The sequence below is a fragment of the Gymnodraco acuticeps genome, unplaced genomic scaffold (assembly GCF_902827175.1).
Source record: "Gymnodraco acuticeps unplaced genomic scaffold, fGymAcu1.1, whole genome shotgun sequence".
NCBI classification, from domain to species: domain Eukaryota; kingdom Metazoa; phylum Chordata; class Actinopteri; order Perciformes; family Bathydraconidae; genus Gymnodraco; species Gymnodraco acuticeps.
This window is the reverse complement of record NW_022990396.1, coordinates 95,588-155,973: the sequence shown is the minus strand read 5'-3', so window position 1 is coordinate 155,973 and position 60,386 is coordinate 95,588. Positions and strand designations below refer to the sequence as shown.

Below are 60,386 nucleotides of genomic sequence, written 5' to 3'. Positions count from 1 at the left end.
TCGTCTAAAGTTTCATTTTCCAACCTTAGGGCACAATTTTCCAGTCAATAGTTTTAAATGGTGCCAGTACAGTATAGGGGATAAACTAAATAAACATTTAACATGAATACAACTAAGAATCAGGGTGTCAGCGGGGTCTTAAAAAGTATTAAAAGTTGATAAATCAATTTAGCGAAAATGAAGGCTATTAAAAAGTATTAAAGGGCATTTTCCAAGGCATTACATTTTGTAGCTTGTTTTCAATAAGTATATGAATGGTCCAAAGAGGTTGTATTCTACAGTCTGCCTGAATGTAATCATGGCGTAGGTGTGTAGTGTGATTCTGTGTAGTTTATTTATGGCATCCCGTTGGATTTGACGTCATCTGAACAGGACATCGCACGCTCACTGCTTGATAGCGCGAAGGTCCGTTTACGCCGGTTGTTAAACAACATCGTTATGGGGAAATGCAAGTCTGCGTCCAAATGGTTGGAAGATAAGGAGGAAGGACAATCAATACTGTATATAGTCAATGTGAGGTAAAGTGTGTCGCCAAGGTAACCGGTTAGAACTCCAAGTGGCGATGAGGTCTTAAAATGTATGGAAAGGGTCTTAAAAAAGGTCTTAAAAGGTTTTAAATGTGACTTCAGGATTCCTGCATATACCCTGAAGAAAACAATACATTCTTTCATTATCGAACCAGTAAACGGTCTATTAAAGTGACATAAATCCAATAGTGATGAAACGCCTCCATTGGACTCCTTTGTTTACTTTGGGAACATAATGACATCACTACGTAACACTCACTTTTTAAATCCTGTTTTTATACAATATGAGAATCCACCATGAAACTCTTTGAAGCCAACATATTATTTTATTTCTGCTGGTGATGTGTTTCCCATTTTAAATGTGGCATACATAACCAACGATGGCAGGATGTCACACTGAGATGTATTCAGCAAAGCTTTCAAGGTTTTTGATCCGAAAATCCACTGTTTCAATGTCGGATACTTCACATCAATGAGCAAATCCCTAGTTTTTATTTTGTACCTCAATCTTACACGGGGAAGTGTGCAGAGGTAACAGGCTGGGCTGTAGAGTCCATATTCAAAAGGAGTTGAAGGTCATTGCAGCACGCTGAAGGACACTTGGTTTGGGAAAAGAATGTGTTATGTAAGACAACAGAACAATGTGACATTAAAGAAGAAACCCAGATATTTAGAATGAAACATGTGTCCTCTGTTCAGAGATTTTATTGATAGAAAAACCTGCCTTTCATTAAGCATATTCAGACAGTAGCCTTTACAGCAACATTGAAACACATAAGCACATACTACAGTTTAAAAAAGCAGAAATAAAATCTGAGCTCATAGAAAAATAAGTATAAAGTAGTATAAAATAAAAATACTCAGGTAAAGGTACCTATTGAGTAAATGTACTGTACATCTTGGTGCCAGGGTAACAACCTCCATCTCAACGTCAGCAAAACCAAAGAGCTGATTGTGGATTACAGGAAGCAGCAGAGAGAGGGACACGCCCCCATCGCCATCAATGGGACTACGGTGGAGAGAATCAGCAGCTTCAGGTTCCTCGGTGTCCACACCACTGAGGACCTGACGTGGACTCTTCACACCATCACCAAAAAAGCTTGACTGCGGCTCTTCTTCCTCCGCAGGCTGAGGAGGTTCAACATGGACCCCAGGATACTCTGCAACTTCTACAGGTGCACCATAGAGAGGATCCTGACTGGCTGCATCACGGCCTGGTACGGCAGCTGCACCGCCCTCAATCGTAAGGCTTTACAGAGGGTGGTGAAAACTGCAAAGAACATCACCAGGACGGAGCTGCCATCCATGGAGGACCTTTACTCTCAGCGGCTCAGGAAGAAATCCCTCAGGATTATAAAAGACCCCCATCACCCCAGCCACAAACTGTTCAGTCTGCTGCCGTCTGGCAGGCGCTACCACAGCATCCGGACTAAAAGCACCAGACTCAGGGACAGTTTCATCCCACAGGCAATAAGACTGTTAAACACCTGAACTGTTGAAACAACATCCATAACATTCATCTGCTACTTAGTAATTATTTATGTATTTATCTAATATATCATATTCCAATAACTTGCATATAGACTCTTATTGCACTATTTCTAAAAAAAATTTGTACTTACTATTTACTTGCACTATATTTCTGTTTATCTGTGTTATTGTGTTGCACTGTTGGAGGACCCTGTGACCTAAGATTTTCATCGTCATAACTACACTGCAGCTATGTTCGTATCACAAAATAAAAACCTTGAACCTTACTTTCCACCACTGCCTGTATCTATTGCGAGAGATTTCTTTGAATACTTATCCACATTTAAAGTACTTTGAAGCAGCAAATATTCTATTATGCTTGATTTAATCTTAACTAAGTTTGCGCAAATATATGTGAACCGTAATTATTTCTCTTTCTCGCCATGATGGCACCTTGAACCAAATGTGAAAAGAAAACTCTTAAACAAGAGCCATGAAAAGAGTGTTGAAGAGACGTTTTTCTTTTTTATTAATAATTAAATAGTTCTGTCACTTGAGAAAGATTTTCAGAAGTGGGTCTGTTGTATAAAAGTGTTTAATTTCCACTCAGGTGCCCTTGCGTTTTTCTTTCTCTGCATGCACCGCATTTTTCCTAAAATCCGTACCAATCCCTCCCCTTCATATTCCAGCGTCTTCATTCTTCTCCCTGTATAATAGTGGATTTTCCATGGTGGATTTGTGGTGGGGCTATTTTTGGACTCCCATACATGCACCCCTGTAATCCAATTGTGATAGTGTTCATTTTTAAAGCTTTATTATTGAAATGGCTGAGACCTAATTTTCGGATCCTATCACCACTGAAGACCCCCGTAATCAGCTAATTCAAGTTATTCCAGGCCATTAAGTCATTTGCGGGGATTGGGTCGTGGTCACTGAAGCAGCGAGGGGAATGATCATATCTGCGTTGGATATATATCAAACTTTTGAGTGCATTCATGCTTAAAGTCAATCTATTTGAAAAATGCAGAGACTATTTTCCTACTTTTTGCAGTGTTGGAAGAAGTAGGCTACTCATGTATTTGATTTACGGTGGCCGACAGGTGCAAACATTGCAAAAGAAACAACAAATGAAGAACCATCTTCACCAACTTGACAACACATGAAGCTCAGCACAAGTTCAAACAGGAAGACCTTCTTTACTCATTAATTTACTATTTCCATGTTACTACTCTCTCTCCTCTCAATAAGTGATCGGGGGCGTCACTCCCAATCACTTCAACCTTTTAAATCTGCTCTCCCCTCCGACAGCTGTCCTTTCAGGTGACTCAACGCAACCCTCCTACACCCCTTTTTCACCTCCTGTCCCTCTGAATCCAGGGTCAAGCTAAGCCACTCCCCTTCAGACCGAACCCAACTATCCATTCACCACCACCAGTGTCTAGACCCCGGGGCCGGGGGGTTTCATTGGATCGGTTCTCCCCTCCCGAATGACACTGTCAGAAGAGAGGGAGGAAAAAGAGAGGCTCCGTGCATTTTATTATTATTATATTATATAGAGTCGTTATTCATTTGTTTTAAAGCTCAATACATAACAAAGAAGACCTTTGACCGGCACTTTTATAATTTTGTCCTGAAGATTTAAACTTTAATACACGTTGACTGGCGAAAAACTCCCTCGGCCCCCACCGCGGAGAATAAACAGAAGGGCAACCATGACAACCATGCTTCTTCGTGCTTTTGTGGAGGATGTTACAGCGCCACGTACAGGCTCGGCAATGGCATATTATGTAGGCTACTGCATCCTCCAGCGGTTGGAGCTTAACGGAGTTGTCTCGTGTGGACAGAAACTTTCCGGTGTCTATTGCGTGTGGACGGAAGCCTTTTTTGTGATTGCGATTACGTATGCGTTTTACCGTTATCGTCCTCGTGGGGCCTAGTCTGTTTCTTAATTGTAGGTGTTTGTCAGTATATTCAAAATGACCAGGTTAGCTACGTTAGCTTGCTAGCTTACAGCAGATCTACAACAATATCTGAATGATCACAATTGTAAATAAAGACAATAAGTGTGTGTTGCACCTGTCAGCCACCATATTAAAGGTAGGGTAGGTAAGAATGGAGAAACCAGCTCGAGTGCGCTAGAATTTGAAAGTACGCAGCGGAAAAAAATCTGCCCCTTCCTTCAGACTTCCTTACAGAGCCCCTCCTCGAACACACATGAACGTGCACATGACCAATGAGGGCACGAGATAAGTTTGTGCACAGATGGAAGGCTGACAGGCAGGTAGGCCATCCAGTTATTTTAGCCGGGCCGGCTCAGATGATTGGTCGTGCTTTTTACAGCGCTACAGCTTCCACAGATGACATTTTTTGATGTATTTATTGTCAAAGCATTTCATATATTCATTGCTATCGGGATGTTAAGAGCATTCCATGGAATATAAGACAAAGTGTTTCTGAAGTAAATTACCTACCCCGCCTTTAACTTGAGTAAGAATACAAATACAATTGTCTTCAAATAAACAATTACAAGTAAAAGTCCAAATTTCAGAATTGTATTTATGCAAAAATACAAAAGTATGCGATTTAACCTGTTAAACCCCGAGCCTGTTTTTCAGGTTTCAGGCTCGAAAATGACATTCCCAGAACAAATGACCATATCTTCCCTTCTAAAAGGGGAAAATTAATAATCTTTTTTCTCAAAATAATGATAAACCTGTGAGTTGGATGTAGAAAAGTCAGATTCAATTTAGATGTTTTTTATTTTAAAGAAAATTCAGATTGAACATGGTAAAAAACTGTAAATTATAGTGTCCGTCCAAAAAATATTTTGTACTTATAGTGAAAACTAACCTTGGATGATGGGTTAGTAGACTAAAAGCTTTAGGAATCCAAAGTACAACATATAATAAGTACCCTGTATCAAGATTGATGCAAAACAAGTGATATTTGACCTTTTTAGACAGATTTAGCAAAAAAAACCTCTTCTGGGGCCATTTGGGTGGATTTTCCATATCTCTGGCCCCCCTTGCTCGATTTTGACATGTGACATCTCTTTCTGACTTCAGAGCCAATGGAATCGAGGGGAACTCCCACATAGTCCTTATTTGGTCATGTGTATGTGTGAGACTGCTGCATCGCCGAGACCGGAAGCAGCAGCTAGCTGTGGTGGCTACCATTAGCAGCTAGCATTTATCTTGAGTTCTGTGCCAATGTCTGTTAGCATTTTTCGCTCAGGGGTAATTTAGATGCTTCTTGTGAGACTTGTGTTTTATTTTGGTAAACATGGTTTGTATCGGCAGTTAGCTGAGATTATTTCCGTTAATCTGGTATAATACATTAATAGGTTCTTAAATATTAAGATCCCCTGAGACACAGTATCGTGAAAAAAAGACCCAGGGTCCCCGCCGGCGGGGACCTTCGGGCTTAACAGGTTAAGTAAAAAAAAAGTACAAATTCTTATAATATTATAATAAAATATGTTAGTATCATCAGCTAAATGTACTTCAAGTATATATATAGTATATAGTTTCAAAAGTAAAAGTACTCGTGATGCAGAATGGATCTTTTCACAGCATTATTATTGTTCTTATATTATCCTGTCTTTATAAATGTATACGTATTGTAGTTTGTCAAGAGTGGGCAAAATGTAAATACTGTGTAGAGTACAATACTGCATTAAATCACATTATGTGTTTTTATATAAAAAACACAACCGAGTGCCAAAATAAATGTAGTGGAGTTGAGTTACTTTCAACCACTGCTTTTTTGTAGTGTGTGACCCACAGGAAGTCGTCTGAAAGGCTTTTTAACGACACTGTAAAGCTCTGCTGTTGTGTGTTTTATTTTTGTTCAGATCACCACTTTTGTTCTCGCCACAATGCACGAACACTTTTATGTGTGGCAGTAGAATACTAATGTTCCTGTGAATTGTGTTTCCGTAGCAATGGAGTGCATGTGTAATTATACCTCACACAGATTATCTTCTCTCCAGTGCCTAATCTGTGAATAGAAGTCACACACACACACACTCGTACACACTGTTACATACAGGGCACAAACAACTCTTTTTGACTAGTTGGTTGCCAGGAAACTTCGCCTGAGTCTTTGAGAGTGAGGGATAATAAAATGTGTGTGTGTGTGTGTGTGTGTGTGTGTGTGTGTGTGTGTGTGTGTGTGTGTGTGTGTGTGTGGCTTCTCGCTGGCTTTAGACAACTCCGGACACACAAAGACTCTCCTACGGTCCGGACCCAGGCTCGGCCAGCCTCCACCAATCAGAAGCCGGGGATTTGTTTGAAATGTCATACAATTAGGAAAGGATGTTTTAACACCTCAGAGCTGGGGGAAGTTTTTCCTGGACACCCGTTGTGGGCCGAGAGGGTGAAATTGGTCGTCTTGGTAAGTTTGGATTTTCTTTACTCTCTCTTCAGCTTCAAGATAAGATACGATTTGGTAGTTTGTATCTGTTGTGATATATATATATATCATTTAACTTTATATATATATATACACACACATTGTAATGGAGAAAATATGACAGCATTTTACTCTGAGATATAAAAGTATAAAGTGGCAGATAATGGGAATACTTAAGTAAAGTACAGGTACCATAAAATGATAGTTAAGTACAGTAATTGAGTTAATTAACTTAGTTACTTTCCACCACTGCACATTTACAGATATTAGAGAAGATATTGAGGGTCTAAGGACAGAGGGTGTCGTATTGTCATACTGATATTCTGTACAAACTGTGAAGACCACTGAGACAAATGTAACATTTGTGATATTGGGCTATATAAATAAACATTGATTGATTGATATTGAAGGGCCCTATTACAGTATGCTTTTTGGGGGTTTCTCTTTCCTGTAGTGTCTACTATGGGTTTTTGTGCATGTAAATGGTCTGCAAATGCTAAAATCCCAAATATCCCTCCAGAGGGAGTGTCTCACCCACACTCTCCCCCCTGCCTAAAATGCCTACGTTGTTTACTTCCTGAACATAGTGACATCACTATGTAACATTCACACTTCTATTGGCCTCCAACACATTTGATGTGATCAGATCAGATTTACTCACGACTGTTTCCACTCGGGCTTTAATACAGCTACACCATTGTTTGGTTTCCATGGTAGCGTGTCTCTTTAGTAGCGTGCGCAACTGAAAGTCTGAGAGGGTGTTCAGCATGGTGAGGGAGATAGTCACAGAAAACAGAACAAGAATGGACAACTCTACCCTCTGCTCACTCCTTTCCTGTAAAATAGGTCCAGCCCACACATACAGAATGCAACTACAATAAGCATGTGTAGATGTTCTTTTCATCTTTAAAAGGCAGTTGCCCCACTGCGAGGCTCCGGGCGCTAGCAGTTCTAACATCTCTGGCGATCCCCCCCCCCTCGTGGTGGTTTTGAAATGCTCCCGATTTCTGAGGTCTCAATGTTGGCAAGTATGCAGGCAGATAAATAAAGAGCTTTTTGAACATTAAAGCATGGAGACATGTCACAGTAGAGGCACACAATACTAATATGAACCTGTAATTAGCATAATCTGTCCTCTTTAACATGTATACCTGCAAATTAGTGAAATATCTATAAAGCAACATCTATTTCCTGATTCATAACCTGCTAGTCTGAAGCATTTGTACACACTGAGGGCTGAAAAGATACAGCTACTTGACAGTGATGTTGAGAGGCCAGAAGCCCATCATTGCAGCTTTGTGGACAGTTTGACTGCAGTGGATGATACTTTGTGCAACTTTAATAAACCCTAGACAGAAATCCAGCAGTGACAGTTTGGATAGAGTTGACTGGACGTCAAGGAGATAGCCAGTGTGTTTTATTTGCTAACTGTCTTCAACCTATTGTTTTTTCCCCCCCGTTGGGTAAAGTACACACAACAACACAGCAGTTGCATGTAAATGACAGTAAGCAGCATTTATATTAATACCAGGGTTGGGAGGGTTATTTAAAAAATGTAGTGTAAATTAAGAAATACCGACTTGTTCTGTGACAAGCAGCTGGCATCAGTCTTTATCTGAATATAAACATATCTATTGCTGCATGTCTTACATTTGCTGACACTGTAAATAACGCTAAATCATGACAGGATCCACTGCAGATAATCAGCAGTGTAAAAAAGATAATAGCAGTAGCAAAGCGTTGTTTTGTCCTTTCACTACACACCCTGTCATCTAAATCTCCGCTCAGTTTGATGCCACTTCCAGTGAATTTGTCTCGTAAAGGTTTTTGTCGGGCTGAAAATAAAAAAGGACAGATTGCCGTCCCCCCTTTGTGTTTCCCTTTTGTTCAAAGAAACCTTTTCATCATCTCACTTTTATCTCTCAGACAGGATTTAATCACCACACACACACACACACACACACACACACACACACACACACAAACACACACACACACACACACGACACACACACACGACACACGACACACAACACAGAACCAACAACAACCACAGACACACACACAGACACCCACACCACACACAACACACAGGGGCACTACAACACAAGCACAGCACGACACACACACACACACACACACACACACAACCACACACACACACACACACACACACACACACACACACACACACACACACACACACACACACACACAACACACACACACACACAACACACACACACCACACACACACACACACACACACACCACACACACAACACACACACACACACACACACACACACATTCCTGCTGCTCCTCTACCTGACACCAGTATTTTATTTCACATTACCTGACATAACAGAGACTTGACATGCTTTGGCAACCTGCCTCCTCCTCTTCGGGGGAACTCACTCACCCCTCTTTGAAAGCCACTGAGCTGAGGGGAAATGTATGTTGAAATGAAAAGACCTTATTCAACACAGACATGTTTGGGTAGAGTGAAAAAGAGCCAACAAAAGAGCTGCTGCCGCTGAGCTGCATGATTATGGTGACATGACAACCCGCTGAGAAACAGCTATAGACGGTATAGGAGAGGTATGGGATAACTCCAGCAGGGAACATCTTCTTTCATCGTGTTGCACCTCGAGATGCGGGGAATCTATTATTTTCTATCGAGTCCTTTATTACTGTCCTTGTTTGGTGTGTTGGCGATTGATTGACAGGTCTGAGGTGTAACCATGGGAACGAGGATGGAGGTGGCACAGCTTGAGGAAAGGATGAACATTGAGGACTACAGAAAGCTACAGGGACTGTTCCTGGTGAGGGTTATTATGTCAGTTTTAAAGACTTATATTATGCTCTTATCTATGGTGGCCCACAGGTGCAAACACACAACAACTGTCCAAAACATTTCCATTAGGAGAAGCGCACATACAAATGAAGAAGCATCTTCACTAACTTGACGAAACATGCCCAGCGTTGATCTGCTATAAGCTAACTAGCTTATGTGGCTAATCCTCAACAAGCGCTTTGTTCCAAGCTGTGCACATCACTATGTAGTGTCCCCGTTTCCGTTATATTTTAAGCTTCTTGCATGTTTTAGTATTTGCAGGGTCTCATTTTTGCAGCACTTTTAGTCATCGTTTTTGAAAGTGCAGTCGGTTTCAACTATCGGAAGTGTGTTTGCACCTGTCAGCCACCGTATTTAACTCATGCAGAAAATACTTAAAGGTGGGGTAGGTAAGTTTGAGAAACCGGCTCGAGATACACTTTTTGTTATATTCCATGGAATGCTCTTAACATCCCGATAGCAATGAATATCTTAAGTGCTTTGACAAAAAATCCATAACAATGTCATCTGTGGAAGCCGTAGTACTGTAAAAAGCACAACCAATCATCTGAGCTTACTACATTACCTCAAGGTCTCATATGACATTTTGTACAAACAAGAGAAGAGCTTGTTGTGTTCGAATGCTAACAAGAGTTTTGTATATGATTGTGTGAAGACATCATGCAATATCTCCAGTGGTGAAGTCAAATGTATGTTTAAAATAGAAAGAAATACTGTACTTCATCTCATCCCACCACTAATCGGCTCCTCTCTCCTTCAGGACTCCTCGGGCTCTCCTCGCTCTATGTCCAGAACTGAATTTGTCGATCTGGCTTGGTCATCGGTCGGTCGTGGCTCTAAAGAGGAATACGGCCTCCTGTTTGACAGCGTGGTCTTCACTCAGGAGCACAGCAGCCTCCTTCTGGACGTCCATGCGATAAAGGAAGAGGAACGCGTCGATTGGGGAGGCCTGTCATCCTTTTTGCTACAAGAGCTTTCTGATAAAGTGAAGAACAGCAGAACCAGAAGTGGGCCTCGCTGGAAGCCAGTGCGCACTTTGACCTGTCCGCATCGAGACCCGGTTCAAAAGGTAAGAGGTCACTGATGAGAAGAGTTTGTTACGCTGCAATAGATAAAAAAATGGGCAACATGTGATAACTCTTGTGTTATCTGAAACACATTCAGACAATGACTGACTGGAGAATCCAACGTTTTGCTGACTGGGTGAAAATCCCCATTATTAAACATTGTGCGAGAAAGGTATTAGGGTCTTGCTCATCAAAATGGCCCACCTCTTTTTGAGATAAATGGCTCTGGACTCCTTTAAGTTTAATATCTATCAATTAATATGGAAATGAAGCAGGCCGGTAAAAAGCGCAGACTGCTGTGGATAAAGTGATGGCTCACCACATCCTGAGAATGTCAAAATGTCATAATGTTGTTTTTCAAATGGTTTGAAGGTTTTGACCCCTCTAGCTCGGACCAGTTTTTAAAGAAGTGGGCTCACTTATTGGGCTTAAGGCAAGGCAAGGCAAGGCAAGTTTATTTATATAGCACCTTTCAACACAAGGCAATTCAAAGTGCTTTACAAAAAACGAAAGAAAATGGCATTTAAAATCAGTCATTAAAAGAAAAGATAATAAAATAAACATTAAAAGAAAAAATGCATGGATAAAAGTTACAGTGCAGTTTAAGATGTGAATAGTTCAATTAAAAGCAGCGGCAAAAAGAAAAGTCTTTAGTCTGGATATAGACTTAAAGGACTCTTCATGTTGTGTCAGTAAAGCGTGGCTCAAAAGGAGCAGGGTAGTGCAAAACATATTTAAGGTTGCACTCATTCATATTTGTGTACATAACATGTAATGCCCCTTTCACACCAACGCGGTTCCAGGGCCGGTTTGGAGCTGGAGCTTGAAAAGCACCGGTTTTTCCTGTTCACACCGCAGCGGAGCCGCCTCTAAGCTCCGGAATCCGGTTCTTTTCAAGCACCAAAAAGTTGTCGGTCTAGAAAGCAAGCACCGCACACGTCACGCTTACGTCGGAGGCGGGGGCAGGGGCATCAGTTTTAATGTTATACCATATGCTGCAAAGCTGGGTATTTTGACCTTGGCGCATGCAGAGGCTAACAACATCTAGCTCTAACAACATCTAGCTCTAACGCCATCGAATAGGACGTATATTTACCTTCTTTCTCCTACGGAATCGTCGTTGAAGTTGATGATGATGATGATTGTAAAGAACTTTTGAATGTTGCATGTAACAACTGTAAAGTTGGTAGTAAAGTCGTCCCATTTCTTCCATTTCGTTTCGACAGAGAAAATCCAAAACGAGTAGCGCTTCAATCGGTCATTGTTGTTGTTGTCGATGTGAGGGGTTTCCGTGCGGTTTGGCTTTATGAAGCAGGCACGCAAACGGTTACGTCATGACAGAGCGGGAGCTGAACCGAAGAACCGGTTCCGAACCGGAAAAGCTCTAGCACGGAGCTAGACGGGAAAAGCCTTGGTGTGAAAGGGGCATAATATGGAAGGTGTTGCTTGTAGTGAACCACTTCAGTTGGTGGAGTCTAAAACTGAATTCAAATGAAAGTGAATATTTGACTTTTATGTGTCAGGTGGCTAGAAACACCAAATTAACAATAACATTTTTTTAACATTTTGCCGAGATATTGAAGTCTTTGCTAACATGGTGCAAGCTAAATAGGAATCTACTGCCATTTAAAACAAAATAGACTTTGAGCACAGTGCCATTTTAACTGCGATATAACAATTTATCATTTTGAATGGCATATGCACAATGTCAGGTTTGAGAGATATTTGTATTTATTTATTAAAGCAATAAACAGCAGGCAAACTGTCAGTGCCCCATTTGGTTGATGTGAGAACAAAAGCCGCCCGAAACTCATACCATGCAAACCAATGTTGATTCATATGTAATTAGAACAATTAGAGATAAATACATGACACGCCAATCTGAGAGATCCTATCAAGCCTGCAGTCGGCTGTGGGAACTGACTCTGCAGTAATTACATTGATAGTATATCTCAGCCCTGACCTCTTTTCATTAATAAACCCTTCTTCCATTAAAGATATTCAATGTGTCTTTCTCTCATGCACTCTCAGCTCAAGCCCTTTTACTGCTGCTCTCAGTTCTTTTATTCTCGTAGCTTAGCCAATAAAATGGCATCATTCATTAAGCCTTTTTGTGTAGCACAGAAGAACATGCACTCACTTACACTAAGAGGAAGATTTAAGATGAAGAAGTTATTGAAGTGAAGCAGGAACTTCTTCAAATTGATATATATTTTGAGGCTCTACAATGTTTGGGGTTTCCCCTCTCCTGTAGTGCGTTATTTAGGATTTTGTGCATGTAAATAGTCCAGCCTGTCCTCCTACAAAAAACGACCATATAGGCCGATTGTTCATGCCCTTATTACGACCCAGAGACACGTTTTAAAGTGTATGTTGTTTTGTGTAAGAAACAACATGCTCCCGGCCCGTTCATTGCAAACGCTCCGGAGGGACGTTTATTCACAAATAATCCTAAATTGTGGAATAGTTTGGCCATTAAAATGCTTTTTGATTCGATTTCTGGCGAGAAGTGTATATTGTACTCATAGGCTGCGCGTGAGGACTCAGGTTTGGGAAGGCTAAATAACTTTTTTTTTACCCGACGTTTTTTTTTACCCGACGCTGTCCGCCTCCGGCGTCTATAGAAAAGAGATCAACCAATCAGAGCTCAGTGTGCGGGGTTTAAATCTATCAAGTCATATTACAGGTCAGGATAAAGTTTAAACTGCAGTAGCCTGCAGAGAAGACGCCGATGTGTCGCACTTATCATTCATATCACATCATCAATCAGATCATCGATCATATATATCATACATTTCCGTCATATATTATAAAAACAATATTTCCTTATCTGAGTCAGCTTCTCGAGCCTTAGGCTACATTGTCACACATACTGTATGCAGAAGTATTATTTTAAGCAACACATTAAGTTGACGAAACACTCACATGTAATTAAAGTCAGATCCACTCGTGTCTTATATGGGGCAGTGATATCATAAAACTGCTGTACGCATTGATTCAAACACTGTAGTTTATTTATTTTTTAACAAGTTGTTATATATTCACCTTGCAGGTGCAACTATGTGGCTTGTATCCTGGATTATACGTTTAAGTCATGGATGTTTAAAGTTAATATTTGTCTAATATTAGTTTACTTTTCATTAATGAAGTATGACGCTGTCCCTGTTTGTGATTGGTCAAATGTAGCTAACCCCGCCCCTTTTACGTGAACGCGCTCTCAGCTGGAGAGAGAAACCCTGGCTTGATTTACCGAGTTGATCAGCGTCGTAGGACCGCTTAGCGAGATCTCGATTGTTAGGGTTAGTTAAGATAACTCAAACATATCCAGGGTCTGTTGAACTAGCTTCGTAGTACAGGGCACATGTGGCTGCATAGCAGCGTTAATGTCAAAGACACAAACATTATAGGCTACATTATATTTTTTATTTTATCAGGATGCAGTGACACAAATATTTGGGAAGGCTCAGCCTTCCCTAGCCTACAGTACCCGCCGCCCCTGATTGTACTCTTAGAATCCACGTCCAGTCGATGTGTAGGATCTATAGTTTGATAGATATTACGAAGATGATTTGAGGTCTCGCCAGGATAACGTGTATGCAGCTTCCATGTAAAGTTAGCGTGGGTGAAAACAGTTTTTCCGGTCTCGAAGTTTTCATAATAAAACCGGATATATTCCCCTCACTGTCAAATGATTACACAGTGATATCTGCATTACTCATCCACTAAAAAGCATCAGTTTATCCTTGTTAATTACACAATATTGATTGGTTTAAATTGTGTAGAATGCTTTTGTGTTTTTAACCTTTGATTCAGAGAAACAAATAGTTTTTTCGGAGTTAAGACACTACACTACCCACAATCCCCAGCTATCGTTTGGGACTACAACATCCGCCTTGCTTTACAAACCCCGTGATTAGTCATCAAGCCCTGTGATTGGATATGGGAGTGGCAGTGCGACAAGGTTACGCTGAGCGTCAAACAGCTTTATGAAATGGAGGAATGAAACCATGGCAGACTTTCCAAAATTGGAATTGGACGGGTCCAGTGCAGACCCCCCCCCCCCCCCCCCCCAGAACTACACATGCTATTTCCCACAATTAGAAGTTGCCAGTATTAAACTGTGTACACCCTGGAGTTTAGGGGATACGAAACACAGTGGTGTTATCAAATTTAAAACATATAATTAATAAATGGGTGAATTAATATACCCACATGACACCTAAGGTCAGAAGAGCTTTATTTAACAGCTGGTCTTATGTCTGTGACCCCTCCTGTTGTTCATTGATAAGCCTGAAACATGCACTTGTCAAGGTTCAGAGGCACATTTTGCAAATATGGCAGTAGCCATCGATCATCTTAAGATAAGATAAGATATACTTTATTGATCCCAAGTTGGGAAATGTTTTTGTTTCAGCAGCATGTACTACTTTGTTCTACTCCACTACAATTCAGAGGTTAACCTGGTATTTTTACTCCACTACATGTATTTTAGTTACTTTGCAGATTCTGATTAATGATGTGAAATATAAACAACCCTTAAATCAGACTTTAGTTACACCTGAGTCAAATTCAGGGAAGGTGATTGTCAAGTGCCAAAATAAACTATGCAATATATTAGACGTTAAGTAGGCTACTTTATCAGACTTCATATTTATCTGTGGATAACCACAACGTTTTTTTCTTATTCAAAAGAAGACCTTAACTTAAAGTATTCTTTAATGTTTAAATAAAGCCTTAGTTTGTCTGTTTTGCACATCCTCCTGTTAATATCTTTGGATGTCCTGCACTAAACTGTTTTATTGTAGAGATCATTACAGTATCTTCTTGATATTTTCTATTCTATATTTCTATCATGCCTTCTACTTCCCCCCAATTTTGTGGCTACTCGTAATATTCAAATGTTTTCATGAACAAAATGCAATAACGTGCTTTAACCACTAGGCGGTGCGGGTTAAAAAAAATTGTGGTGTAGTTAATACAACATAATAATATCAAACATAATATGACTATTAACTTTATTGTGAAATTAAAACAGAACGGTAAAGGAAAATACAGTTTCAGTCTCTCGATTTGAAGCTTATGCATTGTACCATGAACCTGTATAGACCTGTAACAGTCAACTGCATGAGGAGTTGGAAAGGTAGTACATAATATCTTTAAAAACTACAAAAAAATCCCTTTCTATCAGCTGTGCACCGTTATGGTGTAAATATAGGCTATCTACCCAGGGCCGCCCCTGGCCAACTTGGGGCCCCAAGCGACATTGTGAGATGAGGCCCCCCCCCAACCGACAGTTGTTTTTGGAAACAAAGTAGGCTACTTTGCAAATATAATTCCTGTTTATTATTATTATCAACACAGTTACTTTTTTATACAGTGAGGTAAATGGTAAATGTGCATGTATGTCATGCGTTTACAGGTGAATACGTCTGCATTTCCTGCCAAATACTAGCCTCAAAAAGATTAAAATATAATGAATGCAAATAAACTACTTCTACTAATAATAATCATAATCAATTCAATAATATAAATACTATATTATTTTATTATAATATAGTTGTAATATAGTCAAGACAAAACATGCTTATGACAACTGATATTTCTTAAATCTGTATTCAAATGTAGTTCCCTCTGTCAGCAATGTATCAACAACTACACACACATTTCTATCAGTATTTCTCTGTGTTGTGGTTGACATGATGATGACTGTTAGGAGTTAAGGGGAGAGGCTGAGCATCACCATGAAATGTGCAAATTGACATAAAAATGAATAAAAGGGGAAAAATGCTCCATGTTTTTTAGGCTGCAAACTTTAACTGTTATGTAAGCCAACTAGACAGACAGTGTATCACTCTTCCTCCTGTACATCAGCAGATAAAAGGCATAACATACTTGAATGAATGGTAAATAAAGAATGCTGGAAATAACTGCATCTCCATTAGCCTATATGCTATGCAGAGACTGCCTTCTTCATGTCGTGAATTGCAGCTGATGTTTTAATAGGGCAATTGGCAATTTGATTTATACAACATTCGCAAGTTGTACATTTGACTCATACAATAACCCACCTTCGAGTGATGCTCTAGTTTCTTCATGTTTTGTTTTTTCCCCTCTTGCTTGCGCCGGACTGAAACTGTCTTTTCACCGACATCTCTTCACCTGCACTAGTGGCCGTATCAAAGTCGTGATTGGTCAGATGTCGATTCATTGCAACGGTGTCGGGTTACAGACGTGCTCCCCTTGTCTCACCTCTCACTCTCGCGGGGGGTGCACGGAGAACTGAGCGGAGAACTGCGCACAGCAGCTGAGGCCCTCTGGGCGGGGCCCCCTGCGCAAGGCGGGGCCCCATGCAGCCTGCGTGATTGGCCTGTAGGGAGGGGCGGCCCTGTATCTACCAATTGGATCAAATATAAAAGTCAGCCGAATTAGTGTTGATACTGCAAGGAGACGTATTGTGTGAAAATAAATGGAAGATGTTGTTTAATTGCTGATATATTTATGATCCACGTCACTTATTCAGTTTTGGCGGAATTTCTTACAGTTTGTCAAAAGGTCTTCTGATCAGGGCTCTATAAATAAATATCTACGGCAGATATGTAATATTTAATGCAGCCGAACCGTGTATTACAATGCCGTTATGTGATGACTTTCAAAGAGAAAAGCAAGAACACTCGGAATAAAGTATTATTTATTTTATTTAAAAAAAATGTTTTTCCGATTTCATATCATATAAACACCATCTCCCAACATGCATTGCGGCTAAAACAATCGATGTTTTAGCCTATCAAAACCTCTGAAAAAAGAAAGGTGTCTCTCAGAATCGAAAGAGAAAAACCTATGGGAAAAACACAAAAGCATTGTACACAATTTAAACCAATACATGTCGTATAATTAACAAGGATAAACTGATGTTTTTTAGTTGATGAGTACTGCAGATATCACTGTTAAATCATTTGATCATTGGGAAAACGTAGAGACCGGAAATACTGTTTTCAACCCGTAACTTTACATGGAGGCTGCCGCATACCTCAAATCATCTTCGTAATATCTATCAAACTATAGATCCTACATATCGACTGGACGTGGATTCTAAAAGTACAATATACACTTCTCGCTAGAAATCTAATCAAAAAGCGTTTTAATGCCCAAACTATCCTACAATTTAGGATTTTACAGAGAGGGTTATTTGTGAATAAACGACCATTTGTAACGTTTGCATTCAACGGGAGCACTAGAGGGCGAAAACTTTAAAACGTAATTATAGGACGTATTAAGCGCTTGAAAAAACGACACCTTTGGTCGTAATAAGGGCCTGAACAATCGGCCCATTTGGTCGTATGAGTTGGAGGACTTGTTAAAATAGTCTGAAAACACTAAAATCTCACCCGATGCTGTTGTTTTGCAATGTCTCTCCAGGTGTTGTACCTGCACAGTTTAGGTCAGTATCTGACTGTGAGTAAAGGAGGAACTGTGTGTCTGCGGGACAGAGAGGACATGTCCCTTCTGCACACACATCGACTGCAAAACAGCACGGTCACACCCAAAGACCTCTGGGTAACGGACATGGTGCTGCTGCACAACGTACACAAGGTGACTTTCACTCGTGATCACTTGGTACAAACACTTCCTGTTTTCCTGGTTATGTTGTGACATAGTTTAAACAACGGTTTTGGTAAGAATTGAATAACATAAGTTATTGATAAGTAGTCTGTAGTAGTTACTGGGGCAGATATTGTACGGTACAGACGCAAACAAGCATTCCTCTCAATCAATGAATTATTGATCAGTGGTTTTGGTTAATGGCATTGCAGACATGAAGCCACTGCATAATGCTTAGAGAAATACACAATCAGTAATAAGACCATCAATTATTGAACATATTTCACTAGCAATTCTTTATCCCGCAGATTTGCTGGTGACAGAAATAATTTAGTTGCATAACCCACATGAAGACCTTCCAGTTTTGCATGAATAATTAGTCAGAGGAATTGCTATTTTATATATCTATTGATACATTTATTTGCTGTTTTTCCTAATGTATCTTTGTTTCCAATACATTTTTTAGATAGCTGTGTCTTTCACAAGTAAGGAAGTTTGTTTCTATGACATTCTGTCACACCAGGACTTCAGGTGCAAGTATAAACTCCAGGTGACTATACCCTGATGTTTCTGTTGGTTTGCGCAGTTTCTACCGTTGTATCACACTTTGGATATTGATTATCCAAAGTGTATATACCTGAGAAAAGTGTGTATTGACACGAAATAAAAATAATTGCACACACATTTCTTCTCTTCTCGAGGGTTTGATTTTTACTCCCTGGTGTTTGGATTACTGGGTGGATCCCTCTGACCCGGACCAGGCCGTCCTCACCATAGGAGACATCGGAGGACAGGTAATACACGGAATAATAAACGGTGGACCAACCACAACAGAGCAGATAGTCCGTTATTCCATAAGTGTGTGTGTGTGTGTGTGTGTGTGTGTGTATGTGTGTGTTCCCAGGTCAGTGCTTTATATTTCACCTCAGCTCAGATCTCTTTGTTTGAGAGACTTAATGTGAGGATGGACTCAGATTCAGCAGACATCATCCAATGGGACGAGCTGGTGAGAGGAAAGCATCGCTCCTGTTACACTGTGACACACCGAGCACACACACCTGCCTGGGTCAGGAAAGGTAAGAACACACACTAACACACACACATATATATATAAAGAAACATCTCTTTAATGAGCCAGATCAACTTGGTCAAATGCACATAAGAATATCGTGAAGTTTATAATACAAGCATTTACTTGTATTTCTCATCTCGTTCCAAAATGGTGGGCAAGCTCCGCATGGATTTAAGAGCAGCAAAATGTCTACAAATCTTCGCCGCAAACTGAAAACCCACCTGTTTCTCTAGTACCTTGGCCCTTAATAAAAAAGAAAATAAATATCACTTAGCCCATTTGATACCAATCACTTGAACTTTGGGCTATTTAAAGTGAATACATATGCATTTTTGTTGTTGTTCTGGGTTTGTATATTTATGTTTTATTGCACTATTGTAAATCGCTTTCGATAAGGCGTCAGTTAAATGAAATGCAATGTAACGCAACATGCCAAAATATCCTAAAGTCTGGGTTTCAAAATGAGTTTCATGCCGGCTAAAGGAACCCTAAACCCTACCCTTTTATTTTCAATTAGTTAGCGCGGCACTCTTTTGGGGCCTCGGGTCAAAATACGTTTTAATTCGTGGGACAGAATGAAAGCAAGGATACAAAATCATTGGGTCAGACGAAGGAGAACCGACTCTGGGCATCACAAACTCTCACCTTCACACCTGGGAGGAGAGCCACTGATCGCTTGCATTTTTTTTTCAGTATCTCTCACAAGAGGCTTATGCAACAGCATGAAAACGCTTGGGAGGGACGCACAGACACACATGCAGAGTCCTGAGTCATCCACTTTATAGTCTTGCATAGCCAGGCTTTCGACTATTGGCATAAAGTCACAGGCTGGAGGTCATGCCTCCTGAGACTCGAACGCCGTCGCTTTAGTTGTATCTGGATTGCATCATTCGCACGCAGCCCCTCTGAACAGTTATTGGGCTGTTTTATAATGACTCAGCGCTCTGAGACTAGCTTGGCTGAGAGCGGGGATCCTGATCAAAGGAGGGGAAAACACCTTTAAATAAGCACGACAAATGGGGAAACAAAGGGAAAACAATAAAAGGGGGAAACAGAGGAGACAGTGCCAGAACATTAAAAAGCACTGCTTAATTGAAATTTGCAGTCTGCTGTGTGTGTTTGGGTAGGGGAATGAGGGAGTTTGTGTGATTGTATGTGTGTGTTGGAATACCTCTGGGTGCTGGTGCAGTTCTTTTGAAGTTGTCCGCCCTGTAGTAGGCTGTGTACTATTAGACATAGCTGGTTATTTAGACCTCACAGGCTCACAGGCCACCAGAGAGAAAGTGGGGGGAAGGAAACAGAGAGGAAATTAGGAGGAAATTGGGACAGACACAGATCCGTAAAGATAAGGAAGTAGAGCTCTGAATGTGTGTCTGTGAAAGAGAAAGACATTAACATCCACAGATGTCGTAACCAAAGAAATTATCCCCAAGGACAGGATTTTAAAGCGTAGTCTCAGGAGGCGGTTTGGTAGGCAATGGATTGCATGCTTTTTGCAGATGATGTCCTTCTTATATAGCGTCATCGGTCTGCAACCTTCAGCTCTCATTGGATCGGTTCACAGCCAAGTCTGAAGCGGACGGGATGAGGATCAGCACCTCCTAATCTCTGAGCAGTGGCGAGCCGTGACTTTTATACCTAGGCCCTCTGACCCCCCCCCTTCCCTCGGAAAAAAAAGAAGAGATATTACGTCTCAACATAGACTTCAGCGGAATATCAAAACAGCGGTCCGGGGTGCAAAACGCATCAATGACAGCGACCCTCTACCACACAAAACAACACCATTTATATAAACACCTATCATGACAGGGCACCCACAGCCAAGTAGCAATTACAAATGAATTAAGTCGGCACGGCGGCCCGCATTGAAAATGACTTAGGCCTACCTTTGATGATCAAATCACTGAAACACAAAGTCCATCCTCCTGTCCTTTTGGATGAAGCACTTGCGGGTCATTCAGCTGATCCTTTGCCACTCCAGTTTATCATTGTAACTCAATCTTGAAAATGACTCGGTTAATAATTTCGCAACGATGTCATCACTATCACTGAAGTGAGCCATCATGAACGAATTTATGCTAATTATAAATCTATCGATCATAAATCTATCGATTAGATTTATGATTCAAAAATAATAAAAGTAGGGTAGACATGTGGATATTATCCGGCTGAACAAAACGTGCATTTATCTAACAGGTTCGTTTTCCACAGACCTTATTTCCAGCTATTTTCCAAAACCCGCTTTCTGTCGAGGGAATCCGAGCGAAGCTTACTTCCGGGTTTTAGGACGCGTCACTGCACCTCTTGCATAGACCAGAGCCGTATAATAGAAGAGTTATGACATCTCCGTTCACTCCAATGGACCACTTTTTTACAGCAATGGCGGATCGTGGAGCCTCTCAATCGTTCCCCGGAAGTTAGCGCCAAGGCTAGCAGAGCGGTAGAGTTGCAGCATAATAACCGTTCGTGACGGACTTTTAAAGGTAAGAAGAAGTTTAAAGATTTATATTGCGGATATTATCAGTACATCTGATTCAAATGAACATGTGTATTAAAGGATGTCAGTGGATTATCCCTAAATCAGTAGATTTAGGGAACGTTTACAGATAACAGATCAAGCTAGGATACCGAAGCAAGTTAGCAACAGACGTTGAACAACCTTTTAATTGTAAATTCCGTTCTCTTAATGTCATTTGGTCCAACGTTGTTGAATTAGAGAAGAGGGGCTTCTAAACGGGATTGTATGCGGGGGTGGAGGGAGTTAAATATTAGATAAATATAACTTTGGTGCGTGTAAGAGTGAGTGTTTTTAGCAGAGCCATATTGTGTCCTTGTGATTATGTTGATTATTACCTGCCTGTATAATGTTGCAGCTCAGCTGATTTTGGATTGATGGCAAAGGGAGAGGGACTTGAGTGAGTGTGAAAACACAAGGTAAGTTTAATACTACTGTTTTATATAAGTAAGCATACTAAACATGTATTCTATCACTGTATTATATAAGTAATCTTGTTAGTAACCTACTGAGGGGCAGTGATGTTACAGGTGGAGGAGCAAGACTGCAAACTCACAAGACAGAGAAATCAAAGTTTCTTCTCCAGAGATGAGGTTGATTTCACTTCAATTTTTTATTTCATATTTTCTAAAGATGTGGAAATGGCAACAAAAAAACACGTGAGAGCTGTAACCAAGACAACTGTAACAACAGGAGTAGACAGCCACCAAGGTTATTCAAGTCCCTCTCTTACTCCATTTTGCCAACCCAAACTTCCAGGTACATGACGGGACACCTTGCTTGTTTTTGTTGTTTGCGCTCCTCTGGCAGGTGGAGGGCAGTGATCCCTTCCCTTCTTCCCTCAATCTTTGAGACTAATGTAAGTAGAAGACATGGCACTGTAAATGTTCGAACATTAAAAATATTATACCACTTAAAAATAAGAAATATTACTTTTGTTACTAAGAGTTCATACTTATTATACCTGTGTCACCTTTCACACTATAGCTGTGATCATGAGCTATGGGCTTTGTAGATACAGGTCCCGGGGTGAATCGTGGTGCAGGGGCCCTTCTCTTTTTGACCACAGGGCGATGCACGAAGATGGTGGGTATAGCCTCTGCTCTCAGCCTAGTCTTGCCCTTTTGTGTCTTGACAAACTGGTCTGCATCAAAATGTGCCTGCGGAGTGACTTGAGGTTACTTCACACACAGAACAACTCAGTTTTGTCTGCCCACATACATATTCCATAGTGGTTGAATACACAGTATTAAGAAACACTTTATACTTACTGGACATGTTATACTCATTACATACTGTATATACAATATGACCAAGAATGTGAGACAACTTTATAGAAATTCATATCACATCTGTTACTGATGCCATTTGTCATACTTTGTTAAACTCACAAATAATAAAGTTCCATAACTTCAGTTGGGAACAAAGACCACACCTTATCTCCCCAAGGCAATTTCCCATCCAATAGGTGTGCTATATAGGTGTGTATAACCCTTTCTCCTGTCTGTTACTCCCTCTTTCAGCACAAGAACCAGAGGGGGATTCAATGGAGCCTGAATACCTGCACTGAGACCCTCACCCTGCACCCTGAGTCTCAACTCTGTGTTTTTCAAGTCTTTCCCTGTTTTTTGTATTAAACAAAACATTAAGCTTTCCCAATGGTGGGGTTTTCGTTTTGTGAAAAAGTGCAAATGCAGTGTTTGTATATAAATCACATATTTTGTTGCTGTTGGTCGTGAAATTGCTCCTGCTTCCTCCGCTCTGTGTCAGTGGGGAAGCCGTACATTCGTACTCCTTTCTCTGAGCGATTGGAGCATCAGGCAGCACAGCAAACCATGGTGGCGACTAGGAGGCAGCACAGCACACCAGGACAACACGGAGGAAAAGGCACAGACAAACTGCATGATATGCTATTCAATGTTTATTGAATTCCATGTATTTGCAATGGATGTTCCTAAAACAACACATTTAACATCATCATCATCATGCTGCAAACTGTGAACCTGGGGGCTGTGTTGTCTGGAACCTTGTGTTCCTGGTAGGGTTTCCCATGGCAAATTGGTCTCAGGCAAGGGGCCAGACTAAGATTGGTTCAAAAGACCTCATGAAAGACGATACAAGAAGTGAGGATACCCGGCCCGGAGGAAGCCCGGGGTCCCCTTCTGGAGCCAGGCCCAGAAGGAGGACTCGTCGGCGAGCGTCTGGTGGCCGGGCTTGCCACGGAGCCCGGCCGGGCCCAGCCCGAAAAGGCAACGTGGGCAACACCTCCGCTTCTCCGTCCCGCGGGCCCACCACCTACGGGAAACATCAATGGGGTCGGGTGCGCTGCCAGAAGGGTGGCAGTGAAAGCGGAGGGTCTCGACGGACCAGACCCGGGCGACAGAAGCTGGCTTTGGGGACGTGGAACGTCACCTCTCTGGGGGGGAAGGAGCCGGAGCTTGTGCGGGAGGTGGAGCATTACCAGTTGGATCTGGTTGGGCTCACCTCTACGCACAGCGTCGGCTCTGGAACCTTACTTCTGGATAGGGGTTGGACTCTATTCTTCTCCGGAGTTGCTCAAGGTGTGAGGCGCCGGGCGGGTGTGGGGATACTCACAAGTCCCCGGTTAGGTGCTTCGTTGTTGGAGTTTACCCCAGTGGACGAGAGGGTCGCCTCCCTACGCCTGCGGGTTATGGGGGGGAAAACTCTGACTGTTGTGTGTGCTTATGCACCCAACAGCAGTTCAGAGTATACGGCCTTCTTGGAGACCCTGGAAAGAGTCCTGTATGGGGCTCCTGAAGGGGACTCTTTAATCTTGCTGGGAGACTTCAACGCACATGTGGGCAATGATGGAGACACTTGGAGGGGCGTGATTGGGAGGAACGGCCCCCCTGATCTGAACCGGAGTGGTGGTTTGTTACTGGACTTCTGTGCTAGTCATGGATTGGCCATAACAAACACCATGTTCGAACATAAGGATGCTCATAAGTGTACGTGGTACCAGAGCACCCTAGGCAGAAGGTCCATGATCGATTTCGTTATCGTATCATCGGACCTGAGGCCGTATGTTTTGGACACTCGGGTAAAGAGAGGGGCGGAGTTGTCAACTGATCACCATCTGGTGGTGAGTTGGGTCGAGTGGCGGGGGAAGCCTCTGGATAGACCTGGTAAGCCCAAACGTGTAGTTCGGGTGAACTGGGAACGTCTGGAGGAGGCCCAAGTTCAGGAGGCCTTCAACTCACACCTCCGGCGGAGCTTTTCGGGCATTCCTGTGGAGGTTGGGGACATTGAACCAGAGTGGTCGGTGTTCAAAGCCTCTATTGCCGAAGCCGCGGCGGGGAGCTGTGGTCTCAAGGTCCTAGGTGCCTCAAGGGGCGGTAACCCTCGAACCTCCTGGTGGACACCGGTGGTCAGGGAAGCCGTCCGACTGAAGAAGGAGGCCTTCAGGGATTTGTTATCCCGGGGGACTCCCGAGGCAGTTGCAAGGTACCGACAGGCCCGAAGGGCAGCAGCCTCATCCGTGGCCGAGGCAAAGCAGCGGGTGTGGGAGAAGTTCGGAGAAGACATGGAGAAGGACTTTCGGGCGGCACCAAAGTTGTTCTGGAAAACTGTCCGACACCTCAGGAGGGGGAAGCAGGGAACCATCCAAGCTGTGTACAGTAAGGATGGGACGTTGTTGACCTCAACTGATGGAGTGTTAGGGCGTTGGAAGGAACACTTTGAGGAACTCCTGAACCCGACAACTCCGCCCTCTATGTTAGAGGCAGAGCTGGAGTATGACGGGGGATCAACACCAATCTCCCGGGGGGAGGTCACTGAGGTCGTCCAACAACTCCACAGTGGCAAAGCCCCGGGGGTGGATGAGATCCGCCCGGAAATGCTGAAGGCTCTGGGTGTTGAGGGACTGTCATGGTTGACACGTCTCATCAACGTTGCGTGGAAGTCGGAAACAGTACCGAAGGAGTGGCAGACCGGGGTGGTGGTTCCCCTATTTAAAAAGGGGGATCAGAGGGTGTGTGCCAATTACAGAGGCATCACACTACTCAGCCTCCCCGGGAAAGTTTACTCTAAGGTACTCGAAAGGAGGGTCAGGCCGATTGTCGAACCTCAGATTGAGGAGGAACAATGCGGATTCCGTCCTGGTCGTGGAACGACGGATCAGCTTTTTACTCTCGCAAGGATCCTGGAGGGGGCCTGGGAGTACGCTTATCCGGTCTACATGTGTTTTGTAGACTTGGAGAAGGCGTATGACCGAGTTCCCAGGGAGTTACTGTGGGAGGTGCTGCGGGAGTATGGGGTGAGGGGGTCTCTACTCAGGGCCATCCAATCTCTGTACTCCCAAAGCGAGAGCTGTGTCCGGGTCCTCGGCAGTAAGTCGGACCCATTTCCGGTGAGGGTTGGCCTCCGCCAGGGCTGCGCTTTGTCACCAATCCTGTTTGTAATATACATGGATCGGATTTCGAGGCGTAGTCATGGGGGAGGGGGTCTGCAGTTCGGTGGACTAAGGATTGCACCACTGCTTTTTGCAGATGATGTGGTTCTAATGGCTTCATCGGTCTGCGACCTTCAGCACTCACTGGATCGGTTCGCAACCGAGTGTGAAGCGGCTGGGATGAGGATCAGCACCTCCAAATCTGAGGCCATGGTTCTCAGCAGGAAACCGATGGACTGTCCACTCCAGGTAGGGAATGAGTCCTTACCCCAAGTGAAGGAGTTCAAGTATCTCGGGGTCTTGTTCTCGAGTGAGGGAACAATGGAGCGTGAGATGGGCCGGAGAATCGGAGCAGCGGGAGCGGTACTGCAGTCGCTTTACCGCACCGTTGTGACGAAAAGGGAGCTGAGCCAGAAGGCAAAGCTCTCAGTCTTCCGGGCCATTTTCGTTCCTACCCTCACCTATGGTCATGAAGGATGGGTCATGACCGAAAGAACGAGATCGCGGATACAAGCGGCCGAGATGGGTTTTCTCCGCAGGGTGGCTGGTGTCTCCCTTAGGGATAAGGTGAGAAGTTCGGTCATCAGGGAGGGACTCGGAGTTGAGCCGCTCCTCCTTCGCGTCGAAAGGAGCCAGTTGAGGTGGTTCGGGCACCTAGTTAGGATGCCACCTGGGCGCCTCCCTAGGGAGGTGTTCCAGGCACGTCCAGCTGGGAAGAGACCAAGGGGTAGACCTAGGACCAGGTGGAGGGATTATATCTCTTCGCTGGCCTGGGAGCGCCTTGGGATCCCCCAGTCAGAGCTGGTTGATGTCGCCAGGGAAAAGAAAGTTTGGGGCTCTCTGCTGGAACTGCTACCCCCGCGACCCGACCACGGATAAGCGGGAGAAGATGGATGGATGGATGGATCATCATGCTGCTGCTGCTAGTCCTTTGATAGTCACCTGTCGGTCTCCTGTCCTTTCTGAAAGCCATAAAGATGACATTAGTCATTTAGATAACTTGTGTCCTCAATTACCATGGGATTACTGAAACTACCATGACTTTAAGAAAATGGTAGACATTAATCTAATCTGAATTTTAAAGCATTACTTTAGATCCCCTCCCTCTAAATATATCAATAAACATTAGAAAGTGATGCTCCTGACTACCATACAAGTTTAAGAAGATAATATTGGTTTTAAAGAATTCAAAGCTATAAATAAACAGCAACAGGCTCTTTAACCAAGGCACTGTTAGCCTAACATGTAAACTAGTTGTTCACACTAATCCTAATATTATCACTTAATATTAGTAAATTCTATTTTATTTTTTAAAACATATTGATGTAAATACATACACATATCGATTTGTTGTATAAATATTGCAAATCAAAACCTTTATTCACTAATAATTACCAAAAATCGTAGTTCTATCTCCTGTTATCAATGCATTCACATTGCCCGCCATGAACTTCCGGGGAACGATCCTCTTCTACATGAACCACGTGACGATAACCGTTTTTGGACTTCCGTTGTCGTAACTCTTCTATTATACGGCTCTGGCATAGACCTCACAGCGGGCGGAACTTGTCATAAAGTCCGCGAAAATAAAGCCCGCCCATTTAGAGGGAATATATGATTGGTCAATTGTACTGTCATTTGACATTACTCTTTCGTTGAGTTACTATTGGCTAGTTGCACAAGATGGCGTCTATCAACTTCCGGCGGCTGGGTGTGCGGTTGTAAACTTCCGGTCTATAGTAGAGCGGTAGAGGGAAGAGCGATAGATAGCGAGAAAGAGATAGCGTATAGATATTATATAGGCACTATTTTACACTCGATGTCTCCAAGACCTACCGAAGGTTAACATCAGTGATGTACATCGGCTGGTACAAGCGGCAGGCTCAGCCCCGAGGAGCAAAAGAGAAAAGGGGTTCAAGATGTAGCTACATATCCAGCTACGTCGACAATTATGAAGGTAAGTGACAAACAAAGCTGTAGTTACTGGCTAACTTTGACATTACATTACATTGTATTTAGCTGACGCTTTTATCCAAAGCGACTTACAATAAGTGCGTTCGACCAACAAAATACAACTTGAAGAAAACAGAATCATATAAGTACATCAGGTTTCATAGAGCAAAAACATTTCAAGTGCTACTCAACTGGCTTTAGAAAAGCCAGTCCTTTATTAGTATAAAAGTGCTTCGTTAATAGTTCTATCGCTCGATAGAACTATTAACGAAGCACTTTTATACTTTTTGACAAATTGACAGTGTTGATACAGTGTAAAGCGTTTTAATGATGTACTATTACGTTTTTTTGGATAACATGAATGATATCCAATTCCCCACAGTTTCAAACAAAGATCTACCTTCAGGGAGAGTGAGCGTCAGGGCTAGCTGTTACAGGTCCACGAGAAAGCATGAAAAGCCTCACGATCTCAGAGTAGGGAGGAAAATAAAAAGTATTAATCGGTTCAAAGCCTCAATCAGGTTCATGTTCTGGGGTTTTGATGTGGCTAGAGTAGGTAACCTCAGATTTAGGATTCAAATAAGCCCAGCTAGCTGACGTGTTGCAACAGATTACATAGTGACAATACATTTGCTCACATCAACTGGTAGCTAGCTATGTGTGTGTAGCATGAAGGGGCTACAGATTTATTTTCGTTTTGTAACCCTCGTGTAAAATCATAAATACATTAGCTAAACCCAAACTTAGCTTTCATCAAAGATTCTTAATGAGGTTGAAAACCGTCTCTGCTTTCATGGAAACCCCAGAAACTGGTTGTGACGGCTGCTGTTCTTTACTGAATGGTTAGTATAATCCATGTAGGGTCCAATTATTTGTATTGGCCAGTGTTAGGTAAGTGCTGGTTTTGTACCCTACATCTATGTTAAGCTGTTCAACATTCTACTAACACTATTTGATGTAGTTATAATATAAGATAATTAGGGCTGTCAAGTTAACGCGTTAACGCAAAAAAAAAATTAGCGCCACTAATTATTTTAACGCGATTAACGCATGTGTATTTTTTTTCCTCGGCCGCCCCGTAGTTTCAGAGCGCATCGAGTTTAAAATACCATCTACAAGCTGATGCTGACAGCCCCGCTCCTGCCGCCCGTTTGTGGCAGACCACACTTCCACGCTCACCGGCAGGCACCGACTGGCTGTTGGGAGGACCGGGAGGGTGTGTGTAATATGTGTGGAGCGAGAGAGAGACCTTACGTGCATTGTTGTTGTTAGCATCTGGTGCTAGTTAGCTGTGCTAACGGATATGGAGCTGTTTAAATGAAAACAGAGGAGCGACATTTCGCCACAACTGCGCCGAGCACTTGACTTTATGCAGGCAGCCAGACAGTGGGACATTGTACGAAAAGTCAGCACACTCAGCACGGATAGTGCGCAACATGATTGCAGCTTCCAGGCAGCTCCCGTTCGAGCATATGCCTTGAGTTGCACATGGCTCCAACGATCCATCACACACACACACACACACACACACACACACCATTTGTATTGTATTATTGTATGAGAGGTTCCAGGTTGAATTGAGGCGAATATTTGTAATGTTCAGAGGTTTAATATTCATGAGAATATTTGTCATTGTTCAAATGATAATAAACATTAGCATAAAGCATATTTGTCCACTCATATGTTGATAAGAGTATTACAAACTTGAAAAATATTCATCTAAGGTACATTTAGAACAGATAAAAAATGTGCGATTAATTTGCAATTAATCGCGATTAACTATGGACAATCATGCGATTAATCGCGATTAAATATTTTAATCGACTGACAGCCCTAAAGATAATACATTGAGAGAGCTGAGACAGGCTATACAAGCGTATCTGTTTGAATGTCCTCAAATTACAGTATTCCAAACAGCAGAACTTCTGTGTATGTGATGTGACTGACAACCTGACATGGTTTAGCCTTTTCCCACACCTACTACTTGCCTGATCAGCCTGCTCTCAGCTTTCTCATTTGTCTGTGTTGTATTGAAGCAGTGTCCTAAATGTAAAATGACTGACATTTTGTTTTAAGAACTGCTCACCTGTGGAGATTGCAGTGGCAAAGTGTTCCTGTGTATGGAACAGCACTCTGCAACCACAATGTTGCACTGCTGTTCCAGACCGCACACTACTCCACACTCAACCTGGCTGCTGTACCCCCTGTCCTCAGCTGCACTGAAACAGAGCAGCGATGGCACAAGCCAAGAACCATGGTAAGTACAGTATGTGTTCACAACCAATCCACGGTTTAATGAGTATTTCCTTTGTGCCAAGAGCTGATTTAGTATGTTGCATCAACAACCTTTTCAATTCATTTGACAATTCTTTTGTGTAATTAATAGGGTGTGAAACCAGGCAGAGTGAGTGACATGGTGTTCACTTCCACTAAGCCAAAGCAGTTTACAGTTGCTGACGGTGTAAGGTAATATCTATTGTCCTAAGTAATTGTATGTAGCCTGCTACAACTTTGTGATTGTTGTCTGAGTGTAAAATGGTTCTTAAAGTCCTAATTATCATATAAACATGTTCAAAGGAGTACACGTTACAAGGCCGTGCGGGGGGAGCTGCCAGACCCAGATGTCCTCAAAGTCAGCGAGGCATACAAGGACTTCTCAGCAGACATCGCACCACGAAAAAAAAAACGAATGGCTCACTACTCAACTCAACGACTAACACTCTTTCAGAGGATATGTTGGAAATGCACACATTATATATAAGTTTTGCATCTACTTTCTGGATATTGTACATCTGTTCATCTGTTATATAAACTAGCATTACTTAAATATGCAGAGACTAATTGAAATGTTTAAATATGTATTTTTCCCCCCGATATAACATCAACCTATGTTTTGTAAAAGTTTATTAAATTAATCTGTAAAATGTTATCATATTGTGGATTTATTAAATTATGTATTTTCCTTTGTTATTTGTGTGTGCGTTTGTTTTGAGGATATAATTCATTAGTACCTAAACATAGTATGGTATAACTGCTTTTTGTAATGAAATACACAATTGGTTTGGGAGCAAGACATCTTTTAATCGTTGTTGCCCAGGCTTGCCGAAATGAATGGAAACTTATCTCCCGATTATAACATTGTGTAACTTGCTGCTGTTAAATACTGTCAAACTATGTGCTTTATGTGCAATATATAGTTTATATACATATGCCATCTTTAATAACTGTAATATATATACCGGGCTGCTAAATCCTAAGAACTGCTACAGGATTTGATTTGCAGATTTGATTTGTTTTTGATCTGTATTTTTGAAAATTATGTAAGTTTTTATCTTTTTTTTAGCATATTGTTTATTATATTATAACTTAGTACTTTTCTAGCATATTGTTTATTATATTATAACTTAGTACTTTTTAACGCATGTAAGATATTCAACACTAAGCTGTCTGTGGCTCTTTCCTGCTTCAACGCTGCAAATGTCCCCTCTGTGGGACTAATAAAGGTATTCTGATTCTGATAACGGGACGAATTTGTACAAAGGGGCACACAGCAATGTAGTGCCGACTTTCTAACACGCTGGAAGGCCAGTCGCTTTTCTTTACCCCGAAATCCGCTCATTCTTGCTCTCGGTGTGACATAACAAGCTGTCAAAACTCTGTACTCAAACCGGAAGTACTCAGCCGCACACCCAGCCGCCGGAAGTTGATAGACGCCATCTTGTGCACAGAGCCTATAGCTCATAGATATAAACAGATATATATAAACATTAACCGGTGTTTATATATATCTATGCTATAGCTGGCCCTCTGTGAATCTACAGAGGGACCAACAAGCTCTCCCGTCTTCACATAACTCGCAGAGACGGCATTTAACCCTTCACATTCCAACAGAAATTGAACAGGCAGATTCGAAGGATTTATTTCTTTGGAAATATTATTTTAAATACAATTAAATCAAGTTATTTTGGTAAAACTAATGAAAAATGTAACAACAAAAATATACTAAAAATTAATATTTAAAAAAAAAAACGTTTTCAAATATTATTTTTTAGAATATCTTAGGCCCTCACAGAGGGCCTAGAGGGCCCTGACGGCTCGCCACTGTCTCTGAGACTATGGTTCTCAGCAGGAAAACGAAGGACTGTCCACTCCGAGTAGGGAATGAGTCCTTACACCAAGTGAAGGAGTTCAACTATCTCTGCATCTTGTTCTCGAGTGAGGGGACAATGGAGTGTGAGATGGCTTGGAGAATCGGAGCAGCTGGAGTCTTACGATGAAGAGAGGCAGAAGGCAAAGCAAAGCTCTCAATCTACTGACCCATTTTGGTTCCTACTCTCACCTAGGGTCATGAACGATGAATCATGACCGAAAGATTGTGGAAACAAGCGGCCACAATTGGTTCCCTCCAGAGGGGGGCTGGCATCTGAGAAGGACTCGGAGTAGAGCTGACTTTGTGTAGAAAGGAGCCAGTTGGATGGATGGATGGATGGTTTGATGGATGGATGGTTTGATGGATGGATGGATGGTTTGATGGATGGATGGTTTGATGGATGGTTTGATGGATGGTTTGATGGATGTTTGGATGGATGGATGGTTTGATGGATGGATGGATGGATGGATGGATGGATGGATGGATGGTTTGATGGATGTTTGGATGGATGGATGGATGGATGGTTGGATTAAGCCCTGTGTTGGTAAAATCTCCCGAAATGTGCAACAATTTGATGCAGAACAAAAGAGGCTTGCTTTGATTAAGTGCTGCCCTTTTTTAAATTACACACTCACAGCAATACAAATGTGCCGTTACATACAAACCTGGCTCTAGCAGATGTTCTGTATGCCGGCCTGGTTCACAAATAACTAGATGGATGATTGGTGTGTATCGGTGAAAGAGAGGAGGCCTCATTAATCAATGATAAGTCATGCGACAGTGTCAGAAAATCCACTGATCTTTCATTTTCACAGGCCGGATGAAAGACGTGGAGTATGAAATGTAATCAGTCGTAATTATTTGCCCCAGCAAAGCGGCCGATCTTTTGACCTGCGACTGTCACATGCCGTCTCACAAGCCGCACTTATTTGTGCAGTATTTGAAAGCCAAGCAGCCTCTAATGGAGACGTGCAGCATCCAATTGAGCTGTTTTCGCTCAAAGTGTTAATTGAGACAGATGGTGATGCAAGATCCATTACATTTTCTGTAATACCAGCGAGCAAATCAAACTAATTCTATGCTGTGCTGAGCGCCTGACAATTGGTTAGTTTACTATATTACAGAAGGGCTGCGGTCAATGCACATTTAGCACAGAGTAAATGTCCTTCAGACGTCTGCTAATGAAAAACATGTTGGCATCAGAAGGATGAAGTAACTAATGGACGGCGTGTCATCATCAAAATATGTTGCAATGTTGTTTTGCATTGAATTTGTTGCAGTTAAAAAGTAATTTATTCCCTCTGCTGGTAACTTCTGCTGCGTTATTGCTCCACAGAGAGGGGCTGCTTGGAAGACCCAGTTTTAATTTTCATCTCTTAAAATGAGTTAATTCGGAGATTGTGGAGATTAAATATGTGCAGATCAAATTTTTAATGAATTACTGTTCCCTGTCATAATGACACTTTCTCTCAGCTTCGTCACATATTCCCCTAAAGTCTGGGTATTAGATTATAGATACCTTTTGTAACAGCTGCATGTAGACAAGGCATTATTTACATACTGAATTTAAGTCAATTTACACTATAATAGGCTAACTTACAACTAACAAAATGTAAACATATGGAGTGTGCAAAATAATTGCAGTTTCAGATTGAATTTAAATGCACAACCACAAACAATATGTGAATATTCTTGTGATACTTGATTGTTATTCTGTAACTCCTAATTTCCTTTCACTTTCCACCTCTCTGCTGCAGTGCGTTACCTGGGCTCGCTGGAGGCCTTTGTGTCGTGCAGCACGCAGCCGCAGAGCAGCGTGGTGATTGGCTGGAGGGAGAAGGAGAGCAGGAGTCTACGAGTCACTTCCTTCTTCACAAAGAGAGGTGTGTGGGACATGGACCACCACCGTGAACTCAATCTGATAGGTGAGGACCAATGTGCAGTCACACTTATATAAAAATAATACTAATAGTTTTTTTTTTAAATAAAAGGTTATGTTTGTCCACTCAAGTTCATTTCCATACTGAATCCCCAACTGTTTCTTAGAGAGTAACGAAAGAGCAAATTGGAATCCACCCAAAGAAAGAATCAATGCTTAATGAAGGATTTGATGGCTGCAAAGAATCTCTATGCTTTATAATAAATGTGTGTATGCATAAAAAAGGCTTTGGTTTTGAGACTATATTCAACACATAGACATACTGCAATGAATTAGATGCTCTGCTAATTTGGGACGTTCTGATTGGTTGTAACCAGAGGTGGGAAGTAGTGGAGTACAAATACTTTGTTGCTGTACTTAAGTACATTTTTCTGGTATCAGTACTTTACTCCACTACTTATTTTTCTGACGACTTTTTACTTTTACTTCTTACATGTTGAACCCAAATACCTGTACTTTCTACTTCTTACATGTTGAACACAAATACCTGTACTTTCTACTTCTTACATTTTGAACCCAAATACCTGTACTTTCTACTTCTCACATGTTGAACACAAATACCTGGACTTTCTACTTCTTACATGTTGAACCCAAATACCTGTACTTTCTACTTCTTACATGTTGAACCCAAATACCTGTACTTTCTACTTCTTACATTTTGAACCCAAATACCTGTACTTTCTACTTCTTACATGTTGAACACAAATACCTGTACTTTCTACTTCTTACATGTTGAACCCAAATACCTGTACTTTCTACTTCTTACATGTTGAACACAAATACCTGTACTTTCTACTTCTTACATTTTGAACCCAAATACCTGTACTTTCTACTTCTCACATATTGAACACAAATACCTGGACTTTCTACTTCTCACATGTTGAACCCAAATACCTGTACTTTCTACTTCTTACATGTTGAACACAAATACCTGTACTTTCTACTTCTTACATGTTGAACCCAAATACCTGTACTTTCTACTTCTTACATGTTGAACCCAAATACCTGTACTTTCTACTTCTTACATGTTGAACCCAAATACCTGTACTTTCTACTTCTTACATGTTGAACCCAAATACCTGTACTTTCTACTTCTTACATGTTGAACCCAAATACCTGTACTTTCTACTTCTCACATATTGAACACAAATACCTGGACTTTCTACTTCTCACATGTTGAACCCAAATACCTGTACTTTCTACTTCTTACATTTTGAACCCAAATACCTGTACTTTCTACTTCTTACATGTTGAACCCAAATACCTGTACTTTCTACTTCTTACATGTTGAACTCAAATACCTGTACTTTCTACTTCTTACATTTTGAACCCAAATACCTGTACTTTCTACTTCTTACATGTTGAACACAAATACCTGGACTTTCTACTTCTCTCATTTTCCAAACAGCTGGTTCCTTTAGTCTGAATGTGTGTTTGGTGCGTGATCATTATTATTTAGAGTCATTGCGTGCCTATTGATTTGAACACGATCCGTGTATCCATCATTTCCTGGTCTTCTCTAAAGAAGAGGGACCAATGGAAACGTTGTCATGTTGCCGTTGTTCAGCATGGAAACATTCATTAGCTAACAATGACATTATTGTTCTCTTAATATAAAGGGAGGTCAGGTACTCTTTAAAACAGCTGCTAGCTATGGGTACTTTTTACTGAAGTACATTTCAAAGCCCTCTTTACTTTTACTTGAGTAAAGAAGTTTAGTCAGTACTTCTACTTTTACCAGAGTATTTTTAAACACGAATATCTGTACTTCTACTCGAGTAAAGGATGTGTGTACTTTTGCTATCTCTGGTTGCAGCCACAGCAGGTGTGGATCATCAGGTGTTGCTGTGGAACCCGTGTGTGACCTCGGGGCCGGTGTGTGTGCTCAGCGGACACACACCGGCCCCGTCACTGCAGTCCGCTTCATGCAGGCCGAGCAACAACTGATCAGCTACTCCAAAGATAAGGTGTGTGTCTTTCTGCTAGAACAGATAATGATGAAGAGCGCTGTAATATTAATTGTGATACCTGGCTATAATTACTGCAGAGGAAGGACGCCATGGTGCAGATGATTGGAAGCCTATTTCACACTGTTGCTGTTATAAGAGCTATCACTTTTTCTTTCTTCTCTCTGATGCAGAGAGGATGTTGCTGCTGCTGTTCCTCGCCCCACTTGTAGCTTTCTCTTTTGATTTTCATGAGATGATGAATATTTCACAAGCAATTTATGTTCCACCTGCCTTCTGCTCAAACACCATCTGCCATTGCGAGAAACTCTAAAAGCTTTAACTCCGTTTCTTCCGGAAGATTTCCCGGAACAGCGACAGTTCTCTTGTTTTGTGTCCTCAAGCAAAATGGCAGAGTTCTTGTGAGTTGTGACTAAATGGCACTGCTTGATTCTTCTTGGCAATTATTGTATTTTTTCTGTAATTACTACAAGTTATCCTCCAGAGACCCACCCATTAATTGTTGTCCTCTGTGGAGCACATTGGGTTTTGGTCCATTACTTTGAGGTTATACATGCCACAGCATTAAGTCCAATTGTACTCCACAGAGGACATCCTGGGCTTTTCAGACATGTGACATATGTGGGGGTGTGGCTTTGAAAAAGATAATTTCATTGTATTTCAAAATAGCGTCCATTAACACAAGCACTATTTATAGAAAGAGGTAAGTTTGTAATTTTGTAATTACCAGTGTTGTGAGGTCAATATTTGTATTAATTATAGTAAGGGAACATCTTAGGAGTTTAGTGAGTTTCAGAGCAATGTAATACTTTTTTGACCTAAAACTAAATGTTTTTATGAATGTCCTCTGAGGAGGACATGGGGATTTGCTAACTTTTTATTTCCCCCATTTTACACAACACAAATGGAGTCCACTACGGGCCAAAACTAACACGTAGGTTTCTGTAGGGTTCATGGTGGATGCAGTGGGAAAACATACATCAAGTGTCAGATGTATCTCTGCATTTAAAAAAGGATGTTGCACTACAAATGAGGGCTCAATATTTGTTGCATTGAGTTGTTGTGCTCTAATGTTGTCTAAATGTACTTGTATGTTAATGTTGCTTGTATATGCTTCGCATAACTAACACCCGATGTCCTCTACAAAGGACAAAACAAATCAAAATATATTTTTTTAGTTTTTGTTAGTCATTATGTTAATACCACCCTAAAGACTTGTGTGATAAAAAAAAAAGGAAATTTGAAACCTATTTCTTTCTGGGTCTCAGGAGGATAATGTCTTGTGATAAATATAGTCTTTTATAGTAGATTTTCTTTTTTTATCTGCGGTGCTTCATATAGCTTCTACCACTACAGCACACGTGAAAACCCACCAGTTACAATAACATGTAGATCTTACAAACATTTCAGAATTCTGAGAAAAAAGTCTGAATTCTAAGAAACAAGTCAAAAATATCTCAGAAAATATCTCACTTATTTCTTCAAAATTTGGACAAAATAAATGTTCTAAAAACAAAAAGTGCACATGTTCTTTCTGTCCATTCTCCAGGTCCTGTGTCTGTGGGATATTTCTCGTCAGCTGTGTGTTCACCGTCTGGCCGGAGTCTTCCCAAAGACGCAGGAGGACACACACACACTCCTGTTTCTCCACGAGGAGCAGCACCTCCTCTTTCTCTCCTTCAACAGCCTGCTTCTCCTGCTGGAGAGGAAGGAGGAGGAGAGGAGCAGCAGCCATGAGCACCCTGTCACCTGTGTGCTGTACAACAGTCTGTTCAGACAGGTATGCAGCTGAACTGAGACTTTCTATTTCCCTCTCTCTGTTGATCTTTATTCCGAGACATAAGGCAGGAAATTGTAAGCAGGATATTTGAGAGCTCAATTTTGACCTTCGCAACAGCAGTTTTAAAATAGTCCATTTGGTAGAAGTTCCAGAGCTTTTAGTTATTTCACCTGCTCCTCATCATAACAGGACACTTTTTGCAACATATCAGGTTCATATTCGTATTTTGTGCGTCGACTGTGACATGTTTACGTGCTTCAATGTTCAAAAAGGTCTTTCTTTTTCTCATACTGCCTTTGACTTGGCTGTGTTTGTGGAGCATATAATATGTTGAAATCAAATGCCTCGAAATACTTCATGATACTGTTTGACAGAAATGTAGTTTTTCTTACATTATTATTGGAGGAGCAGAGGTTTTACAGAGCATCAAAGCTTCATATACGTTTTATTTGTTGTCCTTATTATGTATTATTGTATGTTTTAGATACGTTATGTTCCCTTTACCCCACTCCATGACACACTTGATATCAGTGTCCCTGCCAGTACACCAATAAAATAAATAGCTCTTGCATTCAATATAGCATTTTTAAAAGAGTGCATTCACTGTTGATACTCCTGCTTTTATTCCCACTTGACAGCAGCATTAGTCGCATACTTTCATCAGTGGCTTAGCACTAAAATAAGAGTGTAACGAAGCACGATGAATTGTTCTGCTTGACAGAGAACATCAGTGGAGCCCGGCTCTCTCAGGCAGCGTGGAGAGGATCAAACTCTCTCTGATGATGGATGTCTCTCTCTCTCTCTCTCGCTCTCTCTCTCTCCTCGCTCTCTCTCTCTCTCTCTCTCTCCTCTCTCTCTCTCCCGTCTCTCTCTCTCTCTCTTCTCTCTCCTCTCTCTCTCTCTCTCTCTCTCGCTCCTCTCTCTCTCTCTCTCTCTCTCTCTACTCTCTCTCTCTCTCTCTCTCTCTCTCTCTCTCTCTCTCTCTCTCTCTCTCTCTCTCTCTCTCTCTCTCTCTCTCTCTCTCTGCAGGCCGTCAGCAGCGACTCGGCCTCCTCTGTGATCTGCTGGCGCGTCGACACGGGCCAAAAGGTCAAGCAGTTTCGCCGCTGCCATGGAAACGCAGAGATCTCCACGATGGCCCTGGACGGTACGCAGACCCGGCTGTTTACTGCGGGCGCTGATGGAGAGGTCAAAGTAGGTGGACACACGTACACCCACACACACTCAAGTTAAGACCGTATAGCCGCAGGTCAGTTGTCATATAAAAACTGAAACTCTGAAATGTAAATTCGTAAAAAAACAAACAAACAGTGGTAAAGTCAATGAGTTGGTCATTTTTTAAGAATAGTTTAGGGATTTTACAAGTAAGTGAGTTTTTCGTGCTTTGATGATGCTACAATGTCTATGGGCAAACACAAGGTCACAATGGAAATAGGTTTTGTGACTTTCTTATGTTATCCTTCACGTCCTCTAACTGTGAATGCACATCCGTTTTGCCATCATCTAAGTATTGAAAGGGTTGTAAAAAATAAACAAACAAACATTTGAGGGTTGTTACTCTTGTACGTTATTTTGTTAGATGTTTTGTTTAAGAGGCCATAGGGAGAGAAACCCCCTCTGGAGGGAACTTTGGGATTTTAGCCTTAGCAGACCATTTACATGCACAAAAACCTAAATAACACATTACAGGAAAAGGAAAACCCCAGAACAGATAATAGGGCCTCTTTAATTTCCTTTGTAGCCATAGCTAGCATTACAGCTTGACCTAACGCACCTTACGTGGCTGCAGCTAGCCTAGCCACTGTAGCGAGTTTGACTGATTGATAACATTTTTGGATCTTTTTTATGCTTTTGCACGAGAGATGCATATTAATGATAATTTTTAGCATTTTAGAAAAAATCAAAGCCTCATCTGTCGTCCTAATTACAACAAGCGTGTGTGTGTGTGTGTGTGTGTGTGTGTGTGTGTGTGTGTGTGTGTGTGTGTGTGTGTGTTCTATTGGCAGAATCGTTTCTTGCGTTTTTTTCCTTTAATTTTCTAATTTGGTAGTAATTTCAAACGTGTGGTGCTCTGTGAATTATTCCACATTCAAGCACTGACTCGACGCTCAGTGTAATTGTTCTCAACAGATGAGTGCAGTAATTATACACATGGTAATCAATATAATCAACCACATCAGCTCTCTGACCGTGAGCCCTCGTGAGGATGCAGCCTTGTGCATCCTGTGCATGAGAAGCAGCCTCAGGTAGGCCTTTTGGGCAAATAGCAACTCCATGCATCGACTCTCCAATTTTCATCAACGCTGAACCTGCGGCGTTGCAGTTCAGGCGGTTCCTTTTAACGACAGTGTTCCCATCGGGCCAATCAGCTTTCTTCTTTGTTAATTGCCACAACACAAAATTGAACAAATTGGTGTGAAATATTACCTGAGCTGCCATGTTTGATGGATGTGTGGTAGGATGGGGGATTTATATCCAAACAACATTTTAAAGATGTTCTTCTTGAAATAAAAGCCCTTAGACATTGTTTAAGAAAATACTGATCCTATTTCTGTTACCTCTTGGTTTTACAGACAAGATAATAAAGTGAATTTTGCAAAAGGGAGTGACATGCAGAGTTGGGCCTATTGTTTGCCTATGTGTTGCCTATAGATTGTTATGTGTGTTGCAGGTGTGGGACTTCAACGGCCGCTGCCTCCACAGAATGAACGCCGGCCTGGGTCGATCTGTGGACATCTCACAGGTGCTGCTGCTGAGGAGGAGTGTGCTGGTGATGGGCTGGGACAGGTACTGTGGTGCGTTTTGATGCCTTTACGTTTTAGTATTGTGAGCTTACTAATACAAGAAACACATGACACACTGGAAAGAGACATCAGAGGGTTTTTTACTTTAACTATAACATGATTTCTGAATTATTGGAATGAAGTCTGACAGTTTTCCGGGAAAAACACTGTTATTCCCCTCTGTATAATGTGTGCTAGACCGAGCATATTATCTCTCCTGCAGCGCTATCTGTTCCTACAGTGGTGACTCCATTTTCACCTAAAGAACCAGTAGATACCAAAAGTGGTTCTTACTGATGTCCACTGGTCTCCAGTCAGTGTAACACATGTCTCTTGTGCTGATTCCTCTGCTTTCTTTGCCTTGTCACTGTCATTTGATCCATGGTAAACATCCATGCTGGAATTACAGGAGGACATTTGGTTCAAACTTGGTCATGTAATTAATCTGCGCACTTTTTTTCAATCACATGTTAAGTTTTAAATATGAATTGCAAGCATTAACGCATTAAAGGTAGGGTAGGTAAGTTTGAGAAACCGGCTCGAGATACACTTTTTGCTATATTCCATGGAATGCTCTTAACATCCCGATAGCAATGAATATCTGAAGTGCTTTGACATAAATCCATACAAAAAATGTCATCTGTGGAAGCCGTAGTACTGTAAAAAGCACGACCAATCATCTGAGCCGGCCCGGCTAAAGTAACTGGATGGCCTACCTGCCTGTCAGCCTTCCATCTGTGCACAAACTTATCTCGTGCCCTCATTGGTCATGTGCGCGTTCGTGTGTGTTGGAGGAGGGGCTCTGTGAGGAAGGGGCAGATTTTTTCCGGCTGTGTATTTTCAAATTCTAGCGCACTCGAGCGGCTTTCTCCAAAATTACCTACCCCACATTTAAGGTAGACCGCCCCTATTTACAACACACCAAACTTCTGAAAAAAATAAAGTGAACAAATTCCTTTGAAGTCAAGAAAGGGCAAAGAGGAGCAAACACTATTGGCAAAGTTACTTGTTTGTCAGTCGCCGGGTGGGCTTTTTTTGTGTGTGTGTGTGTGTGTGTGTGTGTGTGTGTGTGTACGTGTGTGTTTATGTTTGCCCTCTCAACAAGTCCTCCAACTAATACGACTCAAAGCCATAAAACATCTGGACCCAGTGAGCTGATCTCAGCAGTGTGCCATCATCAAGTTATACGACTCTTCTTTCTCTGTCCTCCCCACACACACACGCACACGCACACGCACACGCACACACACACACACACACACACACACACACACACACACACACACACACACACACACACACACACACACACACACACACACACACACACACACACACAGGGGGGTGTCACAGCAGTAAAGAGAACATGGGAGACATGGGAAACAAAATACAGCCGTTATGACTTTCATCAATCATATTATTTCCTGTTTCTTTCACACACCTCGAGCTCAGTTTAATCCGTGCTGTGTGTCTCGTGGCGTCGTATCAAAGACTTCTGCTGCTCTCACCATCTCACACAGGCTGAAAACACAGCATCCCACTGTTTCACTTATTCTTCAGAATGATACATGTTTTTTCATTTAATGTACCTGCACTTCCTTAGCAACGGTCTTCAAGCAGACTTCTGAATGTCCAAATTGATCAATTACAATTCAGTATTCAACTAAGCCGTGTTATAAGGCTTTTTAAAGTGTGTGTGGCTACAGGTGATGCTTCCTTTCTGGTACATCTTGCTCTTTATGCTGTGGTAGAAATAGGATGTACAGTGTTTCTGTGTCCATGTTGTTCACCACAAATATACAGTAAAGAAAGTCTTTAAGAGGTTTCTATTGAAACACAAACCTCTGAACCTTACCTTCTCCTTCTTTCTCTCTGCAGGATGTTCACAGTTTTCCGTCTGCATTCCTTCTCTCAGTCTTACGTTGAGCCGTCAGAGTGGAAGGGAGGCGTTCAGCATCGCAGCGACGTGCTCTGTGCCGCCTTCCAGCCTCCACAGACGCTGGTCACAGGTGTGTGTGTGTGTCTGTGTGTGTGCATTGCTAGCACTTGAAGAAGGATATTTTATTGAAATGAACCCAAAAGCTAGCATAGTTGTTGGCAATGAAAATCTGAAGTCCCATACCTCCAATGAGAACACAACATACAATATATTTAAAGAGTAAATATTTTGCTCATTTTCAGGTATTTTGTGTCTATGTGCAGGGGTGCACATAACTTTTTTGCCCTGGTTCTCAAAGGAGCACCTGGAGATGTTGCTTGGTGCTCATCCTTAAAATGAAATAAACCGTAACTTTTGAGGGGTCTTGACTTTATTTGCCAGACACACGGCACTGAACACACATGCAGAGGTGAACACAGAACACACATGCAGAGGTGAACACAGAACACACATGCAGAGGTGAACACAAGACAACATTAGCACGACCAGTAATCCTACAAGCTGTCATCACTACCCTCCTCACTGTTCTCCTCACTGTCTTCCTCTCTGTCAGACATGGTAGCTGATGATGTAGGCCTACTACTTTCTCTCTGGTTGAGTCTGCGATTAGCTGCTGGTTTTGGGTCGAAAGTCTCTGTTGTCATCTTAGACAAGTGGATGTAATCAAATAAGTATGTGAACATAACCAATAACCTACCATAGCCAATAACAAATGGATGTAACTTATTTTATTTGTGTTGTTCATTCATATCTTATTTTACCTTAAAACATTTGTTTTTATCTCTCCAGTTTTAAAGGATATTTTTGGTTACTGTCCTATAGTATACATTGGAATGATTTCAAACCTGTTTATCCCAATAATTATAAAGGAGTGCCTTGGAAATATGTGTTTACATAAATTGTGACCAAATCGTTTGAACTTAGACTAAAGTTAACTATCTAAACACTCAGGATTACTTTACCTCACTGAGCTGTAGTTAACTTATCAGCCTCTCAGTCTGACTGGAGAGGACTCTCCCTCCACATTATTCTAGAAACATCTTCTTCTTATATCCGTTATAGCAGCTAGCACCAGATTCTAATAACAGCGCCGGTACCGGTGCACCCTTCCTCACTCACTCGCATTTTGGCTGTGAGCTGCGGTTGCCAGATAAGCCAACATCCCTCATTTTCATCACTTACAGCGCCCATCGTACAGGGCAAATGAAACGTGTAACTGGGGTGAAAAGGGTGTACATTTACTTAATTGTGAATATCGTTACATCAAGTGCGAAAATTAGGATGAGCCCCAACGGTCAAAAAAAAAAATGTTCTCCTCCCAGAGCTGCCAGCGCAGCGCCTCCACAGATCTGGCGCCCTAGGCGAACATCTATTACGCCAGGGCTACGGGCCGGCCCTGAGTTCATATGCAACTCGCAAATATCTTTCTCTCTTCTCTCTCCTCTCTTCTCTCTTCTCTCTTCTCTCTCATCTCTCTCTCTCTCCCTCTTCTCCCTTCTCTCTCTCCCTCTCTCTCTCAATGTTGGTGCGCAAATGCGCCTATTTTCAAATGACCCGGTGCTCTTTTTTTGACAGAGGTGCGCATGCGCACCTGCGCACCAGTTATGTGCAGCCCTGTCTATGTGACATGTTTACATGCTTTAGTGTTCAAAAGGGTCTTTATTTTTCTCATACTGCACGCACGCACGCACGCACACACACACACACGTCTCATTTCCCCTCACTCCCACTGAGAGAGCGCTAATAAACATAATTTAAATTGGACATGTGGATTAAATTGGTAGTGGAGGCTGCAGCGCGGGGCAATGTGTGTGTGTGTGTGTGTGTGGTGTGTGTGTGATGTGTGTGTGTGTGTGTGTGTGTGTGTGTGTGTGGTGTGTGTGTGTGTGTGTGTGTGTGTTGTGTTGTGTGTGTGTGTGTGTGTGCGTGTGAGTGTGTGTGTGTGTGTGTGTGTGTGTGGTGTGTTGTGTTGTGTGTGTGAGAGGAAGAAATGCATCAGTCTAACTAGTGGTGAAGAATAACTGGGAGTGTCAGTTGGAGGAAGCTGGCAGAGAGGAGCTGAACACACTGACAGAGAAGTCGGGAAGTTTCCAGGTTCACACACACGTGAAACTGGCTTTTTGCTCCAGCTCCAGCTCCAGCTATTCATTTCCTTCCGAACCATTTCTCCCTCCAGCTTAGAAAAACACCCACTCTTATCTACCTTCCCACCTCCATTTCTCACTCTCTATACTTATCTCTAATGTTGACACGTCCCAGAAGGCCAGAGGAGGTCTGCAGTTTATATCTGCGCTCGCACACACACCGGTAAACTCAAACTGAACTTCCAGAGCGTGAGGTGAAGTGATACAACTTTTTAAACTAAAGAGTAAATACGGTTCAGAGTGTTTGTGGTTTGATGGTTATGGAAGTGGACAGTTACTGGAGGACTGTCAGTTCAATCCCTCTGGCAGAAAAATCTACTAAAGTAAGTTAAAATGGTGGCAGCAGTGATCGAGGTTTTCTGTAACTGTCCAAGTCTGTTCATTTTCTTTTCCATTAACCAGTCTTTAAACACACCAGAGCCAATACTGTGTTCCTGTTAGTGTTAGCTTCCTGTATGTCTTCTTCTGCTGTTCCCTTTAGTGTTTACTTCCTGTCTGTCTTCTTCGGCTGTTCCCTTTAGTGTTTACTTCCTGTCTGTCTTCTTCTGTAGATTTGACTGACGTCCAGCTCTTTGGGTGTTTCTCAATGTCGAGGACGCTTCCTTGGTAGGACATGTCTTCCGAGTCAGGTCCTTCAGAAGCGAGGCAAGAATCCTTCCTAGCCTCGGAAAACGAAGAAATGTGGAACAGGCTAACAGGTGTGCAGGTGTGCTTCATATGCGAGGCCCCGCCTTAAATGGAGCGCCATTTCCACCAAAGATTTGGGAAATTGGTCCGTGCGCAAAGCATTGTGGGGATTTTAAGACCGCGGAGTCTACACATGTGCAGCCTCGAAATTTCTCGCTACGAAGGACGCCGGGCTCGGTAGAATTCCAAGGAGCCTGGACATTGAAACAGTCCTTCGGCGGGACTCGATGACGTAGCATCCTTGAAATAGTGGCTCTGGAGCATCCTTCCTTGACATTCAGAAACACCCTCTGTCTTGTATCCACTTTCCTTCTCTTGCGCTCTACTTATTTTCTTTACTGGGGACAGTTTAGCCATCATGAATCCAACGTTTCCTACTCTCCACAAATATAAACATTTATGTTTCTTAAGTCCTCCATGGTGTTTTCTGACAGAGAAAAATAATGTTTGTTGACCGGACTTATTTTTGCGGATTGATATGACCGCACATAGTCCCTTGATCAGAGGGGCCTTCTTATCAACAGTCTGCTATCCTTAGCAACGGTCTTCTAAAAATAACAGACCTCTGGAATGTCCAAATTGACCAATCAGAATCAAGTATTTAGCTAAGCTGCGTAAGAGTTCTGCTTATCTTTTGTTAAGATGTTTAATGTTTTAAGTTACCAACAAATTGTTTGTGTCTTTGGTTAATGCGGTTTCTTGATGTGACATAGCTTGCCAAACAGGATGAAGCATCAAAACCATAAAAACCTGTAAAAAAGTCATGCTCACAAACTTTGTAAACGCATGCCAAAGTTGATATAAACTCAATAGTGGAATAGGAAAGGAAATGATTGATAGCAGAGAAAATGAAATCAATGCATGATCCTATCTTTCTATTTTAAACAGAAATACCATCGGTTAGATAATAAATACAGACACAAAAACTACCCCCTGCTGCTCCAACCTACTACTTTTGCGGACAAAAACAAAACAATGATGAAAACTGAAAAATAAATGTGTTTTTATTTCTGTGGGCAGTTCCTTGCTCACACAGAAGAAGGAAAAAGTGTGTGAAACTTTTCTTTGGAAATAAACTGTGCCTGATCTCTCTTTCTCATTAGACTCGTGCAGAGTACTGTATGTCATTTAAAAAAAGATATATCATATATACTGCTTGACCTTTCCACTTCACCTGCTCTTAATACGTCTCTAATTAAGAACTTAATTAGGATGGAGCTTGTTAATTAATGGGCTCTGACAAGTAAAGGATTCGGCCTGTGGTGAGGGAAAATGTAATTAAATTAATGAAGCTATTGTTGCTCTAAGGCAGCGTTTCTCAAAGTGTGGGGCGCAGAGATGTGATAGGTGGATTGCGAAATACAAAATAAATTTTAAAAAAAACACTGGTGGAATATCAAAACAACGGCCCGCCCGGGGTGCAACACGCATCAATGAAAGCGACCCTCTACCACACAAAACAACACCTGTAAATAACCCAATTTGTGTTCTTTCACATTGAAAAGGATATTGCATTGTGTTTGTTACTTTCGTTGCAGTTGTATGTCTTAAGTGTAATTTGGCATGCTTTTATTTTGAAGGCGAGTTTACGCTGTTGACAGTTGTTGTTGCTATGGAAACAAGAAACGTTTCACAGCGGGCGGAACTTGTCATAAAGTCCGCGATAATAAAGCCCACCCATTTAGAGGGAAGATATGATTGGTCAATTGTACTTTCATTTGACATTACTCTCTCATTCAGTTACTATAGCTGGCCCTCTGTGAATTCACAGCTGGACGTCCAATCAGCTCCTGTCTTCACCTCGCAGAGACGAGCTTCTTTCATTTAACCCACACCCACATTCAAACAGAAACTGAATAGGCAGATTCAAAGGATTTACTTCTTTGGAAATGTTATTTTAAATACAATTTAATCAAGTTATTATTGGTAAAACTAATGACAAATATTACTAAAAACATATTTTAAAAACATATATAAAGAAAAATATAATTTGTTTTAATGTTTTTAAATATTATTTTGTAGAATATCTTAGGCTCTCAGAGACAGGCTCGCCACTGGTAAAAATCTCTCATACACACATGTGAAACGCTCTCACAGACACACACAACAGCGTTGCAGTCGGGAAGAAAAGCAATGTGGAGCGAGAGAGAGAGAGAGAGCGAGAGAGCAAGAGAGAGAGCACACCTTTATCTATTTAATAAAGTTGTAAAAAATAAGGTAAGAAATCATTCCAATAGGACAGTAACAAGTTTAAAAGGGGAGGGATTAGTCAAATATGCATAAATAAAAAGAAAGAATGCTAGGTAACATAAGATAAGAATAAACAAGTTTAAATGATTTGTTGTGATCATATTCTAAAGATGTTTGGATTATTGAAAAGTATACAGCTCCCTTTCATCTGAGTGTTGAGAGCTGTATCCATAAATTCATGTTGGGCTCAAAGTAGGGCTGCTCGATTATGGCAAAAATCATAATCTCGATTATTTGGGTCAATAATTGATATCACGATTATTAAAAACGATTAACCATTTACTTTGAAAACATCCATTTATTGAAGAAAATAACTTGAAAAGTATGTTTTTAACAGTTGATTACCCTGAACTTTAAGTATAATTCAACTGATAAACCTATTTAAAAAAATAAATAAAATCGTTTTATTTAGATTATGTTATTTTCATAATCGTTGCAAGCCAAAATCGTAATTGCGATTAAAATACGATTAATTGAGCAGCCCTAGCTCAAAGTGCACCAGATTGATGCATTTAACTTCAACATTTAAAAAAAATCTTCCTGGGGGTGCATGCCCCGGACCCTAGAGGATGTGACGTCCACCACCAAATAAAGCAGGTTAAAATAATTAAATTGCTACATTTTAATTTAGTAAACACTGAAAACGGGTCCCACAGACCCAAACAGCACACAAAGGTTAAAGGTAGCATATAATAATGTTAAAATGTGCTAAATATATACACTGCAAAAAAAACAAAAAAGAGGAGTAAAAGTAGCTCACGACTTGTTTTATTTTTTGAATGTAGCTCTCATCCTAAAAAAGGTTGGAGACCCTGTTATAGAACGATACATTTGACAATTTTAAGCTTGGCCTACCATTTTATTAGAGCGATGAGGAACAGGTGGGGCTTGAAAAGGCCCACCTGTTCAAAGTGGGGGATGACAGAAAAAGTTTGAGAACCACTGCTCTAAGGAATGAAATACTCCATCCATCCATCCATCTTCTCCCGCTTATCCGTGGTCGGGTCGCGGGGGGTAGCAGTTCCAGCAGAGAGCCCCAAACTTTCTTTTCCCTGGCGACATCAACCAGCTCTGACTGGGGGATCCCAAGGCGCTCCCAGGCCAGCGAAGAGATATAATCCCTCCACCTGGTCCTAGGTCTACCCCTTGGTCTCTTCCCAGCTGGACGTGCCTGGAACACCTCCCTAGGGAGGCGCCCAGGTGGCATCCTAACTAGGTGCCCGAACCACCTCAACTGGCTCCTTTCGACGCGAAGGAGGAGCGGCTCAACTCCGGTCCCTCCCTGATGACCGAACTTCTCACCTTATCCCTAAGGGAGACACCAGCCACCCTGCGGAGAAAACCCATCTCGGCCGCTTGTATCCGCGATCTCGTTCTTTCGGAGGAATGAAATACTGATTTATATAATTTCAAAAGCACATTTGTCTTTCAGCAGCGTGACAAAGGACAAAAGCAAACCTGCCAGTTTTTAATTGGATCATTTTCAATTCAATTATACCTGTATCATCTTGTTTTATTGTGCCTATTTAATGAAAATTGCCTGTCATTTAAGGATCAACACTAAAACTGTCAATTGTGAAATATTAAAATAAATGTTTTTTTCAAAGTTCCCATCACACATAAAAGATGAAGCCATTTCCAGCAGAGAGCAACGTGTGAAGCTCATTCCTGTGACAACAACACCACTTACTTTAATCAGCAGTTATATTTCATTTCACTGAAGATTTTATATTTCTTTCATTTTTATATCCAAGGCTTTGTTATGTTTTCCCTTCTTCCATCTCTCTTCTCTGCATGAGCCCTCATTCTTAATTTAAGTCATGAAAGTGTCTGTTTCTGTTATTATTGTAGAATAGAGAATACACAGAAACTCTCATCACATTTTGTTTTAAATGAAATCAGACTTCACAATAGGTCAAATGTATTATCAAAGTGTGTTGGTGAAATGGAATCCTTAGATCAACACAGTCTTTTTTTATATTAGTATTATTATTTTACAGTGGGCTACTTATTTTACACTCTGTTTCATTTTATTCCATTACATATATCCTAGCTTACTTTTTTTTGCACCATTGTCAGAGCCCTATTATACTTTTTGGGGTTTTCACTTCCCTCTAGTGTGTTATATAGGTTTTTCGGGCATGTAAATAGTCTAAAAAGGCTAGAAGCCCTGAGTTTCTCTCCCACACACTCCCCCTGAAACGTCTTTTGTTTACTTCTATTACATAATGACATCACTATGTAATACTCGCGCTTCTATTGGCTAGTGCTCTAATACAACAAATTAGCACAATAGGGTCCCTTTAAAAATAACCATAACTTCTTCCTACGCTTTAAAATCCTATTGGATCTTTTTTTCTGGCCTATTGGCAAATGTGAGGAATTACCAGCTATTTATCTTTTGTACTATAACCGTAAACTGAAGTAAAAGGTGGATGTGAACTATTGCAGTGCTTTTGTCTACTTTGATACTTTTTTTGGACTAATACTTTCATCCCCAAATCTGAGGGCAAAGACATCGTCTTGAAGCGATGACGCATCAGTTACAGTTGCCAGCACATTTCTTCAGGGTTGCAGTGAGTAATGCCGTTTACACATCCAAGCGTGCATGCTGCCAAACGCACGTGTAGCTGTGTGCCAAGCGAAAGTGGTGGTGCTATCAAGACCACCAGGGAAAAAATTCAATTTAAAGTTATTTTGGACACACACACAAGCTCAGGACCGTGTGTGTGTGTGTGTGTGTGTGTGTGTGTATGCATCTGTTTGTTTGTGTCCCAAGTTTAATGAAGTTGCAGAAGCAGGAGCGTTTGGCTGATGTGGGACTGAAGCCTCCTCATCCATATTCAGAGTCTGAGTTAGGTTCCGCTTGGCTTCTCACACACAGCCACTGTCACACACACACACACACACACACACACACACACACACACACACACACACACACAACACACACACACACACACACACACACACACACACACACACACACACACACACACACACACACTCAGCAGGGTACTTGTACACAGGGGTCCTGTGTACCTCACTCAGTCACTACCCCCCCTTCTTTTCACTACTCTCCTTGGATCCGTTAATCCTCCATGGCTGAACACCTTCCAAGAGACCAACTCCTCTGAACTTTGATGGGTTGCCAAATATGTTTTAAGAAATGGAAATGCCAGCATAGAAATTGGAAACATTGAATGACAACTTCAAGCAGAAGATAATCTGATTTATATATTTCATTATTTTCAAGTTAGTGAGCTAAAGGGGAAAGTTAAATAAAACCTTTTGGAGGTTTGACTTGGTTATGTCTATGTGACATGTTTTTAGTCACTCTGACCCCTAAATACATTTGAGTTGTAAACACCATTGGAAAGAGGAAATTATAAGCTTTCCAATGATATCCTTCACGTTTTTTAGTGAGAGGCGGCGGTGATTGCTAAAGTTGTCACTCAGTCTTTACAAGCTTCAAAAATGTAATTATTGTCTAAATATGGCAAATTAAAGTTTGATATTCAGAAAGCCTAGACCCCAAAATTACCAAAACACTATGTAGCCTATACTATAATGCAATTGTTTGCTTACCAGACCTCTGTATCCGGCTTCTTAAATCTGCTTGTCCACTGAAATTACGGCAGCTAAGTTGCATTGTGGGTAAATTAGGCTCCATATTGTTGACAAGGACAAAAATACATTAATTTAATGTTATTCCAGCTCCATTTTATAATTAACCATTGTGTGAATTATGTGGATAGCTTCACCTCCTTTATCCCTCTCAATCTCTATCATACAAACACACACACCGCATGATAAAGTCATTTGAAATACAGACGCTGGCCGTGGGCTGCATGAATAATGCAGAAGACCCACACACTCATAAACTTTATACCTCCTATTGCTCACACACACATACACATCTTCAATTGCTAACCCACTCCTCACATATCTAATTAACTCCTGCTGTTCAACTGCAGCCACCTGATGAGATTCCTGCCTCATATAATAAACACACACTGGCTTATATATAATGTAGATTATTTGAAAAGCACTTTCTCACGAGGTGAGTGTGGTGGTATAGATGATGGTGGGGACGGGCGTTCAGCTTCTTTTAAAGTGGTTTATAAGTGGTGTTTTGCATGATTCAACAGCACGAGGAAAGCAAAAGGAGAATGGTTGTTGATGTACATTTTGCATTAAATATAATGTTACACAATGTAGTAGTAAGTAATCAGAATGTGATCATTAAGGTATGTTAAAAGTAGATTGTCTGTGATCTAGGTTTAAAAAAACTTGTCCAAATGAACTGTGGAACCAAGAGTGTCATGGTTGAATGAAAAGCAACTTTTAGTGGATTCAGGTAAACTGTCCTTCACCTTTCTAAAGTTAATGGAGTACGAAGTTATGATAGTAAAGTGGAAAACAGTAAAACTCCCTTCTAATATGCTAAAAAACAAAGTCAAGTGTCAGTTGAAGTAATGAAAACATGGCCATGGACACCTGTAAAGAAGCGTGACCATGGACTCCTGTAAAGAAACATGTCCATGGACACCAGTAGGAAACATGACCATGGACACCTGTAAAGAAACATGACCATGGACACCTGTAGGAAACATGACCATCACCTGTAGGAAACATGACCATGGACACCTGTAGGAAACATGACCATCACCTGTAGGAAACATGACCATGGACACCTGTAAAGAAACGTAGGAAACATGACCATCACCTGTAGGAAACATGACCATGGACACCTGTAAAGAAACGTAGGAAACATGACCATCCCCTGTAGGAAACATGACCATGGACACCTGGAGGAAACATGACCATGGACACCTGTAGGAAACATGACCATGGACACCTGTAGGAAACCTGACCATGGACACCTGTAGGAAACATGACCATGGACACCTGGAGGAAACATGACCATGGACACCTGTAGGAAACATGACCATGGACACCTGGAGGAAACATGACCATGGACACCTCTAGGAAACATGACCATGGACACCTGGAGGAAACATGACCATGGACACCTGTAGGAAACATGACCATGGACACCTGTAGGAAACATGACCATGGACACCTGTAGGAAACATGACCATGGACACCTGTAGGAAACATGACCATCACCTGTAAGAAACATGACCATCACCTGTAGGAAACATGACCATGGACACATGTAAGGAAACTTATGCGAAAAAGTGTTTACAACAAATACAATTGGATATGGAACGTCATTGTCTGCCAAGGTGAACCGATGACAAACAGGGATGTTTTATCTACAAAAATAATAATAACTGTTGTTTAACAATGTGATCCCGGCCTGGCTGTTTTTGCTGTGTTGTTACCGCTATAAAAATACTTTAAATATGTATCATAAGCTTTTCACAATGTTTTGCTTCGTGTGCAGGAAGCTATGATGGAGAGATTATCGAGTGGAACAGCAGCACAGAAAATGCTTTGAAGAAACTGCGGCCACTTACTGAACACAGAGAAGGCAAGAAGGCTCAATTTCACACACAAATGCAACATTTTTTATTTTGAAACTTTTAAGTAAATGCTTTCTGCCTGTATTTCTCAATGCTTTGCTATACTGATTTCCCAGATACTCATCTTGGTGCGAATGGGAAAGAAGATGCTGATAACTCCATCGCCGTCACTAGACTGTTCTTTATACCGGGACGCACACCTAAAGGTGAAATATTGAAAACTAAAAATGAACTGAATAATCCTACCGAAGAGGATTCGGGCCACATGGAAACATTTTCTTTGAGTTCTCAATTTAATCTCCGAATTCTGAGATTAAATGTAGGATTCTGAGATTCATTCTGCATTGTATCCTCAGGAATCTGTCTTCACATATCTGTGTCTTGTTTGTTTAAATAGGTTCTGTAATATGTGGGATATGGCATATTGTTTGTGTAAAAATACAAGTACCACACAGGAGCTCCTCCAAAATAAAGGCAGTAAATACAAACCAAATTCCTTTTTACTAAAATCAATTCAAGTCCAAAAAATGATTCTGCCTTAATATTTTAAAGCAGAAGCCTATTTAAACGTATATTCTTCCACAAAATAGTATAATGTAATTTGAGATATTTTGTTATAGCCTTCAATTCGAAGAGTCATTGTTGATGAACACATAGTTACTTCAAAGAGTTCTGTAATCAAAAGCCTTTTTAAAATGCTAAATAAAATTCATATACTGCCTTGTTTTTATTGTTGCAATACACAGATGCACTCTGTTTTTGCACGTTACTAAGACAGTAAGGCTTCGGGTATGTTGAGCTTTGTTACCGCGTAGAGTAGCTTCACATCAATGATCGTTGGATTTGCTGAAATCGCTTCAAGTTTTCCAATTATTTATTTTGTACTTCTGTTCATATGCAATCCTCAAAACTCTCTTTTCTCTCTGGCTCTATTTTAAATATACTGTGGATGCTTGAGTTTTGTATTTTAGTGTGATTGATGCATTTCTCTCTGTAGCTGCTAGGTAAACAATCAGCATCTAGACCCTGTTCCTCACACTGATTGAGTATACAATGTGTGTTTGTATTGTAAAGCATTCATTTAACTACTGTATATTCCCATATTTCCAACAGGCGGTGCAGACTTGGTGTCCTGTGGAGGTTCAGGTGTGGTCAGACTCTGGAACAGCGCCCACAGCCGTCTGGTGGGACAGTTCACAGCTCACAACAGCGACCTGGGGTCTATTGTTATGACCGTCAGTCCCTGCGGGAAATATTTAGTCACAGCTGATAGAGAGGGGACACTCAAGACCTGGGACATACAGGTGGGTCTCCGTCACAATCACTTGTGTTATTGTGTCCAAGCTGCATGACACCATGACATTAAAAGGGAATTATGTCAAAATGACAGACAGTGCTTGTATTTTGACATCTGTAGCTCGCTTGAGCAGGTCAGTCAATCATGTAAAAAACCTCTATTGGTATATTATCATCGTCCTTGGTATTTTATTTTGAGTTGCAGAAGCTGTTGAAATAAATGGGAGGAGTATTGTTTGAAATTAGCATTCCCCTTTTAACATATTGAAGTGGATGTGTAAAAGAATGACACGTTTTGGAGGATTACATCGTTATTGCATGATAATTTAGCTGTTTGGAGATTCCCTTCAGCACATGAACTCTTTAAATAAACACATGTTTGATAGCTGAAGAGTTTCTGATACCTCAGAGAGGCCTTCTGACTTTTTCACTCTGATTATGGAGACTTGGATCGTAGGCTATCATTGGTAGGCTATAAGGCGTAGCTTCATCACTGTCATGCTTATAATCGCAGTAAAAGAACACCCTCACGGGTATTATTGCCACAATATTCAGAGCTCAACTCTCTGTCACAGTTTATAAGAGGGGATGAATTCAGATGGGTGCGTCTCATTTGGCTCCCAGTTTAATTTATGGAGATTTATGTATATATGTAGCATAGTTGAAGAAGTTAGACAAGCTCAGTGCTCGAGTAGAGATCCTGTCCTGTGGCAAGTTTGTAATCAGCTGGATGACTAACATGATTGCGCAGTACAGTGCTCTCAGACGTGATATTTCTGCAGTTCAGAACCAGGTCTCGCCCTAACATGATATATCTCAGTAGTTTGTGTTAACTTCACATCTTACATAACATGCCAAAGTATTAGTGTTGATAACATATGTCAACCCAGTCTCACAGCATTTCGTGTTATAGTCACGAAATTAATTTCATCTATTGATTCGTGTTCACCAACACGATTTTCGCATTTTTTTCGTGTCACACAGAACAATGTGAAAAAGTAACCTATTTCTATTGGTAGTATGTTTCGTTCCTGCACCACGTCTTTTTGTCCGGTCGGCTCTTGGAAGACCGGAAGCTGTGTGGTTCATAAAAATATTTTCTGACTCAATATCTTACCCTAAGCCTAACCCTTTTATTTTAAATTGTATAATGTCGGAGTTTTTTTGCCGTCCGGGGAAAAGAAATGGCTCAGAGCCTCAGAATACTGCAATCTGTATTTTTTGTCATCTTTTTTTCCTTCTAATTTGTTTTATTTGGTGCAGGCACGAAACATACTACCAATAGAAATACATTGCTTCTAAAATCGTTCTGTGTCAGAATACTGAAATCTGTATTTTTAAATCTCTTTTCCCTTCTAATTTGTTATTATTTTCATTGCTTTTAAAATCGTTGTGTGACATGAAAAAAATGGCGACTTCGTGTTGGTGAACACGAATCAATAGATTAATTTTGTGACTATAACACGAAATGCTGTGAGACTAGGTTGCATATGTACTGCATACTTCTCTTTCAGAAAAACAAACATGGTCGTATCTTTTTTTTAATGTAGATTTATTAACTGTTGACTTCACCTCTTCTCAGAATGGGGATATTAATCTTTGCTTATATAATGTTGGACTTGTTTTACTACAGTATAATGTGTGTATCAGACACATATTACATTTTAAACAACAAACAAACAATCCCTTTGTGGCCCCGGTGTAGAACCTCTTCGACCCCCTCTTATATCTGTCTGCTTGACTTTGCCTTAGCAAAGAGTCCAACAAGCTAGCTGGCTAGATACATCTATTATATTTGAGAAAGAGAATTGTTTTTATTTCAGCTGGCAAAACAGTGTTGCTTTTAGTTACTTCTAACTGGATCTAAAGACTCATCGGTTTCTAAAACGATATAGCTAGCTAGCCAAGGTTCAATTAGCTAGCTAGCTTGCTACAGCTAATCTGCTATTTTTTATCTCGGCAAAACATTGCCGTTTTTGGACGTTTGTATTATAAACCTTTGACATACATAGGAAGTTCGGAACGGTAGCTTAACTGAGGGGGGCATAGCTTATTTCACTCTTATTTATAAAAGTAAAATGCATTTTTATGTATCCAGCCTGAACAGTAAAAGCAACTTGCTGCTTTGCCTCTCTGTCCCTCAGCATTATTATCTTGAGCTACATGATGGAATAACTGACGAACCTCCGAAACTACTGAGCAGTTTCCGTCCACACCTTGATCGTGTGATGCACTTGGAGACGTGTCTCCATGGCAACAGACTCCTCGTTCTCTCGGCGTCATCAGACTGCAGTGTTGCACTTAGCTACCTGTGTGGAGATAACGTGGGTCTGTTCGGACAGGTACACACACACACACACACACACACACACACACACACACACACACACACCACACACACACACACACACACACACACACACACACACACACACACACACACACACACACACAATTACATCAGGTCATTTAAGTACCCTGCAGCAGCTTCAGTTACACAACATTACCTGATTGTGAGATTTTCTTTTTTTAAAGCTGTGATATTGTTTCACACTGTCAAGGTAATGGTGTCAGATCTCCTCGGTTCAAACACACAGTGGTGCAGGCAGTCTCTAATAAAGACTTTACCTCCCACTCTGCTGCACGCTGGTGGGTGGCTTCCAGTTGACGAAATGGATGTGAAACCCAGCATCAAGCTTCGGTTAGGCGTGTGTGTGTTTGTGTTAAAGGACACCCATATTAAGTTAGCCCGGGGCAATGTTGGCTCAGTGTTGCTTCATTTCAGATTGCCTTAGGCTCACAGAGATATACACAAGGCCCTTACGCAGACCTACAAATCACCACAACTTAAAGAAAAACATGCATTAATAGAAGGCAATCTTGCATGTACACCCACATACATACAGCATGGCACATTTCACTAGATATTGTTGGATTCATACATTATCGGAGGTTAATGATGAAAATAAAAGACTACATCCATATTCAGCAACATATGTTACAGAAGATACATAGACAGTGACTCACATTAAACAGATTTCCACTCCAGTTTGATGAGAGTTCCTCAGGGAGATGAGGCTGCATGTTTTAGTCCTTAAATCTACATGACCCCAGCAATTCAATCACAGATTGAAAGGAGCAATATTGTTGTAATCTTGCGCTGATCCCAAATGTTCTTTCTCTTTTGTCTTACAATACGATAACACTTAATTGTCAGATCAAGTCTGAAATTGTTCTAGCATCACAGTAGCTCCATACACAAGATCAACAAGGACACATGTTGAGACAGGAAACAAGGAAACAGACATTTGACATATAATCACAATCACTGAAGAGAAACATGTTCAAGACTTAACGTACTTATGACTTGTGATTTAACTCTGTATTTATTTAAGGATTAATTGGTGCACAAAAGAGTGCGTCAGTCTATTAACATGATTATGTCGGGGGCACCTGTAACTTGAATGTAATGGTAATAAGTCTTATTCCGAGTTCAGGACACGGTTTGAGTCAGAGACAATCTTTATATATCTTGTATATGTTTGATTGGTGGAGCAGTTTTAACTTTAAAGCGGTTGACAGACACTTGTAACATGCAGTATTGCAATACACTCAAAAACACAGAAAAATACAAGAAGAAGATTTTGTCTACTTGCCCCAAAGACCTAATGCTGCAGAGAAAATACATTATTTGTATTCAATGTGGTTGTTATGGGATAGAAGATGGTCTATCAACACACCCAAGTATTTATACAAGAGTACCAGCTTTCTTATAAATGATATGAAGTCTTCACTGCTCTATGTAGGAGGAGCAATGGTGCTTGGAGAGAACTGGACCTTTGCACCCTCAGCAGGAAGCAGAGCGGAAACCGAGAGAGGAGGGAGGTGAGAGGTCACCTCCCAACGAGACACTCCCTGATCCAGGACCCTCTGCAGGGGGGGGAGAGGGGGGGGTAAAAGACGAAGGAGAGGACTGTGGCAGCAACGCAGGAGACAGCAGGAAACATTTATCCCGGTGAAGAGTTGAGTCTTCAGTGTTCCATTTTCACCGCGCTGTTTCAAGGTTTCAAGGCTTTTATTGTCATGTGTGCATCGCTACAGTGTAGTTATGACAGTGAACATCTTAGGTTGTCTCCCCAAAAACCAAATAACTGTATACAATTCTGGAAAACTTAAGATAATGGAGACAGGAGATTTACGTGTTTTACTTGCATGAAAAACTATAATATAGACGTTTTGCACAATCTTAAGTAGTGTGTCGATACCACACACACATGCAAGCACGCCTACACACACACACACACACACACACACACACACACACACACACACACACACGCACGCACGCCTACACAATCCATTGACCTCTCTCAGAAATACTATTTCTTTCTTTCACACATTCACAATAGACGTTACATGACTTACCGTCGCAGAAGGAGTCAATAACTGGAAATGTACGAGATAGGTTTTCTATTTTTCTCAGAATTTAAACAATGGTTATATAACTGTGCTGGTTTGTGTTTCAACCATATTCTTGAGCTTTCCTGGAAAGTAAGCTATCGTTCCAAAGTACAAGGGTACTTCATACAGACTGAAAAACTGAGACATATGTTTACTCAATATAATATATATTCATATGCTCTAAAAGCTGCACAGTCATGTTAACTGTCCTGGACAGTATGTATGTGTAATGATCTTCCATTATTTTTAAATGGCTTTCAGAGGAACAGAAACATTTGATCTTGAAAAAAGCAATTGTCAAGTTTCTCTTGATATAATGAACTCTTGCTTCTTATTTAGTTATAGTACTGAGACAAATGAGCCATTGTCTATCTTGTGAAGTGAAGCCTGTGACAGTGAAGCAGTGAATAGTCATGGCTGCCTTTCACAACCACAAAGAAAAAAATGGCTTTGTGACACGGCCAATTCTATGATTCTTACTCAGAAAGAGATCACATAAAACATGATTTTTCCTGGGAAGTATGTATGTGCATTGTGGTTGGAAAGTGATTATGCTGTTGCAAAATAATTCTCAAAGTCAGTCCTCTACTCCCATTCGTTACCAATGGAGTAACTCCAGGCTACATTTGGCACCATGAATCTTATTCTCTGGTTTTTCTACATTAGTGGGAATAATTTGTATGCCACAAATACTAATGAGGCTGTTTTTGTATGAATGTGAACTCATTAAAGTCATCACTGTAATCATTAAACTCAACTTTAAAAAGGGGTCTCTGAGTTTTACTTAGTGTTTTTTCTGGACTTTTTAGTGTCTCTATACGTAGAGACACGGTGGCCCTAATGCCATCTTGCCAATTCTGTATCTTGCTTCATTGAGCTTTAGTTGATATACAGTATACTCGTTTCTGACAAAAAACAGTCCTTTTCACAAAGACTGGCTACTGTTATTTGATGGTTTTGTGGCAATACTTTCCACCAGTTTGAGCTGATCTGGAAGAAGCCTGAGAACCACTTCCAAACCACAAAGTTAAACATAATATTGACTTGGAGAAACCAATCTCACATGTATGTCTGCAAAGTCAAAATGCCTTTTAAATTAGGAATAAATGCCTTTTTGACCAGCAAATAAGTTTCAAGTAAAATTGTCCAATAAACCAACTGAAGCCTGCGGGCATTACGTTATCATTAGGCAAACATAGAGTCTGTCTGACATACTGAAATCTGCCCTAATGGAAGTAACCCAGTTGAAAGATGTTTCATATTCACTCCAGCTGGTTTCTGAATTAGGATAAGGCAGCAAATAAGTGTGAAAAAGGCTTTAAGAGCCGAGTTTCTGTCAATATCTGCTAAAATGAGTTGTGCACTAAACTGTAGTGATGGCAGTTTGACACTGAAGCTTCGAACGGAGCTTCAACCCTGGACTTCCTATTCCATAGAAGCAGTGCTTCGAAGCTTGCTTCAAATCACGTGACATATGACGTCCGAAGCAGCAACTGCTTCAAATCACGTGACATGTGACGTCCGAAGCAGCAACTGCTTCAAATCACGTGACATGTGACGTCCGAAGCAGCAACTGCTTCATTTCCTGAATGAATCACTTGACTGGTTCGCGGT

The 60,386-nt window shown here is 41.3% G+C and overlaps 1 protein-coding gene across 1 annotated transcript; it reads left to right on the top strand.

The window, feature by feature from the left end:
- Window positions 1–6,326: 6,326 nt before the first annotated feature.
- On the top strand, window positions 6,327–59,512 carry LOC117551623 (WD repeat-containing protein 49-like). The gene is given in 19 exon segments (XM_034224558.1): window positions 6,327–6,392; window positions 9,140–9,235; window positions 10,028–10,336; window positions 17,751–17,924; window positions 18,400–18,483; window positions 18,635–18,727; window positions 18,838–19,009; window positions 33,792–33,959; window positions 35,790–35,878; window positions 35,881–35,940; window positions 37,490–37,720; window positions 38,750–38,914; window positions 40,392–40,507; window positions 42,382–42,512; window positions 52,937–53,023; window positions 53,132–53,221; window positions 54,129–54,319; window positions 56,456–56,653; window positions 58,118–59,512. Coding segments are annotated over 18 exon segments (2,652 nt in total). The 5' UTR covers window positions 6,327–6,392; window positions 9,140–9,154; the 3' UTR covers window positions 58,331–59,512.
- Window positions 59,513–60,386: the final 874 nt, after the last annotated feature.